This window comes from Pocillopora damicornis, chromosome 1 (genome assembly GCF_964200805.1).
Source record: "Pocillopora damicornis chromosome 1, jaPocDami1.2, whole genome shotgun sequence".
In the NCBI taxonomy this organism is placed as follows: domain Eukaryota; kingdom Metazoa; phylum Cnidaria; class Anthozoa; order Scleractinia; family Pocilloporidae; genus Pocillopora; species Pocillopora damicornis.
Genome location: NC_142670.1, coordinates 17,863,732 through 17,934,242, shown reverse-complemented (window position 1 = coordinate 17,934,242; position 70,511 = coordinate 17,863,732). Strand labels below are relative to the sequence as shown.

General features: G+C 37.3%; 2 protein-coding genes, 2 non-coding genes and 2 pseudogenes across 5 annotated transcripts; 4 read left to right on the top strand and 2 right to left on the bottom strand.

The window, feature by feature from the left end:
• Positions 1-10,810: 10,810 nt before the first annotated feature.
• LOC149052450 (uncharacterized) lies at positions 10,811-16,828 on the bottom strand (annotated as a pseudogene). Its single transcript, XR_016179345.1, has 7 exons — positions 16,804-16,828; positions 16,598-16,695; positions 16,202-16,367; positions 14,857-15,173; positions 13,366-14,433; positions 12,078-12,903; positions 10,811-11,644 (listed from the first exon to the last, which is right to left on the bottom strand). The product of XR_016179345.1 is annotated as an uncharacterized LOC149052450 (transcript).
• A 14,809-nt stretch (positions 16,829-31,637) lies between these two features.
• LOC149052449 (uncharacterized) lies at positions 31,638-33,131 on the bottom strand (annotated as a pseudogene).
• A 3,862-nt stretch (positions 33,132-36,993) lies between these two features.
• Positions 36,994-37,067, top strand: Trnas-aga (transfer RNA serine (anticodon AGA)). The gene has a single exon. It is a non-coding gene; the product is annotated as a tRNA-Ser (tRNA).
• A 244-nt stretch (positions 37,068-37,311) lies between these two features.
• Positions 37,312-37,385, top strand: Trnas-aga (transfer RNA serine (anticodon AGA)). The gene has a single exon. It is a non-coding gene; the product is annotated as a tRNA-Ser (tRNA).
• A 6,101-nt stretch (positions 37,386-43,486) lies between these two features.
• On the top strand, positions 43,487-49,368 carry LOC149052446 (uncharacterized). Its single transcript, XM_089206303.1, has 9 exons — positions 43,487-43,589; positions 44,376-44,447; positions 45,158-45,229; positions 45,948-46,019; positions 47,142-47,213; positions 47,713-47,784; positions 48,439-48,510; positions 48,879-48,950; positions 49,163-49,368. The coding sequence occupies exons 1-9, from the start codon at positions 43,495-43,497 to the stop codon at positions 49,236-49,238; spliced, it is 675 nt and encodes a 224-aa protein (XP_089062429.1). The 5' UTR covers positions 43,487-43,494; the 3' UTR covers positions 49,239-49,368.
• Positions 49,369-49,900: 532 nt separating this feature from the next.
• LOC149052445 (relaxin receptor 1-like) lies at positions 49,901-58,051 on the top strand. The gene is made up of 13 exons (XM_089180962.1): positions 49,901-50,661; positions 51,004-51,142; positions 51,715-51,795; positions 52,435-52,479; positions 53,125-53,175; positions 53,792-53,842; positions 54,502-54,564; positions 54,785-54,841; positions 55,260-55,301; positions 55,546-55,602; positions 55,799-55,864; positions 56,317-56,371; positions 56,905-58,051. The coding sequence occupies exons 1-12, from the start codon at positions 50,032-50,034 to the stop codon at positions 56,349-56,351; spliced, it is 1,317 nt and encodes a 438-aa protein (XP_089037088.1). The 5' UTR covers positions 49,901-50,031; the 3' UTR covers positions 56,352-56,371; positions 56,905-58,051.
• The last annotated feature ends 12,460 nt before the right edge of the window (positions 58,052-70,511 follow it).

The following is a 70,511-nucleotide window of genomic DNA, read 5'->3' as shown; positions in this document are numbered from 1 at the left end:
TAATAAACGACATAAGGAAAAAAAAGCTACGATTTTCCCATCGATTTTTCGCTTAAATGCATCTCTCTAAATGTGAAATTTTCCATTCCTACGAAAAATCTCGAAAGTTTCTGTAAAGTTTACAGAATGTGTTTAAAGTGCTTAAACTTACCAAAAACTATCAAGTGAAGGTTGAAATCGCGGACAGCAAACGGAATTGCCATAAATTTTGAGTAACGAAGGTAACAAAAGTCACAAAGACGCGTAAAACTAAATGTAAAAGCATCTAAAACCCGGGTTTAACTTGCAAGCTGCGGCAAAACGTATTTCGCCATCGAGAAATCAAATACGAAAGCCAGACGTAACGTTCGGTACTCCTGTCTAATTCCCTGCTTTTAGTTTATCTAATTAAATATCCATCGCGGGGAAACTATGATATTTAAAAGTCTCGTTGTCAGTGCTTTCTAAGGGTCGTACTAATACATTACATCCGACAAACCTTGTGGCCTCCTGCAATGCACTTAAGAAGCAACAAACGAAATTACGAATTACGCCGGTATCGTCACACCGCTGATGAATTGTTGATAAGTTTGTATTTTTTAAGCGTAGTGCTGGTGGGTATTATTGCACGTTATTGTTCGCCTAGTTGTCACATTGTAAAATTATTCCGATTTCTTCGAGAAGTTGAATCGTGAGATTTTTAAGGTGAACCCACGAGAAGACAATTTCGAGCGCTGAAGACGATCTAAACTAAGGGGTCTGAGGGCAGAAAATGTTTACATCTTGGGTGTCGGAAATACCATTTCCTGCGTTTTTTTGTAGGAAAATTTAAGTAAATAAATACGAAGGAAAATGCACTTGCTCCGCGATTCGTGCGATATCGGTTTTCAAGCGTAATTTAACGCGGAATTCCCTCGTCAGGTAATGAATGAAAATAAGAAAAAAAGAAAACAGTTATAATCTTGTTTGTTTTTATCCTGGGCGCGTGCCCCAGAAAGCCATTTCAAAGTCAACTATTCGAACTGTCATTGCGTTAGCGAATAGGAAGCATGGTTAGTCGTACACGGTTGAATCTTCGACGACTTTATTTGTACCTTGTGCTTGTTTTTGCATTTGTTTTCAACCTTTTAAACAAGCTTCATACTATATCAAGGATAACAGATGTATTTCACTGAGTTTACAAGCCGTCTATCTTAATCATCTTTGTTCAAATTTTCCAAATCATTTGCTCGAGAAGGAAAATAATTTGCACTTTTTACCTTTTTGGTGGCAAAACTGAAAGAAATGAGGCTCAAGTAAAAGCACTGAAAGTTTAACATCGCGTTGAAAGATATTTATTTTTTCTTCCGTATATATGACTATCGACCCTGGCACTTCCTCTGTTGTCGCTTCTTTGTCTTGTTTGGTTGAACTTTTGCTTGCCATTTTCTGGGCTGTTTTAACCGGATTTTCTCGCTTTTATGCCTCTCCAAGAATTTGTAGTTCATTTCGAAACAGGAAAGAACCTATGGCTCACTTTCAAAACGCTTTTTTTTGTTTTTGGCTCTTCGATAGGTGACAATGGTTTTGAAAATACTTTTAAAACTTTGCTAACAGATGCTAACAAACTATTTCTCCAAGCAAAAGGACACTAATCCGGAGGTTAAAGTTTGCGAAACAAAACGTTGCGGAACATGCCCCTGTTTAAAACAGGGTAAAGAACTCACCTTCTCCGCCACGAATGAAACTTTCGAGCGTCTCCGAATCATCTTACCTCGAGCTTAATGGACTAACAAAATACTTCTGGTAAACACCTCAATGTAGGGCGAGCTCCTGCGGAATTGTAAAGTTTTTATACAGATATCCGGGTCCCTACAACCGTAATTCAATTTAACCGCTACTGGTTATATTTCTAATAAAGTGGATGTAGGCGTGATACGGGCAACATAAAACCTGGGAAAAAACCTCATTTCTCCAAAACTGATATTCTATACTGGAATATATTTAAAACAGATCACAAAACTTAATTGCGGTCATACTCGATAAGGTGCATTTAAACTAACGGCACCCAGAAATTTGTTGGCGATCATGAAATAAAAATCCTGATAATGATTTGTGATAGGGAACAAAACCAGGTAATGGGACAGGGCTTTTCTCCCTGCTGATATCCATTATTTTCGAGCGCTTAAATTAGGGTTGTTGCCATTATGTCCTTTTTCCAAGCCTTTTGGCCATGTTTCCGTTAAACGTCGACTCCCGTGCGATATTTTCGTGTCAAAAACAGCTTTATACTTCAACTGAGGTTTGTCTACATTTGCCTTCAATGATTGCGGAGCCACTGGAACTTGTTTTCCCCTTGGTTTTAACCTTACCCGACTACCGAAACGTACTGGTATTATATACAAAATCAGTGACATAAGACAGCACAAAGAGATGACTTTAACTAGTATTACCCTGCAACGATTACAAGCGCAAAATCTCGCGTCTCTCTTTGTTCCGGGAGGCGAAAAGCTAAACAATAAACCATACCTCTTTATCGATTTACCGTCGTATACAAACCACTTGGGATGTTTAGAGAACACGAAAAAAAGTTTGTAAACGACGACTTTCTACTGAATAATACTTCAATTTGGAAGGAGAAAAAAAAATCATGAAAATCCACCTCTGTGCACGTTCAAAGACTTAAGTTTCTCGTATGGAAACCTAGACTAGGCAGCGCGTCAAACAGTCATAACACAGGGAATTTTCCTCATACTACCCTGCCAAGATCTGTCTATTCCAGACATTCTGTATCATCAGTTCAGTGTTTTTTACTTTGGAACTTCTTTTAGTATCTTTACCTACCCTACCCCCACCGTACAACAAATCAATATCGCTTGGCTTATGATGTGGTCTACACTACATGTCAGTTTGTATCGTAAAGCCTTATGTACTACAACAATGGGTGATGGGAGGAGAGGGAGGGAGAAGAGAGGAATTTTAAACTGTTCAGTTGTTTTCAATGCCTCCAATAAAAAAAAGAAATCCTCAATATCGTTTTGTTCCACGAAATAGCTCTTTATCTTGCCGAACACTTGAAAATGAAAATTTTAACAAATTGCTTGGTTTACGGAAACTCGTTCGCGAGATCGATTCAGAAAATTTCAAAAATTCCAAAAAATACGAAAAATGTCTGAGTTAATTCAAACGCGTTCTCCCTTTATTTCATATTGTAAGGAAGAACCCACTCAAGAAACTCAAACATCATGTTGTTTCCCATGACAACATTGAAATCCTTTCTGCTGAAAATAATAGATTGACGAATGGCCAAGTCATCTATGGATGTCTTCAAAGACAGCTACGCATGATGACTAAATAATGTAGTTGACAGATTTACCTGGAAATATAAATACGTTGCAGTATCAGCAACCTGGGTTCTTATCAAAAACACTTCTAGCCACTTAAAGATGTTGATGGTAATAATAATAAGTTTATATCAGCAATACGGCTAAACACTTGTTACACGTACTAACTTTCGTCATTCACTGACAGATACTTGGGCAACAACCAGTTGGAGAATTTGCCAAAAGACATGTTTATGAACAATACCAATCTAAGAGTGCTGTAAGTGAAAAGTGTAGACTATTCTTTCTAATTTTAATCATGGAGGCCATGTAAAGAGACGATGAGGGGAAATTACGGGGATAATTGTAACAGTTATAAAATTGCAATGATCAGACATATTCACCAAAGTCACAAAGTGTATTATTGTTTTAAAAAATATCAATAGCTAAGGCCAGGCTAGTTAGTCATCAATCAGACAAACTGTATGATGTATCCACCCAGTTCATTAGTTCTCAGCCTAAGTTGCCTCTGAGCATTAGGGTGGAAGGAAGGGGCGGGGAGGAAGGTTGGGTAGCCACTGGATCGAGGGTAATAAATCTTCCATGCCAGGAGACTGAAGGAAGTTCGTACACTCGCGCTTCATTCCAAACCTTGGATAAGCTCGTTACGGAAAATAAACGAGGGAAATAAATTGAAATGAATTTTTCTGTGTTTACATTCTTTAAGAAGTGAAACCAACCCTCAAATGCGTCAAAGGTTTGCCTCGTGTTAAGATAAGAATATATTAACACACAAAAAGCTCTTTACTTTTTAAATATAGACTGATTGACGGAATCCGAGTAATTTGGTCCGAATGTTGCTAGAACAATGAAGCATAAAAAAATGATATTAGCGCTTTTTTTTTCTTTTTTTGCCGCAAATACTTTCATTTATTTTTTTGGTGCTTCAGCTTGGCAGCTCAATTTAAAGAAAATGAATTAGAAGATGGGAAAATGCTGACACACTTCGGCGTTTGATTCTTTGTGATTTAAGTAATGACGATTTTTTATATTTTTAATGACCTCGGTATTTAGCGCTCAGTATTAAGTATTTCATTAACTTATAAGTTATTGTAAACGTAGTACTTAGATGCAAGACCACATAAGCACCAGCTTTAACAAATATTGTGTTGAAATAAAGTGGATGTGGGTATAAAAACAAGAGTGACAAAGATTTTGTCGTTTGAGACTTAGACGGAAGACATTGAATTTGGAGAAAATTAGTTTGATAATTTCACAAGACACTACTCACTTATTAGGTCAGGTGACATGTCTAGAGAAAAATATTAATAAATAACGAAACAAGGCTTTGTTGCAAAGTAGACTGTTAATGAAAAATTGTCAGAAGATGAAATGAGCTCCTTCGCGTGTGGATAATATAAATCCCGGTTATTTAGACAAGAGAAAAAGAAATAGAAATCTCTTCTCTCTCTCTTGTTGTTAATTCAAGACCTTTAAAGGGAGCATGGCCGAAAGAGTCGGGGGTAAAGTGGGGCGGGAGCCCAATAACTATTTATGACAGAATGAAAAAATTATTGAAACATGAAGCAACAGGATAAATCACGGAAATCAATAACGCTTCGATTACACTATGACAAACTATGCGCTTTTAAAGTCACACGCTGGGGATTTTAAAGTCACACGCTGCGTGTCGGTTGACATTTGTTTCTAGTTCCAGCGTGTTACAACTTCGGCTTCTACAGACGAGAAAGTCTGCACTCTCGCTTGAGAGCAAATATCAATAGCTCTATTAAACTAAGAACTGTGCTACTATCTCGAAAATAAAATTGAAACAATGTTGTCGTTGTCACTTACCGCCATTGAACATTTCCATGCAGAACTCTGCAAAACTAACATCTGTTGCGTGACCCGAAGGCTGATTACTACAAGTAAATCTACATCTCTCTCGATCGAGTGTTGCCGGAGTTTAATTGCATGACTTGTAAAATTTATTAAGAATGAGCCAGTAGAAATTGCGAATTTCTCGGGCGGAATTGCTTTTGATTTCTCAGTTGATGTTATCGCAAACACAGTTTTTTGGAGTCACGAAACAAAAAAACTTATCGGACCCAGTTTCATGTTCTAATGGAAATAAATAGCAAATAAAAACACATTCTCTTAAGAAAGTTATAAATAACAGGGGTTCTTTGAAATAAATAGTAATAGAAAAGGTTTCAGTTCTGGTCATTCTGGTCAATATTTACTTTTCATAGCCTACTTCCAAATCTGAGGGAACGCGCTGAGGGAATTAAAATAACATACATATGCAGGAAAAAGAATAAAATAAAAATAAAGAAAAAGGAGAAAACATAGGAACCTGTGTCGCAGTGCGCAGATATCTTTCGAGTCAGACTTACACACCTTGGCCCGACACCACGCGAAAAAAAACTAGAAAGGGTGCCGTATACCAACTGGCTCGCACGTGCACGAAGGAAAGGCCAGGACAATCAGTGAAAATAATAGCAAATGCAGACGATATTTGCAGTAGAAAACAGGCAAATGAAATAACAGAAGGATTAGGAACTTTCTAGAAGTGCTTTATAGTAAAAAAAGACAAGCAACTTTTACTTCTCATGAAAGGTCACGCAATCACGCTACAAATACTATTCCTGCGTGGGATTTTTTGATGATGGAAAGAGGAAAAAATATTTTCCAGTCTTATTTTCTGGACACATGGCGTAGTTAATGAATTTTATGGGGCTACTGATATTTCCTTTCAAATGAGGGGGCCGATTTTCCCGTCATCCGCGGTCTAAATAACCAAGTTGTTACACACATGAGCTTGGACGTCAACAAGCACGCGACATGTGACTTTAAAATCTCCTTTCCTGTTACAGTTTCCTTATTGTGAACTGTGCAATAATGGTAATAATTAATCAAATTACAGACTTATGAATGTTTTGTTCTGTAAAAGAGCTTTAGTTGCTGATTTTTGCAAATCTCCAAAGTAATAAAAAGAAAATATATACATAAGAAAAAAAAGCTACGATTTTCCCATCGATTTTTCGCTTACATGCATCTCTCTAAATGTGAAATTTTCCATCCCTACGAAAAATCTCGAAAGTTTTTTTACATTTTTTAGCTTTCTTTGATCAATTCTCTTGTATGAAAAGCTAAAAAATGTAGGTTCATTTGGTCAAGTGACCGGCTAGAGCCAGAATTGCGTGACAGGTGTAGTTGTCAAATACTTGTCACAGTCGCAGATTTTAAAAGGCATCCAAGAGAAAAATGCGGTAGTTCCCAAATATTTTTTTGATGGTTTTCAGAGATTATAAAAGGAAATTAAGATTAGTGTTACAGCTTTCAGGCAAGGGGGGATAGTTGACCTCAAAGTTGTCAAATATTTGGATGAATCGAAACGTCTAAAAACGCAGTCGTTTATTTGCCTCAGTTGATTGACAAGACGTAAATTAAATTGACTGATACTTACGTCACACATTAACTAAGGATGTAATAATACAGTGTGCAGATTCTCAGAGTAATTGGTTAAATACCATCGCAGTGAAAGCTTCATATACTCTATATCCTCCCGGAAAAAATTAAAACAGAAACCATTTTGTCTTTTGAGTTTTGGGGTAGACCCTTTAAACTGGCAAAGTTTTATTGAAATCGATGAGATAGCATGTAGCACAACTACCCTGTGCTCTCGTAAACACAATCTCAAGACCAAAAAATTGTCATCCCAAAAAAAGTTTTTAAACTATCAAGGCGTCATGTTTTCCCTTAAGCTTGGAATCCCTTGCGACGTTTTCGCGTCAAACAAATTTATACTTTAACTTTATCTACATTCACGTTTGAATCTTATATATTTCGAACATTCTATCTTGTCAATTTCTCATCGCGAAACCTGAAGAAAAAGGAAACAAAGTCTTCGGTTAAAATCAAAGCAAATCCCGTACCAGATAGACAGAAACATGTCTGAAAATATAAAAAATGTAGTCTTGTGCGTGACAAAAGGTCATGGTTTGCCCAACCTTCAATGATTTGCGAAGTTGGAACAGTTTTCCTTGGTTTTCCCCATACCCTATTACCGAAACGTACTCGTAGGATGTACGAAAACAGTGAGATGATACAGCACAAAGAGTTAAATTAATTCCTATCAGCCTGCAACTATTACAAGTGCAAATCTCACGTTCGTTGTTCCGGGATAGCTAAGCAATAAAACACACTTTTTAATCGGTTTACCGTCATGTATAACTACTCGCGATGTTGAGAGAACGCGAAAAAAATTTTTAGACAATGACGTGCTTCCATGGAGTCGTCGTTAAATTTTACAGAAAGTGTTTAGAGTGCTTAAACTTGCCAAAAACTATCAAGTGAAGGTTGAAATGGCGGACAGCATACGGAATTGCCATAAATTTTGAGTAACAAAGGTAACAAAAGTTACAAAGGCGCGAAAACTAAATGCAAAAACATCTAAAACCTGGGTTTAACTTGCAAGCTGCGGAAAAACGTATTTTGCCATTGAGAAATCAAATACGAAAGCCAAACGTAACGTTCGGTAATCCTGTCTAATTCCCTGCTTTTGGTTTATCTAACTAAATATCCATCGCGGGGAATTATGGTATTAAAAAACCTTGTTGATAGTGGCTTTAATGGGGTCGTAATAATATATCACATCCGACAAACCTTATGGCCTCATGCAATGCGCGTTTAGATCAAAGAACGAAATTACGAATTACGCCGGTACCGTCTCACCGCCGATGAATTGTTAATACGTTTGTATTTTTGAGCGCTGGTGGGTATAATTGTACGTTATTGTTCGCTTAGGTATTACATTGAAAAATTAATCCAATTTCTTCGAGAAGTTGACATCTTCCAGGTGCAGCGTGAGATTTTTAAGGGGAACGTACGAGAAGATAGTATCGAGCGCTGCAGACCGTCCAAAGTTAGTGGTCAGGGGGCATGGTCTTACTCTTAACTCTAAGGTCTCGGAGTGCCATTTCCTGCGTTTTTTGCGGGAAACTTTAGGTAAATAAATACTAAGGGAAATGCACCTGTTAGTGGTTTAGTTTCCCCACCTCTAGTGTTATCGGTAAGATACAAGTTTACGGCTGGCTGCGGAAGTAGTACATACATTTGTACACCGGTATCATGCCGTAATTCTAGGACTTTAGCAAAAGGCATTTGCTGAAATGAGATCTTTCAAGGACTGACTTGTCATTGCCACAACGAAAAATACTGAGACTAGTCCATGAAACTTCTGACGTCATTTTACCCGACTCACTTTGTGTGCTGAAGAATTTCGCCTGCTCCAGCTCGCGAGACACTGACAAACGTGCGCTTATTTTATGTCACCTCATTCATGACCCATAGCGTAACAAAATAGGTATCCAATTTGATCTCTATTAATGCTGTTTTATCAGCCTCAGAATAAATTTAAGCTTTTTCGCTCATAAAAGTATCTTTAACGCCTCGGTGGAAGTTAAACGGGTACTCGCCTTTACACTGGATTTTACGCAGTTTAAAACAAAAGACGAGTGTTTTTGTAGTTTCTGCTCCTGCTTCGCGCCCTCAGGTAAATCTCTCTCCCGCTCCCTGTTACCACAGGCTCCTTCTCCCTAGTCCCCCCTGTCCCCCTCCACTAAGACCAAAACCTAAGTAAAAATTGACAACCTGATAGATAAAGGTCTTAACTCAGTGGGCTTGTGGCACCTCAATTTCGAAGAGGCCACCTCTGCGCACGTTCAAAAACTCAATCTGACCTTCATTAATTAGTGCAACTTACTAAACACTGCCTTTAAATGATGTTTTGTTAGGTTTTTGGACAACAACCAGATGAAGGAAGTACCATCAGGCATTTTTAGTAAAAACACCTTGCTGCGGGGCCTGTAAGTGTATACCCTGTTTATTTATGCAAAATATGCCTTAAATCCAAATCTGCCGAACAGTTAAGTAACTTTCTATCCAAATGTCATCTTCCCTCTAATTCTGATGCACCGTACACTTGGACCCACCTCTCCTTGTTTTAAACTCTGCTGAACACTGTGTGCCACTCCTCGTTTCCCTATAAAATGAGCAGCCCCAGCAATAAACCCTTTAAGCTGTGTGGTCACGTAGTTTGAAATGGGTAAATAAGAATTCGAAGTGCCTGCTCAAGTATGTGCCGCAGACAACATTCTATGGACAAAACTCCTTCTTTGCCGAAATTTTTGATATTCATGGATGAAGCAGGACTCTGGTGATTGCGCTAATATAAGAATCGGCGACGATTGAAGTGGTCGTTTTAAAACAAAAATTGAGATTATTAAAAACAAACGAGCACACGATCTTTAGAGATCAAAAAGATAAATGAAACGGGCACAAAAGGGAAGCATATATTTCAAAAAGAAGGTTTCGGGGATTTTATGACAAAAAATGAAACTATACCTGTCGATAACTGTAAATTTGTTTTTGTTTTTAACGTAAATATCTGTACGCTTTGGTTATCTGATCGGCAGTCAGCCAAGATTCTCAAACCACTGCTGAATGACCGGCACTTAGAAATTTCTCTGAAAAGTTAACAAATTGAGAGAAGCTACACAACCCAAATTATTATATATCGATAAGGAACTGCCGAGTAATCCCGAAGTGATTTATAAGTCTATTGTCTCGCGCTCGGTCTCAGAGTTCTGAGCCATAAATGTTGACACTTAATTAGAAATTGCAAGAGGTCGAGTGCTGGTCACGGCATTCAAATAACTAAATGACTAGCAGTTGGAAATTTGCAGAAAATTTAGGAAATTGAGACGACCCATACATTCCTAACCATTATATGTTGTGATGAAGAATTTCTAATAGCGATCTTGAAGAAATTTATAAATCTCATATCTAGCGTTCGGTTTACGCTGACTCAGAATACATGTATTTAGAAGTCCGTGATATCACACGGGATGTATTGAATGCGCTTTAATCGCAAAAAGAAAAGAAAAAAAATGAAAAAGAAATAAGAATTACATCGTAACAGACTGGAAGGGGTACTACTAGTTCGAATTTAAGTCTTTCCTCTTTAAGAACTGTTGATAACTAACAACTACTCAGCGAAGTGGAAGTAGCTAGTGGTAGATATGTACCAAGCCGCAAAATGGCGCTTTAAGTATCCACCATTAATGCTGATGTGAGTAGTTGTTTTGGTGTATACTGTATACTAAAACAGTGAGATAGTATAGCATTAAAATATTGTTGAAACTCATTTATTCCCGCAACGATTATATAGCGTTGTAGTGCAAATCCCACGCAAATGTCTTTGATCAAAGCCCTTTTCCATTCTCAAGTACCAAGGTTTTTTAAAAAGTTTACATTATGGAGATCATCAATTTACGCACATGCATCCTCACCTTCCTTTGCTTATCCTGGCTTATCGCGTTCGCGTGAATGTATTTTTTTCAGTACGTTCTCATATTAATAATAATATTGTCATATTATGTGATCACTGATTTATTTCAGTCTGTAACCAAAATAATTGCTGTTGTCAACCAATTCAGCTTATCATGATCCAACTTAGGAAAATGTTTTAGAATGTAAATATCTAGAAATGAAAATGTATCTTGAGACTCAATCACGTACAGATGTTCATTGAGAAAGTACCAACACCAAATCCACTTTCTGCAATCTGTTTTCCTTTCCATAAATTAAAGCTCCATAATGCTAGACTCTAACTGAGTTTGGTAATGGTATTATTTCATGAACTTTTTCTGATGGCGCAGAAGTGGAACTTAATATTTAACAAATAATAGACTATTACTACTATGCACATAAAAGGCATGCTCTGGAATAACTGACTCGAAATGATTCGCCCAAATCTCTACAGGTTTTGAATACCTGTTACACTGAGGATGCCTAGTATACCATTCAACTAATGCTAGAAGGTGGGTGATCTTTTGAGATTTTCCATTCTCCATTTTGATGACCACATCATGTTGCAGAAATTCCCTGATGAAAGCAGGTCTACTAGAGTCATCAAACCACTGTGTGATAACTGTTGAAGGCTGTTGGTTACAAGCTGAGTCTGCTGCACAACGGTATCCTTTGTATAAAAGGTGCTTGAACTTATCACAGAAGCTGGAAACATGGATGATTCTACCACCAGCATACATGGTCTCGTAAGTCTTCTGTAGTCTCCTCACATCATCACTTTCAATTGCATCCCCTTTTGATTGGTGGTAGTGGTACTTGAGTCTCAGTTTTACTAAGGTTAACATTAACTGGACTGCCAGTTTCAGATTCAACCATGTTGCAGAACTGCTGGACACGGACACTTGCTTCTAGTAAAGTTCCCTTTCGCTTGCCTTCACAATCCATAAGTTGCTGGAACTCTTCCATGCCTCCTGGAAATATAATTTGAACTCATGGGGATAATAAAATGAACACCAGATAACATATGGTTCATAATATATTCTGATACATCTAGGCATTATGCAAAGGCTTACACAAAGCAACATGCCACAAACAGGGTATCAGGCCTCTGGCAGGTGCAAGGTTAAAATTAAAAGTCCAGCATAAAATTTTGATAATAATAAAAAAATTATGTGATATTTTTGTGGGCTTATTATTATTTGATTTTAACTTGACAGTCAGTCATTCAGTCGGTCAGTCATTCAGGTCAGGTCAAAATGACAGACCAAATGGCCCGTCTGCTTTAAACTTTTACATTTATGTAACATGTATACATGTACATATATGTTTGAATATGGAGGTTTGAGTGTTCACATAATTTTTTTTTTATTTCAAAGAATATGGCATGATTGCATTCTATCAAAATGTCAAGAAAGGGAACACCAGTTTGAAAGAATTAATTTTTATTTCTTAAAATTTATTAGAGAAGAGTTTAATACCTACCAATATTAACATTGTTTGTATGGTAATCTCCAATAATTCCATTGTACCTCTCAAATGAGAAGCACCAAAAAGAAAAAACAGGTCCATAATCAAGTATGCAATCCTTAAAATGGCCATGAAGATGCATGTTTGGTGTGCACTTCTCCTCCCCACAGAGGGCTTCTAAACATTACACAAAATCGCATCAGCTTGTGGTCAGCTTCCATACACTCCTCCTTGGTGATAACTTTTCTGCAAAGCAGTTGACAAGCATGTACAAATGCTGTCCACATTCCATAATGTCCACTGGGTATTACTCCAAAAAGCAAAAAAGGAGTAAATACATACCCAGTTCTTTCACTGGTCACCAGTGAATCCCTTAAATCCTTCAGAAATTTTGCTTTGGATGCACCCAATTTCAGATGGTGGCTTAACAAGATTGACACGTTTCTGTACTCTCTCCAAGTCAGATTCACTCAGAATTCCCATTTCAGTCCAAGTCTTAAGAACATGTTTGGCACTCCCAAGAGGCAAGTTTTGCATGGGATCAATCAGTGCCAATCTTATAGCATCATAGTATGGAAGCTGGAACAGACAGAGTAATGTGCTCCACTTGAAGAGGCAAATTTCTGGGCATCACTTGGTGTTTTAGCTTGGCAAACTTTCTCTGTCGCTGCTTGATGGTCTTCATTAGATTGCTGTTCCCAGATTTCTCTATCAAATCCTGAGAAATCAGGTTTATCACCAAATGATGCTCTTGGAAATTTTTTAAAGCATTTGCTGCATCCTGAAAATATAGTAAAACACCATATAAAAAATGATGCCGGTGCAACAAGCATGTATTTACACACGCAACAAACATATATTTGCCAACTTGTTTTTGAGCCGAGGGTGCGAGATTTTTATCCTACAAGTGCCAGGATTTTTGATAGAGAACCTGATCATATCTGGAGATAATCCAAAGACTTCAAATGCACACCCAAACAATTCCAAACTTCCTAACACATGAAAACACAACCTTGTCTCTGGCACTTCCCTTCCAAAAATCAGAGGATGTATTAGCTCAAACGTTTCTGCTAGGTGTGAGGAATTGGTCAGCTGGTGAGGGCTGACTTGAGATCGAAGTTTTTGATTCCCAAGACATGTGAGTTGGTAGGTATACATACACAAATACAAAAAAAAATAACCAAGGAGTTATTATAAAAATTGTATAAAACACTCTAGTTATAGTGCATCTTTGAGCACTCACCTTTCTTTGCAGTATGGCCAATAAAACCTCCACATTTCAAAGTTGCTGGTATATCACTTGACAAAGCTAAGATAGCAGCTCAGAACTTCTCCCCAGTTCCAGAATGTTTGTGTCTAAGATAACTCCATCCCACAAGTCAATAAGGTCATCTACTAATGGCTGCAGGAAGGAATTGATATAATGCTTAGGATCCTTTGGCCCAGGAATTATTCCAACAACAATAAGATTTTCAGTTTTGAAGCGTTCCTTTTTTGGAAGGTTCATTACAACCATGTAAATGACGCAAATGGATTTTGAACCATGAAGAGTGGGCTGAAGCCAGTCAATGTTCAACATGAGAGCAAAGTTATTTGGTATAGCAAGAAAGGGCTCTCCATACATATACTGAAACTCTTTCCAAACTCTTCCTTCAAAACAGTCTCCAAGAACATTGTCTGACAGCTGGGTGGAACAATTTCTCCACTTTTCATAGTTTTCCATGAAGTTTGGCTTGTTAATAAGGTCTTGTAATGAATCAGTAACCTTTTTAAAGCAGTAAACCTGCCTAGGATACAAGAATGTCTCTCCTGCTCTTGACCTCATAACTTTCATCGGAACAGAACCACATGGCCTCCTTCGGGCTTGGTGTGGGTGGCGTGGATAACTCACATGACTGCATTTTGCTGATACAACCTCACCATTTGGCCTTTGACAAACACATTCATCAAAATAAGAGAGAGTTTTACACTTAAAGCAAACTGCATTTTTAATAAAACTGTTTTTCTGAAGGCCAAGATTTTTTCGAATCATGAACAATGTTTCTGGGATGATCTTGGCAAGGTAATAAGAACTTCTGCTTGCATCATCTTACCAATACCAGATAAGAACGGCTTGAAAAACTTTAAGAGTAGAACAATAGCCCTGTCTGCAACTTTGAACATTGCCTGCCACAGAAGTAAGAATAAAAGCAAAGCCCTCAGTTCTGTGCAATCACTTCCTGGTTCCTTCTGTTTACCACATTTTTTTTGCACTGTTTTCCATTTCATGAGAATACTAAAAGCTCTGCTTATCGTTCTCTACATCATCTGCCTGAAATGAAATAACAGTACATCAGAAACAATAGCAATAAATAGTACTAAAGGTTCAGTATACATGTACACCACTCTGCATGTATTTACATCACTTGTGAATAAAATGAATATCAAAATATTTCACTAAAAGAAATTTTACACATTAAAGAAGGGCAGTAGCCACACTGTAGCCTGAGGCAAGACGAGGCACTTGCCTCATCTAAATTTTTACCTAAGATAAAACAGTAAAACCTGGCTTAAGTTGGAAAAGTAATCCCCAGAAAACATTTTTCTATTGGTTTATGAGAGATTAAGCTACCTAAGAAGAGTGATTTAAGAGCAAAAGCCATTTTATGAGGGTCATTAAGAGAGATGGCAATGTTATGATCTGCTCTTTTTGTATTAGTTTGCTGTATGAACCAATAATATTCTATAAACTAACTAAGAATTGCTGTTCTGATTGCATGGAGCTTTCATGTTTTTCCACTGAGAACTCCTCTGGTAATATTTCATCATCTACATCATTTTCACCACCACTAGAATCTCCTTCTGAAAAGAACTGCCTGTCTTCATCATCCCAACAAGGAAGAGCACCTTCATTTTCTGAATCAGAGTCCATGTCTAACTCAAGCTCCACATTTTGACTAGAGAATCCACATGCAATATCACCATATAGTGTCTGATTCTCGTAGAAGGTACTTTAGCTCACTGTTTTCTTGCAGTGGTTACAGTAGAACTTGTCACCAATTATAGGAGTGACTAACAGCACAAGATGAATGTCAGATTGATCAGCATCAATGAGCTGATCTGCAGTGAGGCTCCTTTTACAGAGCAACATGCAACAGCATTGCTACAGGTGTATTTCCTGGGGTATAAAATAACAACCTTTACACACAAATGGATGTGTGTACCCAAGAGTCAAAAGTAAAACAAAAGCAAATAAAGAAAATTTATTATTATTAAAAAGGTCAATTTGCATCAAGCTGTTTACATATGACACTGTAAAGCAACAGACTGTGTTTTTCCACATCTGAATGTCATTTTCAGCAGAAAACTGAAGTACTGTACATGTAATTGATTGGTGGACCTTATGTTGATACATAGGAAAAAGTCAGAAAAATCCTGGCCCTGCCCCAACAAAGTTTTGAATGTAATTACATAAACACAGCCCATAACAGACAGCCTGGACAGAGCTGTAATAGTACTGTGCATGTGGCATTGTCATTAGGGGCTGTAACCCGTAACCCGTAATACCTGTTACAGCCGAGCTTAATTAATATTACAGGTGATAGTTACTATTTAAAAAACTGTTGGTAATGCTTTCAGATGTTCCAGCAGAGATCTTTGACTCTTGTCTTTGCTGTAAAATTTTGGTTTGTGTTCAGGAGATATGTCTTAGCACTCTTACCAGTCGGTCTTTGGCGAAGGTTTAAAGCGCGCAAGTTCTACCTAAGTTTTAACTGGAGTAAAAAAATCGCGCTGTTCATTTTTTTTTCCGAAAATTCCGCCATTTCACGTGCCTGTTGCTATGGTTTAACGTTGCCGTCCCCACGCGCGCGAGTCTCTACCATGCGCAGGAGTTTTTCAGTTCTGTCCAGACCGCGCAGAACAAGATTCTTCCTTCTCTCAAAACGGTTTAACTTTGAACCATCGCAAATAATCAAGAGTGTTATATCTTGTGCGACCCGGGCTTAAAACATTATGAGGACTGAAGAAAACCTTTCGGGAATTTCAACTATCGTCGACCTATGTTCAGAAAGATCAACCTCATTATTAACTCAACTCACCTTTCACGTTTAATCTCTGCAAACTGGACTTTTCACATATGTGATCATAATAGAAGCTTTTCCCAAACCAAGAATCGCAGTTTCCACAAAATTTCCTTTTCAATTGATCCGTACTCTCATCTATTATACTGCCTTGATGAAGAACTCTGAGCAATCGATTAATATGCTGCCGGGTTAAGTGCCGACAATCGTGCCGACAAAATGCGTGACATTCATTGAGAAAGCTCTTATTGGTTAGTCTTACTCACGTGGTTGCTCTAGAAGTAGATTATTGGCTTACGGGTCGCTTAGACGAAATAGAAGGGAAAGAGAAAGAGGACGCGTTACAGAATATTCGCTGGACGATTTTAGTTTTGACATCGATGTGGCTGCATCTTTCTTCTGGAGTGGTAATACCAGTACCACTTTGAGTCGACGACCATTCGGCTCACGCTCATCAACCGGCGCCCGATCAAGCGCAGTTCCATCCCATCCAGAGCCTTTACGAGAAGATTCTGTTTGAAATCGGGAGAACCTGCTGGTCTCAAACTTATGAAACACATTTGATGAAACTTAACTTCAAAGAGACACATTTAATAGGTTGAATTTGCAAGTGACCTAACCTGAATGTTGATGTAAGGTTGCCATTTACTTGAGAGAACAAATGGATAAATTTGAGAAAAGAAGCTTTCAATGTTAGGACAAGATTCTCATCAAAGACTTTTTTACGAATTTGGGTAATAAATAAATAATAAGCAATTAACCTAATACTATTTTTATGTACCAGGTGCTGTGTCAAGATATTATGAAACGAAAAGACAACAATACCTTGACAATCCACCTGACAGAAGAGATAAAGCAGAGAAGACTGCTCTGCAATAAATTGATGCAAATTTCATGAGTGGCAAGGAGAATGGTGAGGGCAGTCAAGAGGATGTGTGGGTTGTGAGGTCACCACTGTGGCGTAGTCCATAGCTATCTTCTCTCTTAAAGAGACTTCAGGAGAAAATTGACAAACAGCCATCTTCCTCCTGAAGCTCACATCCACAAAATACAAGAGTAGAAGGAGAGCCATCCACACACAGTCTACCAACTTCCTCACCAGCATGGGTACTCCTTCCTGGTGATAGACAGAGCCCTGAGAGGTCTCCTTCTCAAAATAGGATTCCTCCCTCCCCACAGTCCCCACAACATTGCAGTGGTGATGAAAGCGATGGGGAACCCTTGCATATGTTGGACACCAGCCCTGTCACAATCCGGAGGAGGCCAAACAGACAGCTACAGTCACTGTGGGACTAAATTAATGCCTAAGTGTTCTTTATTTACATAACCTGTATGTTTTGCCTTCTGTTTTTAATTCAGTTCATTTGACAGAATGGCAAGGTGGTTTATGGGTATTAGGGTGAATGGTTCCTTTTTAACCCTAACTCATGAAATGTTTTTTTTTTCCATATTGCATTAGCTGGTTTCACAAATTGAAAAATTAACAAATGATGCCACTTTCTCTCTCTCTCTCATCTTGATTGGAACATAATCTGCCAGCTATCGCAAACAGTTCAAAAATCTGTGGGAAGAAACCTTAAATAACATAGAATTTTGTGGCGATCAACTCCATTTATTGTTGAAGTAATATTAGATGTACTGAAGACCTTTGTAAAGAATGCTACAGTTTTGGATATGCCACAGTTAATTTTCTTGGAATGATTTCAAACAAGCTTCTTGAATTATTGTGCTCTTCAAACAACTTTTATGTTAAAGAATTGGCTTTAAAAAGGCACTATCCAGCTCAGTAAATAACCAGGGCTCACTAAGTTGTTAACATGGTATGACTTGCTTAGAATTTATTGTTGTTTTTGATAAAATTTTATTACTCTCTAATATTAGAGTATAGACATTTCTTTTTGTTATTCTTGTCTTCATATCTGACTGATGGAAAAATGTCTTTTTATCATACTAAAATTATTGTCGTGGTGTAACGATTTATGTAAATATTGAAAATGTTGCTTTCATCCATGTCAAGCATTAAGCACTTTTAGCTTAGTATATTTAATTATTACACAATCTAAATTTTTCCCTTTTTGTGCATAAGGTTAGACTTAGTTGTTAGTCATCACATGATGAAATAGATTCTGTAAATTGGCCATTTTGAGTATTAGTTATTAGATATTAAAATAATTTATTGTTTTATGGTGTAAAGGTTCTGAGAAAAATACACTAGTAAGAGGGTGCAGAATTATTGGGAGAATTCGTTGCTTTTTCCAAGAACACCTGATAGTATGTAGTGTGGATCAAGAATGCCGAGTGAAATTTCTCGTACCGTGGAATATCAAAATCTAGAATACGAATCTATTCTTCAAGTATCGAGAAATTTCGGGTTCTTGAATATCAAGCCATTCTCATAGTAACGTGGAAAACCGGCTTCTAGAATACAGACCGATTCGTCTAGTACCGTGGAATTTCGGGTTCTTGAATACTACGCGATTCTCGTATTACCGTGGAAAATCGGGTTCTAGAGTACAGATCGATTCGTCTGGTACCGTAGAATTTCGGGACAAGAATACTTAGTGAAACTGTTCTCACGGTGGAAAAGACAATTTTTAGAAAGACACGAAAGAAAGACACAATTTGACTGACCTCGCGCTCGTATACGGTACGCCATTATTTGCAGCAAATCTGAAAGTACAAGGAAATTTCCAGGTCTCCACACGCCGTGTTTCAATGACGTATCCTAACATCGGATTTTCCATGCGACGGGTTAAGTCCGAATTGGAACGAATAAAGTTCCTGACACTCGGTGGACACATCGCATGTCTTGGAACACGGTACGTCCGGATATGTCCGTGTTCTCGAAGAATACGGGTCTGTATCGTGTGGTTTCAGCACCGCGATACGCCCTATCTTACACAGTGTTGGTATTAGCCATACCCAGCTACCGAAACGTACTCGTAGTATTTACGAAAAGCTAAACGTAACGATCGGTACTCCTGTCTAATTCCCTGCTTTTAGTTTATCCAATCGAATATCCATCGCGGGGAATTATGATTTTCACAAGTCTCGTTATCATTGTGTTGATCGTTTTATAATGGTCGCAATAATGTATCACATCACATCCGACAAACTCTGTAGCCTCATGCAATGCACTATATGGCGACGAACGAAATTACGAATCTCGCCGCTACCGTCACACCGCCGATGAATTGTTAAACCGTTACTTTGTATGTTTGAACGTAGCGCTAGTGGTTATTATTGCACGTTATTGTTCGCCTAGTTATCACATTGTAAAAATATACCGATCGAGAAGTTGACATCCTCTAGGTGTAGCGTCAAACTTTTTTGTGAACGCACGAGGTGATAATATCGAGCGGTGAAGGCCGTCCAAACTAAGAAATCTGGGGGCATGCTCTTACAAAACATTTTTAAATCTAGGGTTTCGGAAATGCCATTTCCTGCGGTTTTTTTTTTTTTTTCAATTTAGGCAAATAAATTAAAATGATTTTGTTGGTGTTTTAGTTTCCCCACCTCCAGTATTATCGGTAAATAAGGCACAATTTTACGGCTGGCTGCGGAAAATATTACATACATTTGTACACCGGTATCATGCAGCTATGTGGCACCGTTCGAAAAGGCCACTTCTGGGTATGTTTAAAAACTAACTTCCCGTATGGAAACCCAGACTGGGCCGCAAACCAGTCGTAACACGAGGAAATTGCCCTTACTCTTCTCTGCCAACGTCTGTCTATTCCACACATTCTTAATTATTAGTTCATTATTTTTCCCTTTCATACTTCTTTTGGTATCTTAATTAACTACCCTACCCCCCACCCTCATGAAAACAAATTAACGTCGCCTGACTCATGAAGTGGTCTACACTTCATATCAGTTCGTATGGTGAAGCCTCATGTATTATAACAATAGGTGATTAGAAGATACAGAGGGAGTAGAGAGGAATTTTTAAAGTGTTCAGTGGACTGTTTTCAATGCTTCGAATAGAAAACCCTCAAAGTCATTTTGTTCTACAATATAGCTCGTTTTCTTATTGCAACTACAAAGGAGGCATTGCTTTATTGACGCTTACAGTCTGTTTACAAGCATTTTCTGTGTTTCTTGACCTTCCTTAACTGGTGTAACGTACTAAATGATGTGATTAAATGATTTTTTGTTAGGCGGTTGGACAACAATCAGTTGAAGGGATTACCATCAGACATTTTTAGCAAAAACACCTTGTTATCGCACTTGTAAGTTTATAATCTTCTTTATTTTTGCAAAAGACGCCTTAAATCCAATTCTACCGAACATACAATAATACCTTATCTCCAAGTGACCTAGATGCCTTTTTTCCTCTAATGCTGATGCACAGTACCCTTGTTCCTACCTCCCCCTATGTGCCACCCCTCGTCTCCCGAAATGTTAATTTCTCTTTATAAAATGAGCAGCCCTAGTAATAGATCCTTTTAGCTGTGTGATCAAGTAGTTTGCAGTAGGTAAACAAGGATTCGAAATGGCTGCTCAAGTACGTACCGCAGACGACATTTTATGGACGAAATTCCATCTCCTCTTGCCGAAATTATTATATTCACGAAGAAAATAACCACTCTAATGACTGCGCTAATATAGAAATGGGCGACAATTGACGTAAAATCCTTTTTAATACAAAAGTTGAGATTGTTAAAAACAGTCTTACGAGCATACGATCTTTAAAGTTTAAAAAAATACACGAGGCCGGCACAAAAGAGAGGCAAATATATTAAACAGAATCCAACCTTGAAAGTAGGCAGTTCAATGCGTGGGTGCTGTCGCATCTTATCCTAAGAAAGCGGCATTAACACTTGGACTTCGAAATGTCCTTTAAGACATGCATTGGTTTCGGAAAATTCGTTCCGTGATAGATTGTCCACAAAGAAAAAAAAAAGTAAACAAATTTGTTAAAGGAATCATTCGAGGATGGAATTTCCCCCTTAGACCTTCCCTCTTTCTTAACTAGTCTAGTTATCAGGTATATCCGTGCAATTCGGTGCTTAGGTCTGTGTTTCAGTTTTCTTCTGATTATTATCCTTTGAATTAAGGGATGAAAAAACAAAACAAAACAAGAAAAAAAAAGAAATAGAAAAAAAGAAAAACAATCAGCCCAGTGACACCTGTTATTTGATTAAAACACGAGAGCCTAGTTTGAATAAGAAGTCAAAGCACTTGAACTGAGCGCAACAACTGAATGTGAGGTTTAGAAATGTGTCATGCACCTTTAATTTATCTCCAAGCGTCTATGAATCAGTATTACAGTATGCCATAAATTTACAAACTTGATTAATCCGAACAAATTGTTTGAGAGGCCAGGAAGGGGTACTAATCCCATCAACCAATCCTTCCTAAATCCAGATCCAATATTCGAGCGTCTCTGAATCATCTTACCTCAAGCTCAGTAGCAACAAAGTACCACTGGTAAAGACCTTAATATATGACTCACTGACTCCTACGAATTTGTAAAGATTTTATAGAGATATCCGGGACTCTCTAACCGTAATTGAATTTAAGTACCGCTGGCTATATTTCTAATAAAGTGGATACAGGGATACAAGCAACATGAGACCTGTGAGGAAGCCTCATTTCTTGAAAAATAATATTCCACGAGGGAACATATATCTGAAGCAGAACACGGAACTTCCTAAATTACTGTCGCGCTCGATAAGGTGCATTTGAACTAAACCAACGGCACCCAGAAATTTGTTAGCGATCATAAAATAGAAATCCTGATTATGATTTGTAATAGGAAACAAAACCAGGTATTGAGAGAACACTTTTCTCCCTGCTGATATCCATTACATTCAGCGCTTAAATTAAGGTTGTTTTCATTGTGTACTTTTTTAAGCCTTTTGGGTGTAATATATTTTTCAAATTTGTTAGGGGCGGCAGGAATATTCAGTAGATGATAAGTGTGTACAGCATTGAATCAAAGAGATTGTTTCTTTTTAGAGAGATTTCGAGGTTATAAATGTAAAGAATGTAAAGAATGGTTTATGTTAAGAAAAGTGTAAGATGTATTATGAAATAGAATATGAAAGAAGCCTCATACAAAACTTTTAACAAAAACTTTTTTCTGAATTCCGTTATGAACGATTTTTCATTGGTGATTTTCCCCAACAAATTGAAGTTGACTACTTAAACAAGATTTTCACGTGAAATGAAAAGAAAGGAAACAAATGGCTTAGATAAAATCCAATGCAAATCCAGAACCGAAAGGCACAAAACCTAATACATAGTCGAGCGCGACAAAGGATCGTGATTTGCCCAACTTTCAATGATTTGCGGAGCTAGAACATATTTAATTTCTCCCTTGGTTTTAGCCTTACCCTACCATCGAAACGTACTGGAAGTATATTCGACTGACCAGTGAGATAATATAGCACAAAGAGATGATTTTAAGTGCCGCTCTCACTAAGAGCGGTCCTCTCGATTTCCCGTTAGAAAAAAGTTCTCTTTTATTTTTTTCCCATGAAAAGGGTTTAGGACGCATGTTTCAAGAATACTCTAGTTGTTCTCCAATTCTCTCTTTTCGCGTCGCCACAAGTCAAAAATGATTTTTGACCAAACCACCCCTGTGAACGGCGATCGAAAGTGTAAAATGTCGAAGATTTTGTCCAGCACGCAGCGACTACAACAATATAGCTCTGGGAACTCTATTTTGCTACAAGTTACAAGATGTATTCAGTTAGTTCACAGACAAAATATGGAAACTTCAGCTGAAATATTTTACATACCAGCGTGATCAGAGGAGACCCTTCTCTTCGACCTTGATTTGCATATTAAAAACTCACTACTTTGTACGAAAGAATTCTCAAAATACAGGCGTTAATCGGGCTTGAAAAACATATCAGTGCATTGTTTATACACCAATGAGGTCACGGATTGCCTTAAACCCGCGGGTAGCTCTATAGCTTCCATCCACCAACTTCTTAAAAACAACGCAAATCCATGTGTTTGCTCAATTGCGCTCGTGTCAAAGATCGTTTGCATGATTCTGAAAATTGACCAATATCTCCTTTTAACCGTTCAAACTTCGTTCGTTTATCTTCTACATTGAAGATTTTAGGTTAATAGCAACTGAATGGAGAATAGATGCCGAGTTGTCCTAAAACGTTGCGGAAACGTGATCGGTCGTAACGCATGCAAATTTGACACGAAAATAATTCTGATGCCTCTTTGAAAAGAAACAATAGCTTGAACAGTAGATATCGCAAGATCTTTGGCCATGTTACAAAAGAATACTCAATGCACTAGAAGTGCACACATCGAGTTCTGAATGCAATTGAATAGTCTGTTTAACAAATGCAGACGTACAGTAATTTTAATCTTTACCAAATTATGTCATCGCAAAAAAAGTTCTATGACCTGAGAGCATCTGAGTGACGGACCGTTAGATTTTTGATTAGGGGTACGAGGGGGGGCTGGGGGGTTGGGTAACAAGCCCCAAAAAAATCTACCACAGCCTTAAAGGAAGAAAAAACATCGTACAATTAGCAAAAATCCCCCCCTCCTCAAAAATCTAATGGTCCGTCCTTAAGGTACCTTTTACATTATTCCAAAATGAGTTTCGTTCTGGAAAAGAAATGGATTTCATACCGCGTTTACATTCAAGACAATCTAGCCTGTTAAAAAAAAGTATTTGTGTCCTTTTCTGTCTTTTTCTATGCTTTTTCTATGTTGACAGAAATATCGGAAGTCAAGTATATTCGTTACAAGAGGTCACATAACTCGGGTAATATTCACGGTGAAAATTCGCATATTTGAGCGGTCGAACAAGAAAAGTCATTTCTCGAAAGCTAAAATATATTTTCACAAAAAAACTGCTGTGCAATTATTAGGACATATTGGGCTACAAAATATAAAAGTAGGAGGCAAAACGAATTTTGGGCGACTCGCCCAAATATTTCAAATTTGTTCTTAGTTGGATTGCGGGAAAATACTGACACACTTCGGAGTTTGATTCTTTGTGATGACTTTTTGCAAATAGATTTCATCAGAGGCATATCTAGTACTCAATTAAATGACGGTCATTTGTTGTACTCGCTTCCTTCGACTGAATAGATGAAGTAACAGTTAAATCGATTTTTTTGTCATGCAGCGTGTGGTTGTGTTTTTGAAAATGGCGCGCGCACAATTTTTTTTTCTTGTGCGCACTCGCGAGTCTGTGAAAGAACAGTCTATTAATTATAAGGGGTGTTATTCTCTGGAATACAATTGCATTTAAACATCCGGATGTAAAATAATGAACGATGGGCTAAAGATTCGAAACTTAGAAGGATTCATGAACTAGGAGACTTTCATTTCAAAGCAACATCAGTCTGAACCTTTGATTTAAATAATGACGATTTTACATATTTCTAATGGCTTCCGTACTAACATTTCGTGGGAGCATGGGCTTAAAGCAACGAGATAAATCAAGCAAATAAATAACGCTTAAAGTATAACGTGACAATCTATGTGCGTAAAAATTATTTGAGTCTTTCAATTCCTACAAGATAAATGTATCCATGTTAAAAATATAATTCTCATAAATTAAATAAACTAATTGGACATTCTCGTGAGTAGATAATAATTGGGAAATGTCGCGTGAACCGGAAACCAAATGATGCTCACACCTTACCCTGTTCGTTTGTTTTTGTTTGCTTTTTTGCACACAGGGGGTTGCCAAAGCTTTTACTTGCTTTGGCTTTTTGTTGTGTTTGTCTTTTTTTTTTTGAGAAGAGAAGTAACTTTATCAGTTTTCGAGCACTCTTATTCCTTGAACTTTGTTGTCGTATAGAATGCAATTGAAAATACATTAAGTTATTTATGATAGGCTGTTGAACAACAACCAGCTGAGGAATTTATCATCAGGCATTTTCAGTAGCAATACCCATCTAGAGTGGCTGCATGGCTGCAGCTGCATAAACACTTGGACTATGAAATGTCCTTTGAAACATGCATTAGTTCAGGAAAATTTGTTCGCGAAATAGATTATCAAAGAAACATTTGAAAGGAAATTTGTTAACGGAATTATTCTGGGGTAGAATTTCGCCTTTAGAACCTTTCCCTCTTCCTTAAATAGCCACATTAAGAAGTCGAGAATATTCTATGTGGTTCAGTACTTAGGTCTTTGTTTCAATTATCCTATAAATATTCTCTTTTGGACGAAGGGACAAAAAATTTAAAAAGAAAAAAAAGTAAAAGGAAAAATGTGACAACCCCATATACAAATTATTTTGTATTAATTGTGGGTTTATTTTAGGCCTTTCTATCAGAGCATGAGAACAGAAATAATAACTTTTTTTAGGGCAGCACTCTTATTCTCTAAACTTTGTTGTCGTATACCATGCAATTGAAAATGCATTCATTTATGTTTGATGGGTGGTTGAACAACAGCGAGTTGAAGAATTTACCATCAAGCATTTTCAGTAACAATAACCGGCTGTGGAGGCTGTAAGTTTGGAATCTTTTTTAATATTTGTGTAAGAGCAACGCATGGAATCCGACCTTCAAAGCAGCCGTTTGAATGCGTGGGTGATATCGCATATTTGGGTTATATCCTAATAAAGCTGCATTAACACGTTTTCATTTGAAACATCCATCGGTTTAGGAAAATTCTTTCGCTAAATAGATCGTTAAAGAAAAATTTGTAAGGAAATCACTCCGTGTGGTGCAGTGGTAGCGCTTGCGCTCTCTAAATAGGCTTTCTGGGATTCGATTCCCTCTTACAACGAGAACGCCACTTTTTTTCCTTTATCTGATGGAGTAAACAAAACAATCAAATAACTAATATGCTTTTTTTTTATTAACTGACAGTCTATTTTCCAAACTTTATTCCTTTCATTGCCGTCACCTAACCTGTTTGTAAATGCATTATTTTGGGCAGATAAATTATTTTCTAGTCCGCGTTTTATGCCTTATTTACGCTCTCCATAATTAGTAAAGTTGATATGCTAAGATTAGCCACATTTAGAATAACTTAGAACGCGGCTTTGTTGAACAATAGCTAACTCTGTTTAATTAACAGACCCATAATTTTTTTTGTGGGAAATGATAGACTAATCGTGCCATGTTTGTGTTTTAAAAACAAACTAGTTTTCTGAAGTCTGTGAATAAGAGTCTTCCTCTTTCCTCTAAATTTCGTATTAATGCGAGCGGCCATCTGATTCCATTGCTCACTAAAAAATGGCGAGTCAAACTTTCCAGTGAGAGTGTGAGACATGTTCAACTGTTGTTTCTGTGAGGCGGTAGAGTAGCTAGTGATACTTTGAACGTTGTGTCCTGACAGTTTCATACATGATATCAGTTGACAGCACGTCGTTGTTTCCAGATTTAACATTATTTTATTGCCAAAGTAAAACGGTGCATCGTCGGTTTTCATTTCCGCGGTTCGCTTTCTGCGTAGACTTTGTAGGCCTTTACTGGACATTTCTGGTTGTTCGGCATGGCAAAAGTTTTCGGTGCAATGTCTCTTACATTCCGTGGATCGTTTCCTGAACGAGTTTTGGTTTCTCTTTCATTGAATTCGAGGTACTCCTGCCCTGTGGAAGTTTTGACAAAGTTTTATGTCTCCCCTTGAACACATTTCTCTGTGCTTCTTACAGCCTAGTAGAACAAAATGGATTATGTTGTTGAACCATACCGTGTTTAAAAGCGCTTCTACTGTGGAACTTCCCAACAGATCCTTTTCAAACAGAACTTGAACATCTTGCTCACAAAGCAGCAGAAGCTTTAGGCTTTTTGCCTATGCCTTTCCGTTTTAGATCCCTTTGCTTTGACTGAAGCGCTTTCCGAGTTTGCTCGAACTGGACGTCTTTCATGAGACAAAGTCCATAGTTCATTTTTCTTCGAATGGCGCTCAAAGCTAGCGAAGAATGCCCTTAAGAAATTAGGCCGGTATTCCTAGTTGTCTTCTTTTTTGCGAACCGTTATAAGGAACTCGCTGACAAACTTGTTCAGCGCTTGAGGAGTCATTAGTTCATTTGCCTCGTCCCGCCTTTCAAAACAAGAAATTCATGGAACACAGCAACATATCGTTTAGTCTTTTTCTTGGTGTTTTTATTTTCCTGTCCGTCTATGAACTCCTCTACTGATAAATTTAGGCTCTGAAAACGGTTAGTCTGATTAGAAGCCATCTTTCTTAAAAAAATGCGAGGTTGTCAGTGTGATAGTGGCTTTATAAGGGTCGTAGTAATATATATCACATCCGACAAACTCTGTGGCCACATGCAATGCACGTATGAAGCGATGAATGAAATTACGAATAACGTCGCCACCTTCACTCCGCCGATGAATTGTTCATACGTTTCTATTTTTGAGCGTAGCGCTGGTGGGTATTATTGTACGTTATTGTTCATCTAATTGTAAATTTATTCCGATTTCTTCGAGAAGTTGACATCCTCCAGGTGTAGCGTGAGATTTTTAAGGTGAACGCACGAGAAGATAACACCGAGCGCCGAAGGCCGTCCAAAGTAATGAATCTAGGAGCATGCTCTTACAGAAGATTTTAAATCTATAGCGTCTCGAAAGTGCCATTTCCTGCATTTTTCATTTGAGCTCTGAGTGATAAAGAAAACAATAGGTCGCTTAGGGCGAAGAGTCAACTTTCGGCGGATGGAATTGAGAATTTTCCCTTCTAAATGCTGTTTTATGGCATCAACAAGCATAGAGAAGCTTCAAAGTGCTCAATTCAGGCATCCACCATAAGTTGTATACGTAAATTTTATATATAGTTAAGTCCGCTCTTTTTGCAGTGTTGCTTGTAATTTTCAAAAATGATCCCGCTCTGTTAAAAAAAATTTAACCGAAATCACAATATATTTTCGAATTTACATACCCCTCTCTCTTATTTTAATTATTCTGAATAAAAATGTCATCGGGAACAAGTTGGAATTTTAAGCAGAGGCGAGATTGAAAGTTGCATGTTTACGGTCATGGCAGCAGAAGGAAATAGATGTTAAGCGAAAAAATAATTTTCAGTGTCAAAAACCATTGAAAAATTAAAAAAAATTACGTGATTTGTTCTTATAAATGATCGATCTAAATATGCGAAGCGAAAAAGTTCTTCAAACAAGAATTTTGTGAAAAAACGAGCCATTTATGATAGTTAATAAAAAATAGGCCTTCCAGCGCAGAACGGATTTTCGCACGGGAAAAATTTAGTTTTCATTATTTCGGGAAATCAAGGTTGCTTCGTATTCTTTTAGACTAAAACCGATTCATGGGACTAGTTCGAAAGAGGTCAATTGTTTTAAACCGAAATGCACCGGTCCGCTTCTAGAGAGACTGCGACTTAAAGCTCCAGAAACCATATTCTACTGAGAGTTGTGACAGCGCATTGAAGTTGCCCTGCTCTGAACTCACAGTGGCAAATATTCTCTGACAGCTGTTGTTTTAGAAACTGTCAAATTGTTCTAACTCGACATATGAACAGTACTACAAGCTTCTGAACTTACGGTATTTTTCAGGAATATTAAGACAACTAAAACTGAGTAAATTGAATAGCTATCGCTTTTGATAAGGCCGAACCAACACTTGACCAAGGATATTTTATCAAATCGCTCGGTTCAGGAAAAATCGTTCGCTACATACATCACAGGGAACTTCGGATTGAACTTTTCGAATTCAATCACAAAAAGGGAAAAATCACGAAAATTGTCCAAGCTATTTTAAATGCTCTTTGCATAAACTATTGTTTGTGTTTTCACCTTATTTTATAATGGTAAGGAAAAGCCCATTTAAGAAACTCGAATATCATGTTGTTTCGCATGCCGACATTAAAATCTTTCCTGTGGAAAATAATAGATTGACGAATGTGTTACTTACGGATGGATGTCTTAAAAGACATTTGCGCCTGATAAGCGAAACTAAATAATGGAGTTGACAGATTTACCTGAAAATATAAATACGTTGCTGTACTATGAGCAACATGGGCTCTTACCAAAAACATTTCTTGTCACTTGAAGATATTGATGAAAATGATAATACGTTTATATCAGTAATGCACCTGAAGACTAACTATCGTCATTTGTTGACAGGCTCTTGGACAACAACCAGTTGGAGAATTTGCCAGAAGACATATTTATGAACAATATCCAATTAAGAGCGCTGTAAGTCAACAGTGAAGGCTATTCTTTCTAATTTTAATCATGCAGGCAATGTACAGGGACGATGAGCAGGGACAACGAAAGACTTACAGGGATAATTGTGACAGTTACAACATTGGAATGATCAGACATATTCACCAAAGTCACAAAGTGTATCATTGTTTTGTTTCAGTAGCTAAGGCTAGGCTTTTTAGTCATCAATCAGATAAAATTTATGATGTATCCACTCAGGCCATTAGTTCTAAGACTAATTAGCCTTCGAGCATTAGGGTGGAAGGAAGGGGCGGGGAGGAAGGTTGGGTAGCCACTGGAGGGTTACATCTTCTATGCTAGGAAAAGGGAGTTCGTCCGCTCGCGCTTGATTCTAAATCTCGGATAAGTTCGTTACAGAAAATAAACAAGTAACATGAATAGGCAATAATTTTTTTGGATACTTTCTAAAGCTATGTAAAGCCTTAATTGTGTCTAGCGTTTGCATAACCTTCTTGGATTCTCCCGGCTTCCCTTCGTGTTTAGATTAGAATATATAAACACAGAAAAAGCTCTCCGCCGTTCAAATATAGAATTGACGGAATCCGCAAGATTTGGTCCGAACGTTGCTAGAACAATGAAAGAAAATAAAGCGATGTTGGCTTTTTTTTTCTTTTTCGCCGCAAATATTCTATCGACAGCCTAGGAACGCATCTGGTTTGCAAATGTTTCGGTGCTTAAACTCGGCAGCTCAATTTAAAGAAAATTAAGAGCTAATTTTCTTATTTGGTAGCCCAATATGTCCTAATGATTGTGGTGTAGGTTTTTTTGTGGAAATATGTTTTAGTTTTCGAGAAATAATTTTTTTAGTTTCACCGCTTAAATACGCAGATTTTCACTATGAATATTACCCGAGTTGTATGACCTCATGTAACGAATTTACTTGACCTTTAGTATTTCTGTCAACATAATCCTTTGCTTTATCATCTAAACTTAATCCTCTGTCATTACTGAAGCTCGCAAAGAATAAATTAGGTTTTGGTGAATATTTTTGTCCGACATACTTTTCCCATGTCGAAAAGTAGCATCAAAACAAAGACAGTTTTAACAATGACCGATACGACAGAATCTACTGAGTTTCCAGATTTAAAACACAAAAGCATGGTTATAAAGTTACTGTAAAAACTGAAGGAGTGAACAAAATCATTAAATATCTAATATACTTTTTTTTATTAACTGACAGTCTATTTACCAAACTTTATTACTTTTATTCCTATTTCTTTGACTGTCGTCACCTAACCTGTTTGTTAATGCATTATTCTGGGCAGATAGATGATTTTCTAGTCTGCGTTTTATGCCTTCTTTAGGCTCCCCATAATTAGTGAAGTTTATATGCCAAGAGTAGCCACATTTAAAATAACTTAGAAGGCAGTTTTGTTGAATAATGGCTAACTCTGTTCAATTAACTGACCCATAATTTTTTGTGTGAAATGATAGACTAGTTGTGCCATCTTTGTGTTTTCAAAACAAGTCTTCTCAAGTCTGTGAATAAGAGTCCTTCTCTTTCCTCTACATTTTGTATTAATGCGAGCGGCTATCTGATTCCATTGCTCACTAAAAAATGGCGAGTCAAACTTTCTTTGTAAAACGGGCACAAGAAAGCCTAATTTTCCGCTGTCCAACCGGTGGAAACCTTTAGTTCTCGACGTGTTGCACCTTACCATCTCGTAAGAATGAGTAATTGCATTTTGAAACTTGATAATGAAGGAGTACAAAGCGTCTGCTTGTTCCTTTGCACGTGTAAACATGTTTTAGTGTAAATGACCTAACTATGGAAACCAAAAGCAAGTGAATACACGCACAGGGTCCAGAGGAGTTTGAAAATTTAAGTTCGCTGTGTTTGTGAGCTAAAAAAGACTCGTTAGTACCTTCGACCATGTTAATTTTAATTATCCTCACGTTAAATTTGCGTTGCGCAAGGTATATACCGCAGTGCTAAAGACGAAGAGCTCGTAAGATGCCAAGATTAGCGTTCAATTGTAGGTTGTTTCACGGCTGGTGAGCGCGTACGATTTTTATTCACAACGAGTCAATAAAATTCGCAAAAGTGAACCAACCGTGAAATAACTTATTTATCATATACGTTCCTGGATTTATAAGCGAACAGCACTCAAAGATAAACATATCTTTATTTTCTTTCAAAGGAAAACAACGCGCGGTCAAGCCCTCACAGTTCGAGAGTTGCACTGAAATGGCTTCCTTGTAAAATACTTTACATTTAAATTATCGAGCAAAAATGCCGTTTAAAGGCAGAGCTAGTAAGAATGAAATAAGACATCCTGAAAATATGTCGAAAAACCCGAGACTTCATTTTTTGTTGCTTATGAGGACCCGCATGCTTGAATTGACAAACACCAGTAAGAATCCGAATCAAGAGGTTTGATTCTTTTGTAAGTTTTGCTAGGGTTTTCCTCTCACATTGAAAGTGTGGGCGATTGATTTAAAGTGTTTACTGCCACACCTATTTGTCCTCCGCTTTGAACAGCACCCGAAAAAAAGAGAAACGGGCTGCTGTGCTGCTTGTTTGCTTTGCTGAGAAAAAAATGGACGAAATGTTGGATAAGTGAGTTCGTCAAACTCGTGCTTTCTTTTCTCCGGAATAGAAGTGCCAGACTGGGGAGTTATTTCTCTCGAACTCAATCCAGTGAGAGTGTGACTCATATTCAACTGTTGTTTCTTTGAGACGGTAGAGTACCGAGTGATACTTTGATCGTTTTTGTGTCCTGACAGTTGCATAATAGCAGTTGGCAGTACGTCGTTGTTGCCAGATTTTACATTTAGTACTGTCAAAGTAAACGGTGCATCGTTGGTTTCCATTTCCGCGGGTCGCTTTTCTGCGTAGACTTTGTAGGCTTTTACGGAACATTTCGGGTTGTTCGGCACAGAAAACATTTTCGGTGCAATGGCTCTTACATTCCATAGATCGTTTCTTGAACGAGTTTTGGTTTGTCTTTCATTGAATTCGAGGTACTCCTGCCCTGTGGAAGTTTTGAAAAAGTTTTACGTCTCCCCTTGAACACATTTGTCTATGCTCCTTGCAGCCTAGTAACTTAAAATGGATTATGTTGTTGAGCCATACCGTGTTTAAAAGCGCTTCTGCCGTGGAACTTCCCAAGAGATCCTTTTCAAACAGAACTTGAATATCTTCCTCACTTAAAGCAGTTGAAGTATTAGGCTTGTTGCCTATGCCTTTCCGTTTTAGATCCCTTTGCTTTGACTTAGGCGCTTTCCGAGTTTGCTCGAACTGGACGTTTTTCATAAGGCAAAGTCCATAGTATATTTTTCTTCGAATGGCGCTGAAAACTGGCGAAGAAAGTCCTTAGGGAATTAGGCTCGTATTCCTCGTTGTGTTCTTTTTTGCGAACCGTTATGAGGAACTCGCTGAGAAACTTGTTCAGCTTGAGGAGTCATTCGTCCATTCGTCTCGTCTTGACTTTCAAAACAAGAAATTCGTGGAACAGAGCAACGTCGTGTTTTTTTGTTTAGTTTTTTTTTTTGGTGTTTTTCGTCATAAGGCAAAGTCCATAGTTTTTTTTTCTTCAAATGGCGCTAAAAGCTAAAAATGCCCTTAAGGAATTAGGCTCGTATTCCTAGTTGTCTTCTTTTCTGCGAACCGTTAGAAGGAACTAAACTTGTTCAGCGCTTGAGGGGTCATTCGTTCATTTGCATCGTCTTGCCTTTCAAAACAAGAAATTCATGGAACAGAGTAACATATTGTTTAGTCTTTTTCTTAGTGTTCTCATTTTCTGTCCGTCTATGAACTCTTCTACTGATAAATCTAGGCTCTGAAAACGGTTAATCTGATTTTAAGCCATCTTTCTTAAAAAAAAAAAAAGTGCGCCTAAGCTCTTAGAAATGTGCAATTTGTCGGTTAAGAGGAGCGGCGAGCAAGCGACACGGTTTTTTTCACTAGTGAAAATAATGATAATCGTATGACCAGTCAGCTGGCGTCTCTAGCGCGAAGAAACTATTTTTGTCTCGATGAATTTTGGTGCGTAAATCTCGGTATGTATATAATAATGAATAATGCGCGGCTTCGCTCGGAAAGCTTCGTTTTGCGCCGGCTAACTAACTATGCCGACTTGCATAGAGTGACAAACAGCGACCGAGTCGTTAGGGGGAGATGGAGCCGATAATCTGTTGCAAAAGGATTGATAGGGCTTATTAACTGCGTGAAGCGATAAGGATTTATATTTCACGCGCTTGGATTAACTTTTAAAACAGTAATTTATGTGTTCAAACTGAGCTCCTCTGGACCTTGTGAAACACGTCGTGCTCACTGAATTCCTCGTGAAAATCCTGAGGGAAAGTGATTTGTCGTGAGTGTTTCCTCTTTTATTACAACTTTCGAAAAGGACAGGAGATCTTCATTTTCGCTTATATTCTGTTGGTAACATACTTGACAAACACAAGTGACAAATTAAGCTGGGTTGTAGAAGATAAGTTAGCGTGTTGAGGAAACAAAGGAACTTAGCGTGTTTAAAAAAAAAAATCTAGCGAGTTCTAGATTCAAAGCTCTACCGCGCTGGCCAGATATGAAAAATGACTACCAACACGCTTTCCAGAATCAATTTTTTTTATGTACATATCTGCACGGTAAGCGTGTTATGCTACTGGCGCGCGAGCGTGTTATAACGTGCCGTGTGCGTGCGTTTATCTTATTCCCTGAAATCCGTGGAGTGTCACAAATAATAATTCCGATACTGATTTGTGATAGGAAACAAAACCAGGCAATGGGGAAAAAGGTTTTTCTCCGTGCTGATATCCATTATTTCGAGCGCTTAAATTAGGTTTGTGTCCATTGTGTCCTTTTTCCAAGCCTTTTGGGTGTAAAGTATTTTTAAAGTCTCGGAGGGGTGGCTGGAATATTTAGGAAATGAGAAATGTGCACAACATTGAACCAGATAAATTGCTTTGCTTTTAGAGAGAGGATTCTTGCGTTCATAAATGTAAAGAAAGTTTTATGAACAGAAAAGTGTAAGATATGATATAAAATGGAATATGAAAGCAGCCCCAAACAAAAATTTTGTTACAAAAACTTTCTCGGAATCTCGTTGTGAATGACTCTACATTGGGGATTTTTTTTCAATAAGTTAAAGGTTATTACCTGAACAACCCATTTAAAACAAAAGCAAAAAAGGAAAAAATAATAATAGTAAATGTAACATACAGTCGAGTTATTAAGAAAAAGCAGAATCTACTGAGCTTCAAGCTTTGAAATGACATTTTTGTTTCGCGTTAATATTGGTATGCTTTGGTTATCTGATCGGTAGACCGGCAGTCGGAAATTTTTTCTGAAAAGTTAACAAATTGAGAGAGCCCACACAATTCAAAATACTCTATGTCGATGATGAACTGCTTTATTTTTGTCTTTTTGTTTTTGGCCGTTTGTTTGTTTTTAAATGAAATACTTTTCTATTGGCGGCTTCGGAGCGCAAGTTTCTTAATACTTAAACTTGACAGCTCTTCTTAAAGAAATTTAATTAAATTATGGGGAAATGCTGACAACCCTTCGAAGATTTGTTCTTTGTAATTGAAACTGTGCAGTTACTTTTTTATCAGAGGTTGTATTTGATACCCTATCCAATCGACGGAGAAGTATCCCGGCATTAGTTTCTTCCTTACCGTTTTCCTGGCTTCCTTCGGGTCAGGGGAGGAACATCAAGATTGCTTAAAGTTCAATCAAATTATAAATTTATTAACCTCTTCCTTGCCATACAGTGTATAATGCTTTGTTTAGAGACGGCACGCGCACCTGTTTTTTTCTTGAAATCACATGCGAAGGATTGGTATAAAGTTAAACAAATATTTTTTTCGTATGTGATCTACACGAAAGGTTTTGAATTTGGGGAAAATGAATCACAGAACATCACAAGATACTATTCAATTCTTAGGTCAGGTGCATTGTCTAGACCGTACCCGAGAACAACATTAATGTATTATGAAGCGAAACTTTTCTGCAAAGTAGATCGTTTATGAGAAATTGTCAGAAGCTGGAACGAGCTACTCTGTGCGGATAGAAAACCCGGTAACCTGGAAGAGAGAAAAATAAATAGCAATTTTTTTTCTATAGCTGTGGATTCAAGACATTTCGCAGGATCATGGGTGAAAAGGTCGAGCGAAAGCGAGGCTGTAGCCCAATATCTATCAACAACATTTGTGAAGAAAAACCAAGCTCAAATCAACGACATCAATCACGCAAATACATATAGTGTGATGAAATAGAGTGAAAATATTTTAATTTCTACAAGAAAGAGGGTGTCTGTTGTAAAAGAGAATTGTTAAAAATTGAATAAACATGTCGGAGACTCTCATAAATGGAATATAATCGGTAAAGTAAGAAACAATGTTTCAAATTAGCCTTTACTCTCACCCTCCCTCTATCATTTTTGTAAACAGGGTTACCAGAGCTGTTGCTTTTTTTTGGTCATTTTGCTTGTGCACAGGGATGCCAACGATGTTTTTTCCTGTTTTTATTGCTATTTTGAGTTATCTTCCTTTTTGTATGTTTTTTTTTTCTTTTACGCAGTATGGGAGAAAACTGTTCTAAGATAAAAATCGTTTTAATAGATGTCATGTATGTTTGAATCAAAAAGTGTGTAGTAGGGTTGATTCTGTTATTGTTGTTCTTTTAGTAAGCTTTAATACTTGGAAAAATTTAGGTCTTTTATCATCTTGAAGCTCTAACTAAATCGGTACTTTGATATGTTTTCTTGTAAAAGGACTCTTGACGAAAACAAGCTAAAGAATTTGTCTTCAGGCATTTTTAGAAACAATGTTCATCTGTCATTTCTGCAAGTAGATGATGTTATTGTTATTATTAACAGCATAATGAGGGATAAGAGTAAGATAACCAACGGACCAACCAAGAATTTCGTAACACGTAGCTCTGCTATGAGTTTGTTCCTGTTGGCTCGGGTAAAATTTTGCACTTATACGGAATTTGTTTGAACTCTGAAAATAGAGCATTTACCGTACTGAAAATCGCATGGAGTTGTAGATAACATTTTCATCATTGTTTGAACGGACTGAGTTGCATTGGAATTTGAATTTCAGCGCAAATTGAGACGGCGCGTTTGTTGGGTCAAAGAATGCACTGTTTACCATCAGATCGTAAGAGCAAAGAAGCGAACAATGATAATACATATAAGGGAATGACATATTCACAATCGATAAATAACCCACATGACAATCCCAAAGTTATAAATTTAACAGGGCACGGTAAACAAGGAAGACAGGAAACATAGAGAGGTAGAAAAATTCTACTGACTGTGCCGAGACTATCCGGTCGTTTAAAGAACACAGTCAGGGATTGGAACTGGGGGAAAAAATCTCATGAGTACCTTGGACCTGGGCTCCAGCCCAGACCACCGGGTCCGGTACTTTCACCGCTTTCTGACACGCTATTCTCTATCAGACATGCGCAGTCTAACCTTAATCACATTTATTTTTTAGTGTAATATCTTCCTCCTTTAGTAGTTTCTAGTTTTGAAGTGCTAAAAATAACCTTAAAAGTTATTATTATTATTATTATTACTATGCTTTATGTTATGCTTTATGTTATGCTTTAATGTGACAGCGCGATGCTGTTAGTGAGTTCGCACCAATTACTTGGCTGTGTAACCGCGTGATGCGGTTCCAGTCAAGACCCATAAGTTGACCCTTGCTCACCATAGAGTCTCCAGTAGCTCAGTGGTTAGAGCATCCGACTAGATCACGGAGGGTCGTGGGTTCAAATCCCATCTGGGGCTCGGATTTTTTTCCGAGTTCTCCAAAATTTCTTATTTCACTTTAATTTACTCACTTTGGAGATTGGTTGGCTGCATCTTGATATGCCTTAATGTGACAGCGCGATGCTGTTAGTGAGTTCGTATCTTGTTATGCTTTAATGTGACAGCGCGATGCTGTTAGTGAGTTCGCACCAATTACTTGGCTGTGTAACCGCGTGATGCGGTTCCAGTCAAGACCCATAAGTTGACCCTTGCTCACCATAGAGTCTCCAGTAGCTCAGTGGTTAGAGCATCCGACTAGATCACGGAGGGTCGTGGGTTCAAATCCCATCTGGGGCTCGGATTTTTTTCCGAGTTCTCCAAAATTTCTTATTTCACTTTAAATTACTATTATTGTTATTGTTATCATTATTATTTATTAATGCACTCTAAATGTTTTTGTTCTTGAATTGTAGTTATTTGTCCGGTAACCCATTAAAGAAATTGCAGTCAGATATTTTCAGTACAAATATCAAGTTGGAGTACCTGTAAGTATGTTTATAAGTATGTTTATTGTAAGAGTAGAAATAGAGCATTACAACGATAATTTGTCTTTATAGTCAATCACTCGCTGACACTTTTACTTTTAGAATCTAATTTAACTGATAGCTTTATATTGGAAATGATAATATAGCTGTAGGAGGCCTTTGTCAATAATGAACACAAAATTAAGAATTTTGGTGTGAGCAAATTTGTGTAAAATTCCTTAAATTAGACATTTTAGGAACCATAAGTATATTTTGAGAAAGGAAGGAAGGAACTAAGATGAAGCATTCGACAATTGCCAAAGGCAACTTTCCGACGGCATTTGCTTCAAAAAATAAATAAATAGGTAAATTTAAAAAAAATTGAAGAATAAATTGAAAGAAAAGTCCTTAGCAGATTGCGATTATTTAATTTTTTGTTAGCAATTTAGGTCATCATAGCAACACAACGACCTCTTAAAGAACCTTTTTTCCTGCTTTTTTCGCCTGTCAATCACAAACGGGTTTTGGTGGCCCCCATTCCTTTTACTCCCGAATAGCAATTAGTACATCAAAAGACACAAAATGACGACAATTTAACCTGCGGACGAAGAAAGGGGTGAAGGGTGGTTTCTTTTCTTTTTTTCCTCTCTTTATAATCAAGAGGATTTTAACGGGGCACTTGTCCACTTCAGCAGCTATTCGTTTATCTTGGGGACACATTTGCTGATAACTTGGTGAACATCGGCTTAGTATATTGAATAACAAGTGAAGTGTGGTTTAAGAATTGATATGAGTTACGGAAGAATTAAAGGTTTTTAGATTAAAAAAAAAAAAGAAGCATAGGTCGTTTTTCAGTGTCTTTTGACGAGTCGAAAATTATTGAGGAAAAAATTAAAAATCTTAAAAAAGAAACGCCATCTTGGATGGTTTGGCATGATTTAGAAAAACCATCATAATTTTGGGGTCTTGTATGTTTGTTTTTAAATAATAGCAGCCCTACCAGTAAAATCAGCATATATTTAGTTTCTTTTGAAGGAAACTTTACCAAAGTCGTGACCTTTTTGATCTCTAAGACTGACTAATTTTCTAATTAGGCCCATCATTCTATTTTCAATTTTGTAATGGGAAGAAGAACTTCGTCTTCGGGCTACTACAATACTGAGTCGTTCGTATTCTAGAGATAAGGGAACACCGGAAGTAAAGATTGCATTGATCCCAGTCTCCGCTTTCACAGGCAATAAAATGGCTTCGAAAGGAAATGTGATGTTAACATCCAACATTTGTTAACACTTAGTCACCACTCCTCCAAGTAGTCGGTGTAAATACGTTTTATCATCATCATCATCTTTATTTACCTTATTTACGTGATACAAAAATTTATTTACAGTGTTAATAGGTGAAGAGACCCAGAAAGTCACCGGGCCTATGGGAGAGCCACCTCACTTACAATAATAAATAAGAGAAAGAAAAAGTGCTGCGAATGTGTGACTAGGCAAATTCAGTGATTATTTAAAAATAAAAACTCTTGCATTTTCGTCTGAAAGCTAAGAAGGTTTGAATTTGTAAATTTCTTGAGATTTGTACGACACAAATGCGTTTCATAATTAGTGGCTGTTCTGGTATCATAGTTGTGAATTTGGCTATTCGTTACAAAAAGCCGGATTGAAAAGCAATAGGGGCAATAAGTTATTTTTATTATAAAACATGAATTTGGCGATTTCAAACGTATTGGCTTGGAAAGTATCTAAAATTCCTAGTTTGGAGAATAAAGGAGCGGAATGGGTTCGATAGTCTGAGTTGGTGATAGCCCACTCAGCTCGCTTTTGCAAATAATAAATTCTATTTCAGTTAGATACATATGTGGACGACCAGGCGGAGTTACTAAAGACGATGTAAGGATAAATGAAGGTGTTGTAGAAAGTGAGTTTGATCGTAGGGGATAGGAAAAAGTGAGACCTAAATATAATACCTATTGATTTAGCGATTTGTTTACATACATGGCTGATATGGTGTTTTCGAGTGAGATGATCGTCAATATAGACCCAAGGAATTTGGTTGTGTTAGATTGTTGTAGAGGTTTACTTCCAAAGGGGAGGCAAATGCTGGAGTTAAATTTCTTCTGTCTGAGATTAAAAATGATGTAGTTCGTTTTCTTTATATTAACTGAAAGCTTATTACATTTCAGCCAAACATCAATATTTTGGAGTTCATCATTAAGTACGGGTTCTAAGCAATTTGGGCTTGAATGAGAATAAAAGATACTGGTTTCATAAGCGAAAAGCAGAGGGTCTGTTAATTCAGAGGCATTATGGAGGTCATTTATGTATAGAATGAACAATAGAGGGCCTAAATTCATGATCGAACTTTTAGGGAAGCCACACTTGATGGTTTGCATTGGAGAGCAAGATTGATTGACTTAGACAAACAGCAGGCGGCAAGAAAAGTAGCTTTTAAACCACTGCAGAGCCACGTCACAGATACCATAGTGCTCCTATTTGGCAAATAGGATTTGATGGTCGAGAATGTCGAGTGCTTTAGAAATATCTAGAAAAACACCCACCGTTGTCTCGTGTCGGTCGATTGCCGAAGCAGTTTTATTTACCAAATGAATTTGCGCGTGCGATGGCAAATTCAACTAAGCAATTGTATATGACTTTTTCAAAAAATTTGGAAAGATTAGACAACAAAGAAATAGGTCTGTAGTTTCCAAGAAGCTAGGATCCTCTGCTTCGAAGATGGGAATAATTTTCGCGATTTTAAGTTTGTCCGAGAAAATGCCTTTTAGCAGAGATAGATTGATAATATCTGCCGAAGGAGCAGAAATAAGGTGAAATAAATACTTAATGACATGCATTGGGAAACTGTCATAGCCAGGAGCTTTCTTTGAAGCGAACATGCCACAAATGCTTTCCAGTTCATTAGTTGTGGTGGGCTTTAGGTTAATGAAGGAATGATTATTATAACCAAGATGGGAACGAAAAGAAGGATTCACACTGGATATAGATCTAGCAAGGTTGGGACCAATGTCTGTAAAGTATTTACATAATCTTTCAGCGATCTCCATTGGATCCGTTAATTTCTGCCTTCAGATTTGAATGATGTGGGAAAAGACGAATTACTTTTACGCTAGCTGATAACCTCGTTTAACAATTTCCAGGTTGTTTTGAGGTCATTTCTGGCATTCTCAAATTTGAAGTCGTCGTATTTTCGTTTGGAAATTCGAGTAAGATGGGTGAGTTCGTTCTTGAAGGCGTTATACTTCGTCTCAGAAGATGCGGAAGGTGATCCGACGAACTTTTTGTAGAGTCTGTTCTTCTTGTTAACAGATGTCAGAATTCCAGGGCTGAGCTAGGGGGAAAATAATTTGTTTACTTGTTTACTTTTGAGAACGTTTAAAGGGAAACAGGCGCTGTAGATATTGGAGTATTCTTCAATAAAATGATTATGACTTCATTGGAATGTTCCATGTTGCGGAATGAGAACCATTTTGCATTTGATAGGTTCTCGTTTAATTTATGCAAATTATCGTCATTGAATGTGTGTATCAAAATTTTCCTTTCCGTGGGGAACAATAATTTCCTAGAAAAGTGACTCAATTACATCTGGATGTGAAAATTTGCATTCTGTTGGAAGTTTGTATTCAAGGTCATTTTGTAAATAAATTCTAACTCCGCCGGCTGTTTTTGATTTATGATGGTTGGAGAGAAATTTGAATCCTGTGATATTTGCGAGCTCTGCAGTGCAATGAGTTAGCCAAGTTTCTGACACACCAATCACAGAGAACGGCTTATTAATATTTCTCAGGAATGAATTAAGTTGATCGAAATTTCTTATTAAGCCTCGAGCGTTTAAATGTATAATAGAAAAATTTGTTTTGTCGCCAAAAGAAACTAATCGATTGCTTAGGTCTTCCCCAACCATGTAGCCACTATAAGGCCGGCGAGTGATAAAGTTAGAGTCGGGATTCAGATAAATAGAAAGTGGATTAAACAATTCGGGCCTTTCAACAAGATTAAACAATAATGTTTCAAGACGGCATCGTGACTCAAAGGACCAGGAGAAAAGTCATAAACAGCTAAATTAAAAGAACTATTATTCAAGTGATTAAAGGGGAGGAAAGATTGAAAGTGTGTCTTGTCAGCCATCACAGAAGCAGCAAATTAAATTACAGATTAAACTACAAAATTCAGAGTGCTTAGCTTAAAGGTAGGCTCTCTTGTTGAACAAACTTTTCAAGGTCGTCAAGGGTTTTGAACTGGGTAGGGCGGAAGTCTTCTGTTTGCCGTAGATAGATGGTAAAGTTCTAACACCAACAAAACCCGAAGCCATCACGAGTTTGAATCTTTTTTCATATCTGCCGGGAGTTGTTGGAGCTGCGGAGTTAGATGGTCAAAAAGCTTCACGTTCTCCGATGTGCAATCGGCAGGTTAACCAATTGAAGAAGTTGTAACCTTAAATGCATCTTTCCGTACATTCATGACCTTCTCTTTCGCAATCCCTCTTGTGAACTTACAAACGACTGGTCTCGGGCCAGGAATGGCGTTTCTTGTGGGAGTACGATAAGCAATATCGATATCTGGAATAGAGATTTTAACTCCTGCAGCTTGAAAGAGGCTAAGACATATTATAATTGTGTCGGAGGCTGACTCACTTGCCTTTATTTTAGGGAGACCGACGATCTTACGTTGTATTGATAACTGTAGCGCTGAATCAGCTCGATGGATTTCCCAATCTCTTCCACTCGTTTTAAAGGGACATTCAGGCGTGACCAGAGCTGTTGCAAACTTTTATCCGCTTACTGGCGAAGGTCATCGTAAGACTAGACATAAAATTGCAGGGTGTTCAAAGTCTCGTCCTGTGATATCGCCGGTCGACTCACTTCGCCGTCATTGTTGGAGACATTAGCATCGTTGACTCTAAGTTTGAGCGAGTTCTAAAAGTCTTCAAATTTTTCTTCAGAGCATCAATTTCGGATTTGAAGCTTACTTTTTCTCTAAAGCGAGCTAGGGATAGAGGGAAAAATTGCATGAACGCCGAGCGATCAAATATTTATCCGCACACCTCGCTGGCAATTATCAGAATAAGTAAACAACTAACAAAAAAGTAAAGGAAAGATATCATGCTTTATCAACAATGTGGATTTTTTTGTTTGTTTATTAGTTGAAATTAAGGAAGAGGTAGCATAACTTTCATTCTTACTGGCAGAATCTTTTAGGGCCTGACTGGCTACCAGCAGCATCATTTGCATATGTATCCCATAATATTAACAATATCTTGTAGATGACATAGCAGGTATCTCTTTAAGGTAAAAACGTTTCAAAATATCGCAACGTAACGAAAACACAAGGGGGAAGGAATGAAGGGGTGGCTATCTTAATTTCTGTGTTTCATTTCGAATTTGCCTGGTTCTCCCGTTACTGTCATTATTTTAAATATTTTCCCTACTTTTCTATGTATACTCTCCTCTATCAATCTTCAAAGGGCGTTAGGAATCCATGATATTTTCAAAATTAAACTTTCAAACGTCTTTCGCTAGAAGACAAGTGATTAGAAGGTCTTACGGCCCAGAAGACAATGAAAATTAATTAACTTCAAAACATAATTTTCACTGAGATTTTCACTGGACTTCAAGTGACAGTCATAGCGTTTAAAAAAACTTAATTCAATCCGAAAAATGCGTAACTCACTCGGAAATTGCTAATCACTGTAGCTGGCATGGATAAATGAAGAAAGAGAAAATATGTAGTTAACGCACTTTGTTTTACTATTTTTTCTTTACGGAAATAAATCGTATTGCAGCCTATTAAGGAAAAAAACATGAAAACAAATTTGTGATGAAATCGCAATAACTACAAAAATGTAGTTATTAGTTTAAGTTATCCTTAAATGTTAACAAAGGTTCTGGTACAGTATTGCTGCTATTTATACTTTATGCAACTCTTATGTATGTGTACTATATCATTAGGTACTTGTCTGAAATGCAATTGCACAACCTTCCCCTGGGAATCTTTGAGAATAACACAAGTTTGGAGTTTTTGTAAGTAACATTTCTGTCTTAACGATTTAAACTCAGGATTATTGACGAGCGAGTCTTATTTATGTACGTAAACATATGTAAAGTTCAAGTTTGAAACGTGAAAAAAAATCCTGCTCATTTTATTTCATGCTGTGCTCCAAAAGAACAAATCACGCACAACAGAGTCTCCTTGCCAATCCTCGCGGCTGCCGACAAAACTCAAATTTCAGACCCGTCATCACCTGCGCACCTATTTCGCATATCCAGAAGAACAAGAAATTTAAGAGACTCAATGATACATAAAATATTACCAAATCTTTCTTGACTTACGGCTAAGATGTGCCTCGTTTACTGCTGAATAGCTCTAAAACCCTCTAAGTGTTTTTGTTTTCAAACTGATACAAGTCAAGGTGTTATAGAGAAACCTTGGAATTCATATCAAGGAGGCACTCTGACATCGACTGTCACATTCCTGACATGGAATTTTATAACCAGACTTGCCTTATGAAGAGACTCATTCTATTTAAAACAGGTATTACCAGGTGTTTATTCAAAATATTTTCATCAAATCTACATTATAGACCGAATGCAATTACAAACCACTCTTTCTCTTTACTATATTGCAGTGTGATTTGATGAGTATTCAGGATGAAGTTAGTACAAGCAAATAATCATTTATGAAAGTAATGCAAATTTTTGCCAAATGGGCAAGACATTAATAATAGTCTTGGTGATTCCCCTACCCTGCGCGATAAACTTCAGGCGTATCTTAACACTATTAATCAGTTTACTTGGTAAATAACGCAGGCGCCTGAATGACAACGACATGAGAGGATTAAATGGAAGCGCCTTCAGAAACATGACACTTTTAAAGGAACTGTAAGTGAATATGGAAAAACTGTTTTTGAAGGCATTGTTTCTCGTAAAAACAAAGTCAAACATGGAAACAATTTATAATTTCCGTTTTGGCATCCGTCTTATGACTCATGCTATACAATGATAAGGAAACAGATCTAGATAAACGAAGAGAACTAATAACTTTTGAAATCAGTCAAATAGTAAAAGTTAGGAAAGGTTCAAATTCTGATTACACTCAAACGATCTTTTTTGTCAAAAATATTTCTCCGAAAAAGGTTTATCAATATATCCTCTGATGTAAATCATCGCAGCTAATAAATTGTAGAACCGAGGTAAATTAAATATGAATTCTTTAGATTGCATCAGGTTGAGAAACCATTATCGGTTTGTCCTTCTAAAATTCTGTTTATCATACAGCCCGTTGCATTCCACTCGGTAAGTGCGCCATGATCTCAAGCCAGGTATTTTCCAGTTCGGTCCTCTAACTCGTTGCATAAGTTCATAGAACTTGGTCGTATTGCATTGCATCGAATGGCATTGCATTTTGTTGTGATTTATTGTCAGTTACATATGTAGTTATTTTTCCTGTTGCATTTCACACGATGCAGTTATTAGAAATAACTGTGTTTCAGTTTTTATTCTCTTATCGCTCGTGCACCAATTTAACCTATAGACTAATAGTTTTGTAAGCTTTTCAATAAAACTAAGTAGATGTCTCTTCTTCAACACAGATGGTTGCAAGACAACAATTTCACTGAATTGCCTCCCGAATTATTCAAAGATCTAAAAGGCCTAAATGAACTGTAAGTTACATGGAGAAGCTCTTTAGCTATTTAGCTTTAAGATTGCGGTTAAGGAATGATTTTTAGCTTTCAATGTCATCTCCCTTCCACAACAGGCCTGCTAGTGTGATTATATAGACAATAATATGCTGGTCACCATATTATCGCGTTACTGATTATACGAGGTTGGAGGAGATATTTCCATTTTCAAACTTTTCTGATATTACCCTTAGCACAAAAGTGGGAAAAAAAAAACAATTGAACCATCCTAAACTGTACCCTCACTTTTGTTCTGATAATCAGAATAGGAGATTTTCAGTCATACAGCAACGAAATCGATGCGTGCCATAAAATGTCTAGTCATTATATAATTTTCTGTTGTGAACTAGTTAGATGTCTTCATAAGACACGGGCTCGATGATTTCTATACTGAATAATTCACTGGAATAGTAGGGATAATCAGCTCCTGCCAACCTTAGATAGCAGTGTTTAGTGTGCGATCAAATTTCAAGTTGTCAACCGGTTGTTCCTTTTCTGTAGAAATAGCGAAATAGCTAAGACGATTGCACTGCATTAACTGTTCCTTTCTCTTTATGAGATTATGTACATTGCTTGTACACGATTACATTCAGCTCTTTCATTACTCTTAGTGACCAGCGTCTGTATACCTTTTTTTTCTACGAATTTCAAATAGCAGGGTAAATTAAGACGCACTTTCTTGTCTTGTCATTCCTATCAGCTATCTGTCAGATAACAAATTGAAGACTCTACCAGATGGAATTTTTAACAGCCTCTCCAACCTCACATATCTGTTAGTACAATAATCATTTAACAAAAGTAAAAATTCGAAAAGAGGTCATTGAATTTTTACAAAAAGGCACATTTCTCAAAGCTGCGTGGCCACATTCAGTTAACAGAAACACGTATGTTAACACTGAAAGGTCTGACGTGGGTATCAGTCGAAATTTGCAACAAAGTTTTGGTGATAAAAATGAATAAGTTGCCAGATGAAACTACGCTGACGGAAGTCACTGATTGTAAGGAGAGCAAAAGAAAAGAAGACCCACTACCCCAGGATCATTCTCCTCCATAAGGATTAGCAATAAACTCTAGGGATCGCTTTTTGTCTCCGTGTCATGAAAATTTCACAGTCAATTTTTGTAAAACTGTTTAGGTGAATTTTAGAATGCTATGTTATGTAGATGTGCTTTGGTGAGTAAAGTTTACGTACTTGGAGGTTTGAAAATCACTGAAAACCTTATTCGTGATTTGCTTCTGTTGGTAGCAAATTAGCAACTCAAAATTTTGTCCGAATAAAACACCTGCTTTTAGCACAGCATGATAAACCAGTAAACCAAGGCTGCAACAACAGTAATAACTGTAATCTCAATAAACACAATGACAATAAAAATAATATTAATAACAATAAAATTATTAATTAGTGTTGATGATTTTCAAGTTGGGTATTGGTCACTTCCTGCACGCGAGGTAGCAACATTATGATACATTCCACCTTTTTGTTTTCCTTTTTTTTCGTCGTCGTGAGAGTATTAAGTATGAATGGTATATTTAGTATTTAGTATATTATAATCAATTTTTCTATTTTGTATGAAAAAAGCTTTCTGTGTGATATTTTTCCCAGAAAATATTCACGGATTATCTTATGCTCTTTTGATCCGAACTTTATCGTTTCTTGATCGTGTCATAACCAGCGTTTTGTTGCCGGATTTTGAAAAAAATTAACCATCTATAATGTTCCTCTAGATAGCTAAGGAACTCAAAATAGATACATTAAACTGGAAACTACTGTGGAGGCAAACATTATTTTATGAACAGTTCTTCTTCAAAAGCAGCCAATATTTTTCATTCTATGAATCAGTATTGGTAATTTCATGATAATAGATTCGTAACTACGGTTATTATTACACTCTAGGGATTTGTCAAATAATGAACTTGGACATCTACCGCCATACATCTTTAAAAACATTACAACTGTGAGATTTCTGTAAGTGAGATTCTCTTTGAGTTAAGATAAATAAAAAAGCTGTCTCTAAGAATTACCTTGCAATAACAGCAATAAGTGAGTAAATCGGCTTCCTAGTTTATTGCAATCTACATTTCTTATTTATTTTAAGCTGCTAATTTTTTTTGTCTTGCAATTATATTTTGCAATAGAGGCTTATAATTTGTTGACCTAGATACTAAAGCAACCTAAATAATTTTTTTTAAAATGGGCAATAGCTTACTTATGATTTTTCAAACTCAGCTTTAAACAACAGACCTGAAGCAGAGGTTTCTGGTAATAAATCTAAAGTTTCTCTAGCCTGAGAGCATGAAAGTTTCATGTGGGTCTAATGTTTTCTTTTTTTCTGTGATATTCAAATATCAAACGCGGGAGCTAATTGTACTGCAGTAAATTCAGAGGATAATTAAGACAAAAGTAGATTTAAAGATATCCCTTCATGTGTGTATTTCAGTCTAACATCTGCACCGCGTTTTTTCAGGAAACTGGAATACAACAAAATTGAGAGGCTTCATGAAGATCAATTCCAGGGCTTAGTGGAGTTGTTCGAGTTGTGAGTACATTTAGACTTAAAGGTTAATTTTTCATCATGGTCTGTTGCAATCTAAAGCATATTTTGGAACCAGCTCATTCATATGAATTTAAAAAAACTAATTCAGTGAATAAAAGTTGGGAAGAAAATGTTTACAAACTAACCATATTTAAATGGAGAGAGGTGATACCCAAAGAAGTGCATGATAATCATATATTAGTAAGGTTTTTAATTTTAACGTTTAAGCGATAAACGGCTCAAGTGCATTAATGAGATTTCTGTTCATATTCGTCCTTCAGATTATAGAGCCGCAATGATAAAGTTAGCTTGAAAGGAAAAGAGCTTTTTTGAACAAAGAAAAAAAAAGGCTTCAATTTAGCTGAGTCTATAAATATTGAGTTAAAGTGCAAAGGTTCGGATTAAAACTACCATGCGATTAATTTTCTGAGGGAATTAGCTTGCACAGATTTTAGTTGGAATAGAAAATAAGGAGCCATAATAGGGAACACCTCCTTAGTAAATATAGTTAGTATCCTCTATTAGTATTAGCCTCTATAATAAATTGATCACAATATTTGTCACCGGATCTATATAATTGTGGTATAATTTTGATATCAGTTTTGCTGTTTTTATGTTACTTGTATATTAATTTAAATTCCTCCTAACCTGTTTAAGACATCTCTCGGAGAACAGAATCGAGGCTTTGCCTGACACGATTTTTGAGGGAGTTAAGAACCTCAAGGGCCTGTGAGTACAGCTGATAACATACGAAACAATTTCTAATTTTTTTTAGAAGATGAAAATGTACACAACAGAAAGACTCACAATATGGAATTCTTATTTGAAAATGTTCACATGATCTCCAACAGGCGTGGTGTAAATTTAAATGCGCAACGACTTAATTTTATTATAAGCTATTTTCTCAACGAAAAAAGAGTGGCTTGCTATGAACATGGTTTTGTTAAGCAAAGGTGGATATTATCAAAAAAGCAAAGAAACATAGTTGAGAACTATGATAGATGCGACGACAACTTCAGGTGAAATTTTAAGAATCAGAAAATGCAAGACCCTGTTTACCATCTGCTAGTTAATAGTAATGTTATTAATTTTTGCAGAAATATCTTAGGCAATAAAATACAAAATGTCACCAGCACGACTTTCAGTAATGCCCGGGAACTGCGATTTTTGTAAGTTCACTGTAAATGGCAGTTTTTTTATCACAGTACTTACAATAAAGCCGCATGTATTGCAATCGGATAAGATGCAGGTGTGAAGTTAATTTAGAGTGTTATAGTTAATTGGGTATAATTTTTAATTTTGCAACAACTTATTTGGGAAAATGAGATATGCAATTTATTATAATCTGACTTAATTTTCACCTTCTATTTTAAACTTTCAGGTTCATGCACTACAACCTGATGGCTGAGCTCCCCAAAGGCTTTTTTGGGCTTTTGCCGCACATTATCAGAGTGTAATACTCCATTATAATAATTTAAAAAGATGGCTTAAAAGGAGATTTGGAGCGGATGTTGTCTGAATTACCTTTGAAATAGAAATTATTGTCAAATTGTGATATGGGTGATGCAGTCATTTTAATGATTTTGTTTCCTTCAGTCTGTTGTGGTTCAGTTGATCAATAAATTTTCATTCACGTTAACATCTTCTATCAATTCCAATCCTGAAATGATATGAAGCCTTATTTAGATTTTAAATAAAACTGCCTAAGGCATGCTTCGCGTGACTTTCTAATTGCTATTAATTTATGAAAAAATGCTTATCAATTATCTTTGCCTCAGCATAGATCACTATTTTCCTGCCGACCGTTTTGGATAATCATAATTTTGCTCTCATTGTTCTAACGATGAACCCTTTCTAATTTCCTCTTTTTTTTCTAATTCCAGAACTCTGGACACCAACCTGATGTGCTGCCACCTTGATCTTTTCAGGCAGGATGCCGATTGCGAATTTGCTTTCAATGATAACTTCGCAAGCTGTCACTCCATGTTCCGCAACCTTGCTCCAAGGAGAAGTCTTTGGGTTGTCGGCCTTCTTTCGTTGTTTGGGTCTGTGTTTGTAGTTGGGTGGCAGTATTTCTTACCTGATAACAATATGGTCCAGTCTATTATGTTGGTAAATCTGGGCATTTCAGACGGCATCATGGGTATTTACCTCATCATTATAGGTATAAAAGACCTGCAATGATCAGGGGAATACTACCTGCACGACTATGAGTGGCGCACCGGCTGGTTTTGCCATTTCAATGGCGCCATGTCTGTACTTTCAAGCGAGGTGTCTGTTATGATGATTTCTCTGATTGCATGGGACAGGCTCAAGAACATTGTGTTTCCTTACACGTTTGCAAAAATTACACCAAGGCAGACCCATATTATGTGTGTAGTTATCTGGCTTATGGGAGGCATCATGGCATTCCTTCCGTTGTCTGGAATGCGATATTTTGGTGACTGGTATTATGGCAAGAACGTGGTGTGCCTGCCCCTGCAACTTTCCCCGCAATTACAAGAAGGCTGGGAATTCTCCACTTCCATCTTCATCGTTTTAAATTTTTCTCTTTTCCTATTTATTACGGTTGCCTATGTTGCCATCTTGTTGAAATCATGGTCGTCAAGCAGACGGCTGGGTGCGCATGGAACTGTTCGTGAAATACGAGCAAGAGCACAAAGCGCACAGGCCAAAAGAGAAAGAGCACTTGCCAAAAGAGTCTTCTTCATTATTCTGACCGATTTCTTGTGTTGGATACCAATCATTGCTATCGGCATTAAGTCGCACGTCGAGAAAACGTTTGATCCACCTGGTGATCTGGCAGTGTGGATTGCAGTGTTCGCCTTGCCGATCAATTCAGCTATCAACCCACTGCTGTATACCCTTTCTACTCCACAGGTACCATTTTTCTCTTGCTTTTGAATGGAACATTCTTTCATTTGTTGTTTTAAGAGACATCTTTGCGAGATAGTTATCTGAATCAATCACCCGCGGTCCCAACGGTTTTTTTTATTAGAAATTTTCCTATTGTCAATCAAAGATGGTCTCTCTCATTTCCTTATGACAGAAAAAAAAATAACCCAAAAGGAGAAAAAATGGGCATGGAAAAAAATATGAATGATCTCAAAGTTGTTTGTTTGTTTCTCCGCAGTTGGTTACAACCATGGAGACCAACTTGAATTTAAAAGCAGTTTGATCTATATTCCGACATACTTTATTAACTAAATTTCTACTGTATAGGTTCAAGCTGTTTTGAAAGCAAAATTGAGGAAGGCGTGGTCCAATGTTCGATCGACTTTCAGCAGTGGACAAAATCAAGAAGGCACGGTGCTATATTCCATCTATACATATCATAATCAGACCTTGAAAGGGGGTATAGGTGTGAGTGGAGATTAGAACAATACACTTCAGAAATTTATTTGAATTATTATTGGAATTATCAATATTACTTCAAAAAATTATTAAGGGGCAACCAAGCAATTAAAAAACAATAAATGGTTGAGCTTCGGTCTTCAATTTCAGGGGAAAGAAACAATCTGACTGGTAGAAGGATTTTTTTAAAATCAATATGTGGACGAGATAGTTTGGTGTGTTATGCTCCTCCACCGACGCAGCGCCACAGTTTCTTCAGAAACTTATTCCCCCCCCCCCCCGCCTCCTCCTTAAAATATTTGGATAGGCCTAACAGTAGTTTATTCTCCGTTTGGAGAGGACCAAAAAAGATATGTTACTTCTATTTTATTACTTAGAATGAGTAAATAATCAGCAGGGACAGATCGGAAATGGACATGAACACGCTAACAACGAAGAGGGTAAATATAGTGATTCCCAATGTGTATATTCTCTTTGCCTCGTTCTGGTTTTGTGTGTAATACCTTTCTTTCGTTTCTTCTCTTCCCTTCTTAAACCCATTTTTTGTTTGTTTTTGTGTCTGCATTATCTTCCCCATAGGAGAACAGATTGAAATGCAAATAATAGAAGACAACGAAGTCCCAGAAGTGGAAGCCCCTGAATTGCCTGCTCCGCAACCGGGTCAGTATTCCATATGTATGCTTATTTCCTTAAAACATCATTTCAAAACTAGCCAATTAGAAAACTAGGGAATCAAACGGTAAATCTTTGAGGTTAATAGATCGACTCAGAACTCGCATTCATTACTTATGTGTATATATGTATAATGTTTTGATGTTAATGTTAATATGTGATTGACTTTCTGATTTCAACTGTAATCAAGTAATCCACTGAAGTGGGTTAGCTCTTTCAAATTGAATTACCTATGATGAAACATACTATTCTTTTCTATTTTGATACGTGTGAATTTTGGTTAGGGAAAGATTAAGGAAATGTTTCCTCAAATGACATAAATGTGATTGGTTTTGTCACCTTTGGTTAATAATTGCAAAAAAATCCTTTGGTTTTTCACAAGTTACATACAACAATTCTGACGACAGTTTTTCAACGACCCAGTTTCTGAACTTCCCCTTTGAGATCCCCATCCCTTTAAATTAGAAACCTGCACAGGTATCATGTGCAACAAAGGTAATATCGTTATCAATATGGCAAAGATCTAATAAATGAATGCTACGTATTGAAATGATCATTCAATGTTTAACCTTTTTGCTTTTATTATCTGATAAATAACTCTAACATAACGATTTGAACCATCAACAGCAATGGTACAAGCCTATGGTGGGGATGAGACTCCATCTTCCTCAGGTATAATGTCTTCTAACTTGAATTAAAATTTCCTGCCTATCATTATAATTATTATTGTTATTATCATTATTATTATTATTATTATCATTATTATTATTATTATTATTATTATTATCATTATTTCAGTTGATGTTGTTGTTCTTCCTCTTGAAACTTCATTCATGAAAATATATGAAATAAAGTCGTAGACAGCCGCTTCATTCACAATATCAGTACTGAAGCTATGACTTCAACCGCTTTTTACAACTGTTCCTAAAAATCGCCAACTACTTTGCAAGAAATAAAGTAGTAGGAATGAATAAAAGATTTTGAAAGTATTCGATCAAATCAACTGTCTTTTGCAAAAGTATGACTTCAACAGACTATCTCATGCGCACAAACTCGCAGATGTAAAACAATGCGAGCTGTATGACAAGTTTAACCAAGTTTTAACTCAACTGAGTAATCTATCGTGCTAGAACTTGTTAAGTTTATGCGCATTCAATGCGGAAACTAAACTGTACAGTAAACTTTATTTGTTTGTTTTTTTTAAGATTTCGTATCTGAATTACGTCATACGAATATTATTTTCTGTAAATTTCATTTGAAGAATAAACGAACCACAAAAGTTATGACATGTTTCACTCTACTTGTTGTTTGAAACAGATTATGAGGATGATTTTGATATCAGACCAGCCACTAAAAAGACTGTGGAAGGTAAAGAACTTTTTGTAGGAAACTATATTATTAGTGCTGGCTGTTACCACCAGCTTATACAAAAAGACTCCAAGTTTCTCCTATGAAGGAATTTATAAGAGAAGCCTTCCCTACCTACTGAAAGTAACGAGTCATTGCAAATTAAAAAAAAAAGAAAAGATTTTTAACTTTGGATTGATAGTCTCGCGGACACTAGGTGTGAAAGGAAATTGTGCAAAATTAGAAGTATTTATGTCTTTAACGCACTCAACATGAGGCGTTGTATATTTTGGTGGGAAGACTCTTGCGTAATACCTGGTTAATAACATCAATAGATAATTATTAGCAGCAAGCTAACCTCTAAGGAAAAAAAATGAAATATGACGGAGATTCGAACGCAAAAAGCGAATTTCTAATTTCCCACGCTAAAGTATAGTAGGTAGTTGTGTGAGTAAAAAAGGTGAGGTTCTCACATTTTGCTTGAAACTATTTTAATCCTCTTTGGCGGAATAGAGGGAAGGGAGTAGTTCTATTCATGTTTGAATGTAGTTAGACTCAAATAAGATTTTTTATCAACGCTGGACCCTCTCCCAAACAATTTGCAACTTATTTAAAAGAAGGATATTCTTTATTGCAGTTGCTGTTCATCATGGTGAAAGCCAGCATCGACGAAAAAGTCAAAAAGAAGGTATATGTTGAACTCCTTTTGTAACTAGGATTGTCTACTCTTTGACGGAAGGCTCTAATGTTGATAAGTGTCTATTTTTATGAAACCATTATTTCACATTGAATTTATGAAAGATCCGACCACAGGAGAGACTAGAAGTGACTGAAGTTTAAGGTGCTTACAGGAACCTTTTTTATATGTGGAGGCTTGCCGTTGATGTAACTCGTGGCTCTTGATACAAGCATTGAAATATATATGGCAATTGTCGTACACATTGGTTTCGGTGGACACATAACCTTACTTTGGTCAATGTCAAGATATTTTCAATTTTAAGTTGTTGAAAAAACGTTTGACTGAAATAGAGTACCAGCTTAGTCTCAACATTTTTTTCGCTTTCTGAGTCGAAATTCGAAATATTTTAAAGTTGAGGGGCATCTGCATCGAAGTCTCTTGTGCGCATTCTTTTAGTACCTGAAGCAACAGGAATAACAGTTATCTGGCAAATTGGTGGCAATTGAACAAAGGCTTTAAGAAGTCGCAAAATTTTACCGTCGACTATTTCAACGCTCCCGAATTTTCCGCTTATGTCCTCTCTCTGGTGATCCTCCCACAATTTCGATTCGTTATTTTCAATTATTCAAATGAATGTCATTCGTTGACTACAAATTTTTTGTACTAAGTACAAGTTTCTGCAGGCCAAGGAGGAGAGACAAAGCCTGAGACTAAAGAGCTAGCTGAGGAAGGTAAATAGAATGATTTTTTTCTTGAACTGTAAATTGTGCGACATAAGTTTCCTTTATTTCCGCATATAGTGGAAGTCACCTTTTCTTGAACTTATCTGCCATCTGGGCCAATTTCCTGGCTTACTCACAAAGTGACAGTGAGGGCAAGTCTATTGCTTTATATACGTCAGTCTTAAGGTCCTTATACTTCATCTTAATTAATAACTTTGCTATTACACAGCTGACAAATCTGTGGAGCAGGTGGAGAGTGAAGAGATTCCAAGGGCAAGTGACAAAGGTAAAGGAGAGGGTAGCTTTAATTGGTCACTCAGGAGGTTAAGCAGGTTATTGAAACATATCTTTCACCTTAGTAGTCGCTGAAAAACAGAAACAGAAAAAATATTTCATGAAATGCTTCAGTAAAAACAAGATTGAATGGCTGAGTACTAATGCACCTTTTATCAAAAACATTGTCTTCTGGAGAAGACGGAAGAGGGCACCAGCTTTGCCTCGTTCATTTTCGGCTCTCTTCGTCCATCGAGTTAAATTTCAAGGGTATTTACGCGTAGGCGTTGTATACGCACTTATTCAGTATCTGAAGCAACAGAGACAAAAGTGATTGATGAATTGGTGGCACACGTTGACCTTCGTCAATTGCAGTACTTCAAATGAACATCATTTAATAGGCACAATATGTTCTAATTCAATTTCTTCAGAAGGAGAAAAAAAGCCTGACACAGAAGAGCTAACTAAGGAAGGTAAATACAACGATTGATATTTTTTAAGAACTATACATTATTTACCATAACTTTCACCTAGTTATTTTTGCATACTATGCAAGCTTTATAATTATTATCATTTATGTATTTTTTGTAAGTTAAAAGCTAACTGGGCCAATTTACTGATTTAATAGAAGGGCTATGGGCCGAGTTTACCATCTAGACAACTTTATATATCTATGTACTTTACCTCATTCGAATAAATAACTTTGCTATCACACAGCTGGCAAATCTGAGGAGAAAGTGGAGAGTGAAGAAATTCCAATAAATTGTGATGAAGGTAAAGGAGAGGGAGGGTTTTTTATTTCTCACTCAAGAGGTTAAGGCACCAAATTAGTTATTGAGGCACATCTTTCATCTTGGTAGCCAATGAAAAATGAATGATTCGTAAACATGATGAAGTAAAAGAAAAAGAAATAAATTGAAAGACTGAGTTCTAATTTACTTTTTGGTCAATAAATCATCTTTTATAAAAGCTGAAAAGGCAGAAGAAGAAGAAGAAAAGAAGCGGTTTGAGCCTGACATGGAGGACACAGAGAAAGGTAGAATTCTTTATAAATCAGTCAACATAGACTCGAAGTGGTCATGAATTAACACATAATCTGTCCACGTTATTGTCTGTGGAAAGTTGAAAAGCGGCGGTCCACATCAGAAGTGATTGAATTAAGAGAAAAGAGGAATACTTGAGTACATTGTACTTTGTCACAGTGAACGGCCAAGACCTGACTTGCAATACTGACACTAAATATGGCACCTTTGAATCTTCCAGAGCTCTCTCACTTTTTGCAACATTTCTCAGCTATAAAGATGTTTGCTTAGACGGAGGAAACATAGCTGCAACGTGGTAAAGCTAATTAATTAGAAGCGAGGCTTATGACGTCGTGAATCTCAACTTTTAAAACTCTTTAACACAGACAAGTTAGAATTGTGTTAGCAATAATAAACTCTGATTAAGTGGCTTAATATATACATTTTTCTCTTTTCGTATTCCAAGCAGAGGAAGAAGAGGTTTTTGATACCGGACTTTAGTTCTTGCGTTTCGAACCAAGGTAAATGTTTGTTGTGTCTTCTTCAATAGTGAGTACCACTGACTGAAGGGTGCGGAAAACCTTGTGCACTTTTTGATATCTTATCAAACTTATGAAACTAGTTTCAGACTTGAGATGAAGGGTGAAATTTTCGTACTTTTGCTCTGATACATTTCCGTGTACATGCATGGGCTGTTGACTCCTGATTTCTTGAACCTTCAGTCTCTAGAACTTTTTCATAATCTGAATAATACTGTCTGGTCAACGGACCAACTGGTGAGCTGGCCACTACGCCGTCAGATTACATTAACTGATTAAGCTGACAGACAGATGGTATAACTATCTGCTTGACTTTCTGCCTGACTGTCTGCCTGACTGTTTCCCTTGCTGTGGGCATGGCAATAAACTGTTTCATTTTCTAGCTGCGTGCTAAGTCAGAAGCCTGAACCAGTTGACCGACTGACGGTTGGTTGGTTGATCAAGCAAACAAATTATTAATACACACGTTTTGCAATAAATAAATCAATGTGCTTTTACTCCTTCCATTACTAAAGAGACCGTAAAGACTGAAGAAGAGAATTCAAGAATTCAAGAAGAAATGGAATTCTAGTAATCATCATGTAGTGTCTGTGGAAGTATCTTAGTCAAAACAATCCTTTTTGTTTATTTTCCCTTCGATGAAATAATAACATAAGTTAGTTAGCTGAACTATGGATTGCATAACATGCTATTGAACATATTGGGCGCTATCTCTGAATGGGCGTGTGATGGCAGTTCTGTCTTCATTTCGGTTTGATCTTGTCTGTTTTCTTTTTAATGGTTATTTTTTGTTTGTTTATTTTATTTAATTTTTGTGTGTGTATGTGTGTTGACTTTGACAAGTTTAACTACCTGTTAGTGTTTTTCTTTTAGCATATTTCAAAATTGCATGTTTTAGCGATTAATAGCTCATTTCTAGGTTCCTTAATCTAAAAGAAACAAAGCATTTACTGCTTAACATCTCAGATTATATGAAAGAACTAAAAAAAATTTACGGCCTGGGCTTTAGTTCTGAGAGACTCTGCATTTTTTCGTGATTTGAGGACGTCTATCGCGAGTACAGATTTATCAAATAACTTATAAAAACGTTTAGGTATGCCAGGGAGTTTAGTGGTTCGATAAAAATTACAATTGTTTATTTTCACAACTCGCTTGTGAGAATTTTGCACCCAGACTACGCTTCAAAAAACAAAAAAAAAATACAAGACATTGTTTATTAGAAGTTTATCAATAAGCTAGGTAGCCTATTTAATAGAGTTTTCATAACTCCTTTGCGAGCTTTATAATCATTAGGACTTAAAGTGATGTCCATATAGATCATGCTTACATTACTAATAATTCCCTCAAAATTAAAAAAAGTAATGAAAAGGTCTAAGAATATCACTAAATTAGATATTTGGTAGTGAGTTGAAGTCTAATTTGTAGTTAATTTCAAGATTGTTTAACTCATTTTGAGAATTCTAATTCATTGTAGAACGTGATATTCAAATAACTTCGTGATTTGGCTCAAACGTGCTCATCAAACATGGCTTTTACAGTAAGGATAATTTGAACACGAAAGTGCCTTCTAGAGGAACATGGTACAAAGCAAAGAGAATTGTAACAAGTGGAAAAGTTGTTAGTAAGCACGTCATGTTTATTGTAAGTCAGAGCCTTCAATAAAACACCTTTTAGACTTTATGCTTGAATCTGATGTCTATAAACCCAAGAAAAGTTGTAAAGTCTGGCTTGGGCTTCATCGGCAGCGTTGTTGATTAATGACTGGTCATAATTGCCCTTTCTTCTCTCCAGAAACGAGGCATGAACTTATATCTTCAAATTGGCCGATGAAATACTGCAAATGCGACACAATGTCAGCGTCGAGGGGGGATGGATAGAGATCACTAAGGAAATATTAAGGTGATTTAGGTAGAGGACGGTAACGTCAGTTAACAACGGCGCGCTTAGCAAAAACAGCGGTAAGAAACTAGGTCGACAACTTCTCTCCGGTATGTTTTATAAATTAATTAGCAGTCGTTGCAACGACACGTCAGCATTATGTTTGTTCTTGAAAATGGAAACTTGGGCTCTTTAAAGATCGCCATCACAAGGACGACAACATGATCTTCTTTAAGAGTTATGCAACAAGCAACAACAAATAAAACCATTAAAGTTGGTTGTCATTTTCCTCGCACAGCGTGAGCATAACTTTCTTGTCTTAGTTTTCATCGGCACTGATCTAAAATTTAAGACATAAAAAAAGCAAACCTGAGCTAATTCTGGAATTGTAGGCATCTGATTTCAATCTGCAGAACATTCATTCCTCACGGTGGAAACGATAATGACATAAAAAAACAAAGTAATAAAGTGGGTAAGCATCGTAATATATATAACTTTGATTGACTGGCTTAACTTCAACATGCAGGAAGTTTAATTCACGATCAAATTCAACAGTATTCCACTATTATAATTCTCATGTAAGGTTAGAGGAATGTATGAAAGAAAAGCCACCGCATTTAGTCCTAAATTTAAAGCGAACTGAAATCTTGGATCGTTTGTTAACCAACGTATTTCCTACAAAAATGTAGCGGTAAATTCTCATAAATACACGGAACAAAATAGGGAAGGGGCCCTCATTATCCTGGAAATGAGTTTTGAAATCATTCCAAACAGTATTATCTCGTACACAAGAGCGCAATTTACATAATTCCTGGGCGTTTTGATCGCGATGGGAAAAGCAGCGAAATGAGGCCCAGAACTTGTTGGGGAGAACGGCAACGCCATCAACGGAAGTCGAAATAGAGTTGTGTCCAGGCTATCCGTGCGCTCTCCCGTTCTGAAAAGAAAACCTGTCCTCTTACTAAATCACACTATCGTATCGAACGTGGTCCTTATGGTGTCCTGTACTAAGTTTGACAAACTTCTCGTACAAATGAGATTCTTTTTATTTCTTCCATCGTTCCAGTTGGGTTCGTTATGTCTCTAAGTAAGCTTTCCTACTGGGGTCTTGCGCCAGGAGCAGTTGGTGGGTTTGGTGGTGGGGGAGGTGGATCAGAAGATAATGGTGCATCAGGCAGAGGTGATGGCTACTCTGGGAGATGTTGTTGTACCCATGCGAAACAAGCCGGAGGTGGAGGAAGCTCGTACCGTAACGGCACAGATTTTTCTGGTTTAACCGGTGGGAACTCGAATGATTCCTTGTGTACCAACAAATAATTGTTTATGTTGTGATTGGAATGTTTTTATCTATATCTTCATTTACTCTCTGATTTCAAATCTCGTTGATTTAAATCCTACATCTACGGAGGAAAAATAAAACAGACGATCTCATTTCTCGATCGCCTTTAGAATTCTCGGAAAGAGATTACGAGAGTAATGAGAACTCTACTTTTTGAAATATTAACAGCACCATTATTTGGGTGAACAATACTGAGCTATAAATGTGATAATGAACGCCTTGAAATAGTCACTGATGTACTGCACGTTATAAGATATTCTGGATAATTGGACCTGACCTGAAAACTGTATCTGATTTACTAAAGAAATCGAAGTTCTGTCCATCAAATATTCAAATATACCCTCGCAGTTTTATTTTCTCATAGTTTATTATCAACAGGTCATGAGATCATATCGATCAAAGAAATCTAGCTGTCATCTATCTGTACAAGATCTGCTGGTTGATCAATCACTCAGAAAATGTACTTATTTCCTGTTCTTAGTCATTATCTGATTATTTCAAACCTTGACACCGAAGAAATTTTAAGAAAGAAAAGGATTATTCTAAAATGTAAAGCGGAATCTAATCAAGCACTTGTTTACAAACACACGGGAAAGTGAAACTAAACAATTAAAGTGCGCGATGTGTCTTCCTTTGTAATCTCTCTCTCGGTAAATGAAGAGGTAAAACGTAATGAAAAAAGATAACCTACCCGTTACAAGATACCCAGGACAAATTTTTTAACAGTTCCCACTGGTAAAGGCGCTATCACATCGCTTGGATAGAAAACAAGGTATAAACAAGATATGTAATTTTGGTGCATTTTATAACACCTTTTGGCCATTACTTAGTGATACTTTGATTAATTCATTTAATGAAGCTTTTGTGAAGAAGGAAATGTCCCCATCTCAGAGACAGGCAGTGATTACTTTTATTGAGAAACAGAACAAGGATAGGACTTACTTAGAAAATTGGAGGCCAATATCCTTGACTAACGTCGACGCCAAAATTGCGTCCAAAGTTATAGCGACCCGTATTGTCAAAGTTTTACCCGAAATCATTCATAGCAATCAAACTGGGTACGTTTCAGGCCGCTACATAGGGGAAGCCGCAAGATCAATTCTAGATATAATGGATTACACGAAAACTTATGAAATCCCTGGATTGCTACTTTTTATAGATTTTGAGAAAGCTTTTGATAGTCTGGAGTGGAATTTTATGTTCAAATGCTTAGAAGTCTTTGGATTTGGATCCAGGCTTACAAGATGGATAGAAACCTTTTACAGTAACATAACAAGTTGTATTATCAACAATGGAACGCTCTCAGCTAGCTTTGAAATAAATCGAGGTGTAAGGCAGGGAGACCCCCTTTCTCCTTATTTGTTTATCATTGCTATGGAACTACTAGCAGTCGCTATTCGCTCATGTTCAGAAATAGATGGAATCAAAATAGATGAAAAAGAATTCAAAATGGTACAGTATGCAGATGATTTAACAGCTTTTGTGTCGGATATCAGATCTGCTCAATACCTTTTTAAGTTACTTGATCAATTCCAAAAATGTTCTGGCCTAAAGGTGAATTATACAAAAACCGAAGCAATGTGGATTGGCTCTTCCCGTAATAACATCGAAACACCTCTAGCATTGAAATGGCGTAAAACTGTAAAAGCTTTAGGGGTTCACTTTAGTTACAAAAACGAAGAATCAGTGCAAAAGAATTTCTACGATAAGCTCAAAGGAATTAAATCTCAGATATGCTTGTGGAGTTGGAGAGGCCTCTCTCTGTTTGGTAAAGTTACAATTATTAAGAGTTTACTACTTCCTAAAGTTTTATACATCTCGTCAATTCTTCCTTCTCCTTTGGAGTTCACAAAGGCCCTTCAATCAATTATATATAATTTTCTTTGGAAGGGTCCTGATAAAATCGCCAGGACAGCAGTAATAAATGATGTTGAATTTGGTGGCCTAAAGGTAACTGATTTTACAACGTCAATTATGTCACTCCGACTTTCATGGATTGGAAGATTTCTAAGCGATATCTTTTATCCCTGGAAAGCGTATCTATTACATTTACTAAAACCTTTTGGTGGAGAATTTTTTCTTCATTGTGATTATAATATTAATGACTATAACATTTCCCCAATATTTTATAAGGAGATGTTACACTGGTGGTCAGATTTTCGTTCTAGATTTGATCTTGTAAGTCTACGTGAAACAATCATCTGGAACAATCATAACATTAGAGTAAACGGCAAACCTTTATTCTATTATAAATATAATAGCGCAAATATTATTCTTTTAAGCGACTTAAAATGTGATTTGAGTAACACAGAGTCCTTTAACCTTGCAAAACGTAATGGTTTAAAAGATTCCAACTTTCTGACCTGGACTGGTGTTCGTTGCGCAGTACCAAGTCATCTAAGAATTCGATGCCACGAAATTAAGAAAGATCATGTCAGATCACTGCAATTTAAAATCGGTGATAAAATCTTTGATCCAGCACTTAGCAAGTCTAGGGATTTCTACGGTTTGCTTATATCCAGTAAGGCGACAGAGTCCAGAGGCTTCACAAAGTTGAAATCTAAATTTTCTATTGATGATGTGGAAACGAAAAAGGCCTTCTCATTAATAAGGTCCTGTATCTGCGAGACATATGTGCAATGCTTTCAATTTAAAATACTAAATGACATTTTATTCACAAATTCCCGCTTAGCTAAGATAGGTTTAATACAAAGCGATCTTTGCACTTTTTGCAATACTAGTGCGGAAACAATTGATCACTTATTCTTTTACTCTGTTTACTCACATGCATTTTGGGAAGAATTTGAATCTTATTGGATCGCTATAGCCAAAGAACAAAGGAAACTTGAGTTAAAGACTATTTTAATTGGTGTCACAGATACTAATTGTTCTTTATTTAATTACTTAATCGTTTTAGGTGAGCTACATTTATGGAATTGCCGTAGGAATAATAGTCTTCCTTTTTTCCCTTCGTATAAGGAACTAGTTAAAAGAAAATATGAAACTGAATGTCACATTGCGGCTAAGTTTAATGATAGGAAGATGCTAGAGGCTAAATGGAATCCCATTTTGAATTATAATTTAATAGATACATAGGTGTGTAAGCGATAAAAAAAAAATGTAAAAAGTAGGGTAAGAATTGCAGTCTAAGGAAGTATTATATAGTAAGTAGAATAAGTAAAAAAAAAAAAAAAAAAGAAAAAAAGTCGGTTATTTTGAAAGTTTATTTTGAAAATAATAAAGCTTTAGGTGCATTTTTCGCAGCAAATTTGACTGGTGATACCTGTTGTTACGCTGTTTAAACATGGAATAGTTCTTAATGATATTTTTATTTCAGAGGGCCTTTCGAGTTTTCCAGATTCATGGTACTGACTTTAAGAACCATAAGGGAAGTCAAGGTTTAAGCACTTTTTTTCTCTTATGAAAAATGTAATGTACATTACTGATCTTACGTACCAGTCAGAGAAAGTAATGGCGACTTGTGTCATTAAAAATTAACAATGTACCTTACTTTCTCGATATGAACATTTTCTTTTCTTAACAAGAAACCCACCTAAATTTCAATAACGTTATATTTCGTATTTATTGTATCGGGGAAATATGTCTCCAATCTCTCTCGCTTTAACTCATTCAGAAGAAATTTAATGATTAGTGGGTTATACACAACTTCTTTGAAAGAGATAAAAATGTATGATAAAGAGAGAAGCTGTAGCATCTGAACGCTAAGATGCTTGCAGAATGTACCTTATGTCAAAAATTCTCTAAAACAGAAACTAATCTGATTACGCTTTGCTAAGTGAGGGATTCGCCGTCCAAGAGTATGCATATCTATTTTCAATGAAAAGAAAGCATCCTACCTCGACAATTATAATGGATTTTGCAACACACACACGGGAGTGGAAATGTGAAAGTGGAAATGTGATCATCGCAGTAAATTTTCCAATTTAAGCAATTGGAAAGAAGAAGCCTGAAAAAAATCAGGGCTTCAACGGGATTCGAACCCGTGACCTCCGCGATACCGGTGCGATGCTCTACCAACTGAGCTATGAAGCCACACATTGGGAGCGAGGTCAATTTATTGAATTCATATCTTCCCGTGCAGTGAAATGATGTGGAGTTTATATGAAATAATTCATATTTGTACTGCGGTTGTAGATGAAAGTGGAAATGTGATCATCGCAGTAAATTTTCCAATTTAAGCAATTGGAAAGAAGAAGCCTGAAAAAAATCAGGGCTTCAACGGGATTCGAACCCGTGACCTCCGCGATACCGGTGCGATGCTCTACCGATGCTCACACACACGGGAATAAACTGAACGATAAACGAATAAGTCGTTAGTATACCTCAGCTGGCTCAACAACAAACAGAGCTGCATCTTAAGTATTCGTTTGCTTCTTTGCTTTAATTGATTGTATTTTTTCTCCTTCTTATATATTAGTTCTCAGAGAACGATTCAGAGCATAATAAAAATATATATATCATTTCTTCGCTTGTGATTGGTTAAAAAAACTCCTATTTTCCACTAATTCGATTGCCAAGTTGTTATCAGAAAGTTTGTTATCTGACAAATTAATGAGCCGATCACACCCAAAGTCGTAGTTTAAACCAATCAAGCAATCAAAACTTTGGTTTCAATCACCATTTCTTCAAAATGGAGAATATTTTCCCATGAACAGTGGCAATAGTGTAGAGCACAGTAGTGAGGTTAGTATCAGTCCATTAAATGCAAATTTTCCCTTTCTTCTCTCGTAACTTGACTTTACTTCTTTTCTCGGAAATTGTAATTTTTTGTGATAAATTGGTGATAAGACTTCATGTCGTCCAATTAGGTCTGTATGGATTCCACTGAGTACTATTACTATTAAATAACGAAAAACTTGTCTTAATTATTTATCACACCCAAACAAATCTCAGGTTTTTGATTTTTAATTATTTCAAATTCTTCTCACAGAAAAATACGAGTTTGTGGTAATGATGATGAAATTCTGTATTGAAGTTGCCCTGTACTGCATTAATGAAGTTCGCACTCAACACTGGTAGGAGGATGGGCAAGCCATTTTTGGTATGATGCTTCAAAGAAACACCTTCAACTGGCATTTAGACTGCTGCTACAAATAAAGCGTCGTCTAAGTGATAAATTGCGACGGTTATTATGTTTACTACATAAATGGCATGCCCCCATGTCACCTCCGACACTGCGACACAGACTTAATCGATGCTGGTTGAAAAAATTATGAATTTTGTGTAATCGTATCATAATTGGTTACATTTATGTGTATTACGCTTTAGTACTCTTACAGGCAGTAAGCGCGATGTGATTGGTCATGAATGCTCCCTTATTTAAAGATCAGATAAAAAAAAAACAACAACGAAATAAAACAAAACAAAGAAGAAAAAGAAAGGAAAAAAAAACAACTAGATTTTTGTCATTTATTTGAAAAGTTTTCTTGAAGATGGAAAAGTAAGTGATAAGGAGGTTTGCAATATCAAAATGTTCCCAAATCCATCTTTTTTTTCTGCTCTTTATTTCAGAATCTCAGTGGGACGTGATGTAGCATAAGTGTTGTCAATTTCAAAGGATCCAGTTTAAATGGCAGTAAAACGAATTTATTAGATCTATTGCCCGATCAAATGTATGGTTGGTATGGTGTGGTTCCATACATGCAGTTTACGGTTTATCTAGTTGCATGCACCGTTAGTCGTTTACATAAACAATTATATTACTGATCGCTAAATGAGCAGAGATGACCTACTTTTCACATGACTTTAACCTAATGAAAATGGTTAAAACTCACCTCCTTACTCTTGGTACAATATAAGTAATTCGAAAAGTCAAAATAACACTAATAGCGGAGCTCGCAGAGCGTAGCCCCATAACTATACGAAATAGTAGTAACCCATCGAGCCGAAAAAATTTGGTTGTACGACCGTATGAGCGTACGACCCTACAAGTTGCTACTTTTAGCATGCGCGGCCAACTGTACCACGGGCACTATCTTAGCCATTACTTAATGGAGGGGCGAGGGAGAAGGTAATGCGCAGGCGCGATTGCGTGCGTAACTTGGATTCCCCATCAGTGTGCGCCAAGAGATACCGTCAGATGACGATAAAGTGCGCATACTCGAACGTCGAACTGCATTGTAGCGTATTGCGGGCACACGGTTAGGCATTGTACGGGGGCTTCACGTGAGCTAGTAGATGAAATTTGCCACCCGCGTTTTGAGCGGGAAATCAAACTGGTCAGGATGTAGTTGAACTGTACTTCTCAGTATTTTGCAATTTCTAAACAACTCGTAAGACAACAATACCGGCAGAGTTTAAGCTTTGTCAACCGGAGGAAATTGTTATAATTCAAGTTCGTGGAGAGAGGGTTTTAATTGAAAATAGGGTGGATATAAAGAGACAGAGTGACCAAAGAAAGCAACAAGTAAACGGCGTAAAGCGAGTCCAGAAAATCGCGTAAGAAAGTTACAAAGGACGCCAAAATAGGCAGATTAAGGCGAGAGGAACACGAAAGAGAACAATAAAGGGCATAAGTAAAAAGGCGAGTTTCTAGCGAAGAGCAAAGCGAGAAGGAAATACAAACTCGCTTCTGAAAACAGACTGAAAAGAGGTCATTAACAAAGAGAAGCGAACTGCTAAGGATCCGCGAAAGAAGAGAAGGTAAGTCGTGTCCTATCTGGGTTTTCTCTTACGCTAAGACCCAGAAAAAATTCAAACTTTTTTTTTCCAATCGTCGTTTGATACTAGCTTCAGTTTTGAATTCAACTGATCACGTTTCGTTTAAACATTGACTCTGGCATTCATCGCCTAAAAACTCTTACGCTCACTCTTGCATAGTGCTCGTATTCTTCAAGTTTTTTCTTTTCCTTTCGTTTCAAAGTTTAATACAGTCGTGGTGTTATGGGAAAAGAAGTTATCTTACGTATTTTGTTTTGCCTAGAAAGTTTTCAAATGATGTCGGACGGCGAGAGCAAGTTTCTACTTTTTTTTCTCTTCAGTTAATTATCGCAGGATTTATTATGTTCATTTGAAAAATTTGCGCTTTGCCGAAGATGTGTTGTTTTACCCTAAGAACAAAGTGATGGCCTTTCCCAAAATTAAAATAAAATGGGATTGAGTAAGCGATGTTCATGTTTATATTAAGTCTAACGCGGTTATTTGATTTTGACGATATTGTCATGTGAGAAACCGTCAAACATCTGAGAATCAAATTACAGACCGCCAATGTGTCGTGCAAACAAACTCACGGCCAAAACGAAGATGATTCTACAGCGGAATGAGTGAATTTAATTGTTTGGTTGTCGTACTTTTCAGCGCTATGTTTTCATGCTTTCTACTCGATTCGTTCGAACTTCAGGAAATGGTTTGTGTCACAAAACATGGAGCCACTTTCTCTTCGCTCAACATCTCGAGGCGTTATGATGAACATGCTTGCGATACGATATTTTTCTCGTTATGCTGGAAACTGAAGAATTAATCTCTAAAATTGGTGGTCTTCACATTTTGCAAGAAGCGTCTGAGCTTTGATCGTGCAATTAAACGGTGTTCTGGCAATTTGACCTCACAAGCGCGCTGGTAAGCACGTGGTTCGCGTAAATAATTGTTGTTTACAGTTATCGAATTCAAGAGCAGCTTTTGAGAGTCTGTTTCTATAACCTTCCTGGATATTTTCTGTTAAATTCATTGAGGTTTAGTCTTGGAATTTCATAAGCGATTATGAATGATAGATTCGTACCGGCACCATAATTTAGGGAAATTTTGTCAACATTTTAACAGCTTACAATTCGCGAACGATTTCTGTAGCCTACTTGGATATTCTCTCTGGGAGTAATTGAGTCACACCCTCGGAATTTTATTAGTAATTAAGAACGACAAATCCGCATATATAGCACAAGTGAAGCACATTTTAAACTTTCATACGATTGTAGAAAAATATACTTAATTAACTCTCGATAAATTGGCCTGACATAACTCGATGATTATTTTATTATTTTGTAGCCCCAAAAGCCCGGCTTGTGATTCTGGAGGTACTGGATGTAGTGTCCCGTATGTTCATTATTATTATGGGATATAGTAGCAGAGAGAGCATGTGGTAAGAGGATATAAAACACAATAAAGATTACGTTGTTGTTACAAAACGGAGTTGTACAGTCAATACGTCAAAGACACCACATTTGGCGACGAGGATAAACGATATTCAACTTGCCGTACGGCTGCTGAAGTGGAAACGAGTTCAAACAGTGGACAAAACTCGCACAGATGGCCGTATGCTTAAGCGGATTACCTGGATTACCTGCGTTCGACGCCGTCGGCGAACCAGCTACACTCGCCCAAAGATGGTTAACTTGGAAAGAAGAATTCGAGCTTTATGTTACTGCCTCTGGAATCAGCGACCCCACACAAAAAAGAGCACTACTACTTCACCTAGCCGGCCCCAAAGTCCGAGATGTTTTCAATAATTCCATTCCTGCTACAACACGAGGCGAAGCGAAAGATTACAAAAAAGCTATGGACTGCCTTTCAGAACACTTCAAGCTCAAAAAGAACGCCCCAATGGCCAGACAAATATTTTTAGCGGCTACTCCATTACCTGGTGAAACCGTCAACAATTTTATTACTCGCCTGCAGAAACTAGCAGAACATTGTGACTACGAGGGCGAAAGGGACAACCAGGTGAGAGATCGCGCCATTTCTTTTCTGAAGGACAAAAATCTCAAGTCAAAATTGTACCATGAGGAAACACTGCCTCTCAGCAAACTCATGGAAATCGTTAGCCAGTATCATGACAAAGAAGCGCTTATCCTCATTCCCGAAAGCCACGTAAACAGCTTGTCCCGTGATCCAAAACAAGGGGGAAAATGTTGGCGGTGCGATAAAGTGGGTCATTTCGCGAAAGAATGCCGTCGCTCACGTGACCACAAATGCGGAAAGTGCGGGCACATCGGTCATTTTGAAGTGTGCTGCCACTCCAAGCAGAATAAAGGACGAGACCCCAGCCAAAGTTCAAGTCGTGGTCGCGGAAACCCACGAACAAAACCTAGCCGTGGACGAAGAGGAGGAAATTCAAAGGAGCAACGTGATGTACACAACGTGTGCGAAGACGCGAGTGCAGACGAGCGCGTAAACAGTGATGACTTCTACGTGTTCAGCACCGGGAGCACGGATGGAGAGAACACCATGGAACTCATGATTGAAGATAAGCTTGTAAACATTGTTATAGACTCTGGTGCTAGCTGTAATTTAATGTCAGAGGAAATGTTTAATTTTGTATCGGGGGGCAAGGCTAGATTGTTGGACTGCAATAAGAGAGTTTATGCTTATGCTTCTGTACAGCCTCTCCAGCTTAAAGGGAAATACTTTTTTAACGTACAAGTACCACAGACCCACAAATCCCTGTATACTGAATTTTATGTAATGTGCGGTAAGGCAGCGACGCTACTTGGTCGCGAGGCCTCCGAATTGCTGGGCGTGTTAAGGGTAGGCGTGTCCATTAATAGCTGTGATGTCAAATCTGATAGCATGGAAAGCCTCACAAACAGTCTTGACCGAAAAGCCCTTCTGAAGTCCAAATTTCCAAAAGTATTTCAAGGCCTCGGCAAGCTCAAAGGATATCAGCTAAAACTCCACATTGATGAGAGTGTTCAACCAGTCGCTCAGCCACTACGCAGAATCCCTTTTAGTAGAAGAGCTAAGGTCACCGAAAAGCTAGAGGAACTACTCAAACTTGATGTCATTGAAAAGGTGGAGGGACCAACCAGCTGGGTGAACCCCTTGGTTGTGGTGGAGAAGCCTAATGGTGACATCAGGATATGTCTTGATATGAGGCAAGCAAATCAGGCCATCGTACGGGAGAAGCACCCAGTACCAACAGTTGAAGAGACACTCCAAGAAGTCTCCTATGCCAAAGTTTTCTCAAAGCTAGATCTAAATATGGCCTTCCACCAAATTGAGCTACATCCAGACTCTCGGGATATCACAACATTTGCTGCGCCTGATGGTTTATACAGGTACAAACGCCTGCTTTTTGGCGTGAACATGGCCACAGAAAAATTCCAGCAGATCGTGTGGCAAGTAATTAAATGCTGCCCGGGTGCCTACAATCTCCATGATGACCTGCGAGTCGTAGGGGCAGACGACAAAGAACATGATGAGAATTTAGACAGGGTCATGCGTAAACTGGAAGAATCAAACCTCACCTTGAATTATGACAAATGTGAAATTGGTGTTAGCAGCATGGTTTACATGGGTGATGTACTCTCTGGCGAGGGATTAAAAGTCTCCAGTGAACGAGTGGAAGCTATCGTTAAAGCACCAACGCCCCAAAACCAGTCTGAAGTAAGAAGCTTTCTCGGTTCAGTTCAGTTTTGTGCGAAGTTCATGACAAACTTTGCAACCATATCAAGTCCATTGTGGGACCTAACCGGCAAAGATGTTAAGTGGCACTGGGGTCCAAAAGAAAAAAAAGCCTTTCAAGAAATCAAGGGCCTGCTAACCAGAACACCAGTGATGGCCTACCACAGGCAAGGTGCCACAACACGGCTCACAACTGATGCTTCTCCTGTTGGAGTTGGAGCAGTTCTGGAGCAAAAACAACGAGACGGGACCTACAGGCCAATATATTACGCTAACCGAAAGCTTAGCAACGTTGAAACAAGGTACTCCCAGTTCGAAAGAGAAGCTCTAGCTGTCAGATGGGCTTGCGAGAAGTTTTACCTGTACCTGTATGGAATTAAATTCGAAGTCCGCACTGACCATAAGCCGCTAGTCACAGTACTCGGTACAAAGTCGAAGCCTCCATCCGCCCGGATAGAAAGGTGGCTCCTATACTTGCAGCAATTTCAATACACGCTGACGCACATACCAGGCAAAGATTATCCGGCAGACGTCCTCAGCCGCCTGCCT

Bases quoted from the DNA above. Each gene is read 5' to 3' on its own strand.
- LOC149052446 (XM_089206303.1), top strand. From the start codon at position 43,495: ATGTATGTGTACTATATCATTAGGTACTTGTCTGAAATGCAATTGCAC. The intron at 46,020-47,141 runs GTTAGTACAATA...ATTACACTCTAG, and splicing joins CTCTCCAACCTCACATATCT to GGATTTGTCAAATAATGAAC. The intron at 48,511-48,878 runs GTGAGTACAGCT...TAATTTTTGCAG, and splicing joins GTTAAGAACCTCAAGGGCCT to AAATATCTTAGGCAATAAAA.
- LOC149052445 (XM_089180962.1), top strand. From the start codon at position 50,032: ATGTCTGTACTTTCAAGCGAGGTGTCTGTTATGATGATTTCTCTGATT. The intron at 53,843-54,501 runs GTATATGTTGAA...TTTTGTACTAAG, and splicing joins ACGAAAAAGTCAAAAAGAAG to TACAAGTTTCTGCAGGCCAA. The intron at 55,302-55,545 runs GTAAATACAACG...GCTATCACACAG, and splicing joins AGAAGAGCTAACTAAGGAAG to CTGGCAAATCTGAGGAGAAA.